The 72,089-nt window shown below is 39.4% G+C and overlaps 8 protein-coding genes across 9 annotated transcripts; 4 read left to right on the top strand and 4 right to left on the bottom strand.

The window, feature by feature from the left end:
• Window positions 1–667: 667 nt before the first annotated feature.
• Window positions 668–2,431, bottom strand: LOC137001662 (putative nuclease HARBI1; the record flags this gene model as incomplete). Its single annotated transcript, XM_067360770.1, has 1 exon — window positions 668–2,431. A coding segment is annotated over one exon (612 nt), but the record flags the coding sequence as incomplete, so codon positions are not given.
• Window positions 2,432–6,963: 4,532 nt separating this feature from the next.
• Window positions 6,964–8,166, bottom strand: LOC137001661 (uncharacterized). Its single transcript, XM_067360769.1, has one exon. The coding sequence runs from the start codon at window positions 8,164–8,166 to the stop codon at window positions 6,964–6,966; it is 1,203 nt and encodes a 400-aa protein (XP_067216870.1).
• A 15,654-nt stretch (window positions 8,167–23,820) lies between these two features.
• LOC137001351 (uncharacterized) lies at window positions 23,821–26,062 on the top strand. The gene is made up of 2 exons (XM_067360052.1): window positions 23,821–24,773; window positions 24,856–26,062. The coding sequence occupies exons 1-2, from the start codon at window positions 24,682–24,684 to the stop codon at window positions 25,430–25,432; spliced, it is 669 nt and encodes a 222-aa protein (XP_067216153.1). The 5' UTR covers window positions 23,821–24,681; the 3' UTR covers window positions 25,433–26,062.
• A 6,334-nt stretch (window positions 26,063–32,396) lies between these two features.
• LOC137001350 (uncharacterized) lies at window positions 32,397–34,022 on the top strand. The gene has a single exon (XM_067360051.1). It carries the CDS (start codon window positions 32,450–32,452, stop codon window positions 33,542–33,544), a length of 1,095 nt encoding a protein of 364 aa, XP_067216152.1. The 5' UTR covers window positions 32,397–32,449; the 3' UTR covers window positions 33,545–34,022.
• Window positions 34,023–39,687: 5,665 nt separating this feature from the next.
• Window positions 39,688–41,915, bottom strand: LOC137001352 (uncharacterized). The gene is made up of 2 exons (XM_067360053.1): window positions 40,977–41,915; window positions 39,688–40,894 (listed from the first exon to the last, which is right to left on the bottom strand). Exons 1-2 carry the CDS (start codon window positions 41,066–41,068, stop codon window positions 40,318–40,320), a joined length of 669 nt encoding a protein of 222 aa, XP_067216154.1. The 5' UTR covers window positions 41,069–41,915; the 3' UTR covers window positions 39,688–40,317.
• A 1,193-nt stretch (window positions 41,916–43,108) lies between these two features.
• LOC137001354 (uncharacterized) lies at window positions 43,109–45,813 on the bottom strand. Its single transcript, XM_067360055.1, has 2 exons — window positions 45,263–45,813; window positions 43,109–45,187 (listed from the first exon to the last, which is right to left on the bottom strand). Exon 2 carries the CDS (start codon window positions 44,291–44,293, stop codon window positions 43,220–43,222), a length of 1,074 nt encoding a protein of 357 aa, XP_067216156.1. The 5' UTR covers window positions 44,294–45,187; window positions 45,263–45,813; the 3' UTR covers window positions 43,109–43,219.
• Window positions 45,814–49,605: 3,792 nt separating this feature from the next.
• On the top strand, window positions 49,606–51,092 carry LOC137001355 (uncharacterized). Of its 2 annotated transcripts, XM_067360056.1 has the most exons (5): window positions 49,606–49,848; window positions 50,019–50,122; window positions 50,393–50,519; window positions 50,605–50,772; window positions 50,852–51,092. In XM_067360056.1, the coding sequence occupies exons 1-5, from the start codon at window positions 49,761–49,763 to the stop codon at window positions 51,040–51,042; spliced, it is 678 nt and encodes a 225-aa protein (XP_067216157.1). In that variant the 5' UTR covers window positions 49,606–49,760; the 3' UTR covers window positions 51,043–51,092. The 2 variants fall into 2 exon arrangements, 1 of the variants encoding a protein (XP_067216157.1); XR_010891394.1 differs by lacking the exon at window positions 50,393–50,519 and having other exon boundaries at window positions 49,714–49,848.
• A 12,569-nt stretch (window positions 51,093–63,661) lies between these two features.
• LOC137001353 (uncharacterized) lies at window positions 63,662–65,775 on the top strand. The gene is made up of 4 exons (XM_067360054.1): window positions 63,662–64,332; window positions 64,409–64,647; window positions 64,735–64,900; window positions 64,975–65,775. Exons 1-4 carry the CDS (start codon window positions 63,729–63,731, stop codon window positions 65,133–65,135), a joined length of 1,170 nt encoding a protein of 389 aa, XP_067216155.1. The 5' UTR covers window positions 63,662–63,728; the 3' UTR covers window positions 65,136–65,775.
• Window positions 65,776–72,089: the final 6,314 nt, after the last annotated feature.

Raw genomic sequence — 72,089 nt, 5'->3', positions numbered from 1 at the left:
TTGCATATAAAATATAAATTTATTTTATTTTACAAAAAAGAAGAGATTTGAATTCAACTTTTATATAATAGTAAGACTGTTAATTAGTATTTTAGTTTAAAAGAAATGTAATAAATCTTATATAAAACATGCATTTTACTTACTCTCATTGTTTAAACTTACTCTGAAAATATAATAGATATGTTAAAAATGTAAACATTGTGATACAAATGTAACGGTGCAGCCCGCAAGCTGCATCGTTACGGCTACGGACCGTCCATCGTCCGTAGCCCACCAAGGGCGCATCGAGCGTCGATAAGCTTTTTGTCAAAACAGCGGCGGTCAACCGCCGAAAATCCCCCACACCCGACCGTTCCGAAATTCCGTTTTGTGGGGGGACTCGCCGCCGAAACCGCCGATGCTTGCCGATTCAAAGCCGTTCGGCTGCCAGCCGGGTATAAAAGACGCCCGGCTGCACGTCTTCTCACCAGATCCCATTCGCTAATAGACAGCGAACAATCCTGCTACGAGTGTCCTCGTAGTCCAAACCGAGCATACTCGGATTCTATGCCTGTGCCAACACACGAGTATCCTCGTGTACCGCCGAGCGTCCTCGGTATTCTTGACTCCTGCATACGAATATATTCGTATACCCGCCGAGCGTACTTGACTCCTCTAGGCCACCGAACTTCGTATTGCGGGCACTTCCGCGTACCTAGCTAAGTCGCCGTTCTAAAATTCCGCCTTCGTACGAGCATCCTCGTACTCCCGCCGAGCGTAATCGGCAGCCTAAGTCCTTATATCGCGTTTATTCGCCGGGATTTCAAAACCGTAATCCGTCCGGCAGGCAAAACCGCGTCGATCAATCCGCGCCGCCGAATAATCCGCATCGATCTACGATCGAACAGACTCGCGATACTACGAACGCACTCACCGACAAGCGCTCCGTCTTGTATCAACCGTTGCGACACGATCGCCCGCGCTTGCGCTCTCGCCGACCGCACCAGGACGCCTCACGTCATACTAAATAATTATTCCATCGTCGCCTCAAATAATTATTTCATTATTGCCGATACTTCGCATTTATTTTCACGTATACTTCGCATTTATTTTACGCCGCCTTAAATAATTATTTCACCGCCGCTCAAATAATTATTTTATTATCAACTTATTTACCATCGTCTTTATATTTATTTTCACGCTACTTGTAGAACTTATTTCACGCCGCTTCAAGAATTATTTCGCCATTGCCAAATAATTATTTCACCGTGGCTACTCTACCGATCGCATCAATATTCTGTTACTTATTTCACCATTGCTATACTTTTATATCTATTCCACGCTGCTCAAATAATTATTCAGCCGTTGCTTAATAATCATTTCACCATCGCTTGTATATTCTTTCACATCGCATGTACATACACAGTCATCAAACATACTTAATTGAATAAACACGTTTTCTGATTTATCATTAACCAAACGCATATCTTATTTGACACACCCCCAACCGTCCGAACCTGGATTCCGACGAGCTATACCGCGCTCGAAAAGCTCACACGGTTTCACACAAAAGAACATTATATGATTGTATCATTTATTTATTACTAAGTACGTAAAATATAAAACAAAATAAAATTCTTTATGTTACTTTCTCCATAAAGCTTATATTTTATAGCTATTATTTTGAATAAATTCAAAATATATAAAATTTATCTCTGTCTTGTTTATTGCTTTATGTTCAAATATGTTGTTGTATTTTATAATAATCTGTAATTATTAAAATATATTAATTATCAAATTAATCATATAAACAGTATGAGTACTTTTGATCAAATTTTTATTACCTTTCAAAATATTCCATAATTAGATGCTGCCGTTCATCATTGATGTTTCTATTATCCAAATTCTGTATTTCTGCGATAACATTATTATATATTTCAGGATTAACTAAATATTCATTTTCTTGCTGGGCAATATTGTGTAATATGGCTGTTGCTGTAATAATAGGTAATATCTTTTCAACTGTTTGAAAACGTGATCCAATAGACAAAACAGCAAATCTTCGTTTCCAAATCCCAAAACACCTTTCAATTGTTGAGCGTGTCCGAATTTGAGCTTCATTATACAAATGTTCTGCTGGTGTTGAAGGATGTAATAACGGAGTCATTAAATATGATAAATACGGATAGCCAGAATCTCCGAGAAGTAATCCATCATTGAATCTATTTGCCTCAAACAAACTCTTGATTCTTGAATGGTTAAATATTGTTGAGTCATGTGTAGATCCTGGCCAACGCGCTACTATATCGATTATATCAAATTTTGCGTTCGTAATTACTTGTACGTTTAAAGAAAAATAGCCTTTTCTATTACGATACAACTCACTATCTTCTCCACCTAAGAATAAAGAGTGAAAAAAAGTGTTTAAAGGATATATGCTTTTATGGCTATATTATAAAGATGAGTGATTTAAAAATAAATTTCTCTTACCATATGATTGAACTCTGATATGAGTGCAATCTATGCAACCAATAACACGAATAAAGGTCCGTTTATACATATCCGTACCGTATCCGTACCGTGTCCGTACCGTACCGGCAAGATTCGATATGAGTATTTACACATATCCGGCTCGCATCCGTGAATATTTTGAAACATCAGTCTTGAGACATACATCTGAACTGTGAACATGGCAGAGCTATCGATAAACGAATTAGCGGTAATAGCATTAATTTTAGACGAAAAGAAATCTTAAAAAAAAAAAAAAAACGGATTTTATGGGTTCATAAAGCATGGACAAAACGAAAAACAAAAGAAGAATTTTTTACATTTTACATATAAAGAATTTTTTGATGATGCAACTAAATTTTATCAATATTTTAGAATGTCAGAACATGCTTTTAATGTGTTACTCAATTTAATTGATAATAAAATACGAAAACAATATACAAGATGGAGAGAACCGGCTAGCGAAAACACGTTCCTACATATGTATAAATTTTTGAAGAGAATTGTGTATTTTTTCTTCAAATAAAATGATGTTTAATGAATATAAAAATTTATTTGTAAAATAATATTTATCATGAGTAAAATTACCTGGTTGGTCAAGTTCTTGAGAAATACTCTGCCACAGTTTTTCTTTATAAATTCCATCAAGATATTTTGGATGGGAAAGATCGTATAATTCGATGTGTTGTTGCACTAAAGTAGTTATACTATGCCGGTTCTAACCCATGGGGCAATGAGGGGGGTGCGGGTGAAGAGGGGAAGAGGGGTATCAGATAACAGTGGAGGGGGTAATGACGTCATCGTTTTGGAGGAGAGGGGGAAATTTAGGAGTGGTGGGGGGTATCAGATAACAATAATTCCTGGAAGTGGGGGATTTCCGGGATTCCCGGAAGAGATAAGATAAGGATTGTTAATACAAACATTAGTCGTCGAGAGATAAGGATTCCTGGAAGAGATAGGGATTGTTTATTGGAAAGAGAACTGTTTAGATCCTTTGGTTCTTCTCTGCGCATCAAAGTGGAGCGCCATGTTGTCGGAATGTATCATTGTTAAAGGATTCCGAGAACTGTTTAGATCCTTTGGTTTTTCTCTGCGCATCAAAGTGGAGCGCCATGTTGTCGGAATGCATCATCGCAATGTTTATACAATAAGGGTATATAAGGCCCGCGAAGAACGAGTGGTATAACAGTCGAAATGTTCATCGCACTCTCGGATGAACGCGATATTCTCAATTTAACAGCAGCGGAGTTAGAATTTGTGCCAAAGGTGATTTTATTAAGCAAGTTTGCTCGGTTCGTGGACCAAGTGTGGGAGAAACTTCCGGAACACGTAAGAGTGGACCCGGAAGTGCAGGGTTACCGTCGGTGCAAGGAACATCACAATCAACCGTGGCAGCGCGACCACATCGACGGACCCGCGCCATACGTTAAAGATTGCACTCTGTGCGAATTAGGTGAGAAAAATATCTCTAAAAATAGAAAGTGAGAAATATTCAGCGAGTAGATATTTAGGTGTATTGTAAAATGTTTCAGGATCACCACGATGCGACAGCCGAGGAGTCTCGTCGAACTCGCCAGGAAGGTCATAAACCAGAACGTCGCAAGCAGATACCTATTGAGCGATCTACCGCTTCCGGAGAAGTATATTCGACAATTGTATCAGACGTATGGTCGGGATCGCTTCGAAAAATTGTTATCAAAATGTAAGACGCAAGTCGAGTACTTAGGCATCGTACAGTTGATGTGTTGTGTCGATGCCGACGAAATGTCGGAAATGTTTGTATGCGAATATTGAAATAAAAAATTTTTATATTTAAAATTAAAGTTTTTTTTTTATCATCATCCCGCTGTAGTAATATAAGAGAACGCGTCGATTGTACCGACTTATCGCGAGTCAAGTTACACCGTTGTAGCGGACCATGTAAATAAACAATTTCAAAAGTTTTATTAAAATAAACTTATATTAAATAAAAATAATTTGAATTATTATTCCTGTGCCTCATCTTATTCACTGACCTATCCTACCGCGAGATAAGCGACAGATCATATGTTACGAGGATCGTATAACTGAGGTGGAATAAAAGTTGTACGATATAAATCATTTTTTCTTTTATTTACGACGAATGATATAGAGTGAAATAATTAAGTTATACATTTATTCTAAACACCAATAATATACTTTAAGTTTTCTTTTTAATACGAATTATCCGCGGTAAAATATAAATTTAATAGGAACTCTAATCTAAACTTAATATGTAATTTAAGGATGGGAGGTGAAAGGATAAAAAATCGCAATAAGATTAATATTAACAAATTTTATTCATAATTTTGTAAAAGATGTTACATAGATGAAAAAAAAAAATTGTTTCAACTGAGCCTCTAACGCCTTTCACGATTACGAGGGGGAACGGGGGGAGGCGCTTGAGTCGTCCTCGGACGAGGCTCGACCACAGCTATCGGCTTGTGGTACACTCCGCAATCTTTACACTTCTCGTATTCGGAATTTTTTCTATTCTGATCACGCTCCATTTTCTATACTTTTTTCTCCACCGCATGCACACTTTGAACTGATAAATTACTCTCTTCCGCACACCTTATATACAGCTCGACGCAAAAAACGTCAATTTCGCTGTAGTAATAAACGTTAAAATACGTTCGATAGATGTTAAAAATGGTTTAAGTAATGTTGAAAAGATGTACAAAAGATGTACGTAAGATGTTCAACAATACGTTAAAAGACGTTCGATAGACGTTCAAAGACGTTCGATAGACGTTCAAAAAGACGTACGATAGATGTTCTTACGAATAATCTCTTCGCGAGATAAGCGACAGAGCATATATCACGAGGATCGTATAACTGAGGTGGAATAAAAATCATACGAGAGATGTTCAAAGATGTACGATAGACGTTCCATAGATGTTCAATAGACGTTCAAAGACGTACGATAGACGTTCAAAGACGTACAATACACGTTCGATAGACGTACGAGAGACGTTCGATAGACGTTCAAAGACGTACGATAGACGTTCAAAGATGTACGAGAGGCGTACGATAGACGTTCAATAGATGTTAAAAGTAGTTCGATTGACGTTCAAAGACGTACAATAGATGTTAAAAGTTGTACGTAAGACGTTCAACAATACGTTAAAAGATGTTACATAGATGTTAAAAGTAGTTCGATTGACGTTAAAAGACGTACGATAGACGTTGAATAGATGGAAATATCATACGCTGGCCTATCGTCCTGGCGAAACGGGATGAGGAAGGCTACACGCAAGACGGATGGGGAATGGGTGACAGAGGTAAGAAAGATTGAAAATTTTTACAGTTACTTTTATGTTTGAATTTTTTTTAAACATTAAAATTTTCACAGGATACAGCCCCCCTGTGATGTCTTACTCTTCCGATTAGAATTTTCAAACGGGGGAGTAAAATAAAAAGAAGAAAATCGAGAGGTGAGTATTTTCATACTCAAATTTTTTAATTAATTCATTAATTTTTTTTTTAAATTTTGACTTTTTGCAGTTCAAACAGGTGGTAGAGAAGAAGAGTCGGAGGAAACTTGGTCGGGCGTGGTTCCTGCGGCGCGCTTTCGAAGTCGTCGGTTTCGCCAGTCGATTCCTCGCGAGGAACGAACTTTTTTTGCAATTAAAAAAAAAAATTTTGTTTGCTTAAATGTACATATATTTTTTTTTATTGTTTTTTTAATAAATATTATTCATATTTAATAAATTAATTTTTTATTTTTTTACCAGACTTTTCCCATCCTATTCACTGACCTATCCTACTGCGAGATAAGCGACAGATCATATGTCACGAGGATCGTATAACTGTGGTGGAATAAAAGTCGTACGATATAAATCATTTTATTAATATAAATCATTTTATTAATATAAATCATTTTATTAATATAAATCATTGTTATGTTACACGTTTGTTACGCTCAAACCACCACTTGTACAATTTGCAAACATTCTGCATAGCGCAATGTTTCGTGTGATACGCGCAGCGCAAGGTTCCGATTACATCCAAGTTCGTCAGGCGTGCGATATCTTCGTAATCCGCATCGATCGTTTCGATCTCTACATCATCTTCCAAAATCTCGCACAGCCACTTTTTCTTCTCGAGTCCTTTCACGTATATCAGAGGCGGTTCCGTACCAATGGCGTTGTTGATGAGGCTTTTCATCCGACTGTACGAGACGTGTCCATCTTCCCATCGGAAGCCGTGATGGTGTATCCGTAACCAACACACCAACGATTTTTCCGATTTCGTCAACAGATACCACGGTACGTGTTCACGAAATACGTAATGAGACAGCGTTTCGCCATCTCGAAGTACCGCTGCTTCTTTCACGATAAAAATGTTGTTGAACGCGTAACCTTGCAAGTCGACGAAAATTGGTACGTTCGACATCGTCGTCGATCGTCGGAAAACTGACATGTCCGCGTACGCACACGTCTAATTTATAACTTTTCACACGAGTCTGCGCACAATGTTGTTCAATGGATTATATTCGACCATTCGATCGTGTATAACGAGACAATAGGCGGTGGTGTTGGCCGGTATATTTTCCTTACAATCAAATTCTATTCGCACGTCGACGGTGGCGTTCTTGACAGAGTCGTTTTGTCGCGAACAATCTATGACTACGAACGGACCGGTTATCAAGAAATCATCGATATCCAAATACGTATCGTCCTGTCCGTAATAGGCTTTGCGGAAACGCGCATACATGTTGTACAGTATAGCGTATCGACTCTTGTCGAAATCCAAGTTCATGTCGTCGTACGGATAAAAATCTGAATTCAGATGCAGTCTCACATTGGTGAGTTTACAATCGTCAAATTGCGCAGCGTTTTCAGACAGTACGTTTTTTCGACCGGTTTGGAGAGCGAAGATTACGTATCGCGGTTTTTCCAATTGCGTCGCGGCTTTGATCGCCCAGGAATGCTTGGTCGTGTTTTGCAGCAGAGGAAACTCGTACAGATCCCACGAACGGAAGCACACGCTCAGATATCGTCCGCTTTCCAAAGTTCGAAGAAGAGACAGCTTGTTGACTTCGCTCAGAGATACGTGAGGCATTCGCCACTGTATCTTGAGTAGCTCGATCGTCGGATTCGCACCGGCTCGTCCTACGAGACAATTGTTATCGTTGCGCAATCGTATCAATACAAGTTCGTGACGAGCGTTGATCACGATGCGCTTGTAGTCCTCGCAGAATCCTAAAAGAGCATTGAGCGGAACGCAAAAATTAAAGTTTCCATCGATCAACGAATATCCATTCGGATTCCACGATGCGTATTTCAGCATCTTGCTCTTCTCCGTCGTCAGCGATATATAATTTTTGATCGTCGTTGTTATTCCAACGTTTCTGTTACGATCGATTTCAACTCCGTCGAGCTCGTATCGCATTTCTTCAAACATGAACGCGACACAATTATTTCCCATAATACACACGACATCTCTATTCTCACCGGTAGGATTCATAACGAGTTTTCCTTCAACGTAGAGAAAACTCTCACACGGCAACGTGTACAAATCCTGTTGTTGTATAGGTATTCGTATCTCGTCGCTGTGTCCCAACGTCGTGTTAGCGTACGGATTGTACGTGTGCATCTCATATTTCACGATACGCTCGTCGAAGACGGGCTCGTCAACGATGTCAAGTATATCCATCTCTTTAAGCGTTTCTCACAACGAATCACAACGATTGTAAAAAGTTTACGTTCGTCGTACTGAGCCTCTTGAATGGTGATTTTTTCACAATTTTCGTTGCTCTCTCAATCACTCGCTGTTCGTTCAACACGAGCATATCCTCGCACCGCGTCGCCGCAAGTGCAGTCTGATGGTAATCTCCTCTCCGCGAAAGTCGATCAATCGTCCGTCTTGATCCACCACACGCAAGGTGATATCGGTAACACTCCTCGCGATGACCAGAAGGTAAATGATTTGCGCCGGTGTTTCCGAGACTTTATATCCCGGAGGCACGTTCGGTGAAAATTCGTGTATCGTGTGCACCGACTTGTCGTTGGCGTACGCACCCGCGGTAATGCTGTATTCCACTCGAATAATGTTTACGTTGATGATGTTTACCGAGGAGTCTGATTCGTACCACTTTCTCGGTTCCAGTATACGATCCGTCGAAAATCCCAACAATGGTCCGATGGTATTCGGTTTGGCGAAATTTATCCGAAAAGCGCACATGATTTCACTCCTCATGGTATTAACGTTGGGACGAAGTGACAATGGATAATCCTGCTCTTCGCCTTTTCCTCGTTTTTGCAGTATCGCGCGTTTCAGATAAGAAGCAATGGCGTCCAGTTCGTACAATCCTTCGGGAATTGTAATTTCTTCGTCATTGTCGTCGAAATAAAATTTATCGTTCGCTACCGTCACGTTCGGAATCGTGTTGTAGGTCTCCATCGTGGTTAGGCCGAGCTCGTAGTCCCCATCGCTCAAGTCTATCGGTGGAAAATAATCCACCGTGAGAACGCTGCTTTTACCGCTTAGAGTGAGCGTCAGCGACATTGCCGAGATTCCATCGACGACTGATGTCGATCGATGGCGGATCGATTTTTATATCTATTTTCTGGAGGAACAGGAGGCACAATTGTCCGCAGATCGTTTGATCGTACGTCTGGTAGACCGTGCGATTGTACGTTATCGTTGTATCGGTGTCTCCGAGGTAGCGTGTAAGCTCCTTCGGCGGTTGCAAATTGCCAAAGCTGTCAAAGTATACGGCGCGATCGCCTCTCTTGGCGTACGCCACCCAATGCGTGCCCGGTCCGTCGACATCGTCCAAATTCACGATACCGCTCGCGTTTCGGTGTATCTCGTCGGGTAAAGCGTTACGCATGTAGACACCTCGGAAATACGGTATTCGCATACGCTTCGCTATTCGTTCAACTGTAGATTGGTGGTGGCACCCGCGGGCATCTCTATCGTTTTTTCGACGTTTTTTTTTCTTCTTCTTCTTCTTCTTCAATCCTTTGCCCCGCTTGTACGGAGCGAGATAAATCCCCCGTCCTTCCATAGCTTTATTGTGACGTTTCATCTCTTCGAGTTGTCGTCGCGCGGCCTTGGAGTCGTTCACCGCCTTTGCAACACCCGCTGCTCCACCGGCAAGCGAACCGATGACTCCCAAGAGCGGTAACAACGGTAACATACCACCGCGTTTCGCCGTCGAAAGCGTTCTCCTCTTGGTCTTCTTCTTCTTTCCCTTTGTCATACCCATCCTCAATTTCGTCTTTGCTTTCATAGCAGCCCATACGGCGGTAGCGGCGGCCCTCTCACCGAGAGTCGCGTCCGCAGCGGTGATCCGCTCCCGCGCTTTATCGGCGAGAACGCGATCGGCCGCGTGGCGGTCCGCTGATTCGCGGTTATGCGAGTACGCGACGTCGTGATCGCGACACGCCGCGTCCAACGGATTGATACCTCGATCCCCTCGCGCGAGTCGTTTCCGCAGACGAGTCCCCGGCCCGCAAAATTGGTAGCCGGGTATATGCAGCTCCAACGGTAGTCGATTTATCACACTGTTCAGTAAACCGGCACCCTTGTATCGTTTCATAGAACGCGAATTCTAACGTATCGCGTGTAAATCACATTTCCAACTGAGGTGTGTTTCGACAGCGATCACCTATAAATAGGAGGCGCGTATCGATCGCTAACTAGTGGAATATCAAAGTTTGTCGGACGACGACGTACAATGAATAACCGGGATAATAAGAAGGAACGGAAGGAGGTGAAATATATTGCAAACGTGCATCGCTAATCGTGTGTTTGAAACAATATTTTTTTTTTTTTTCAGGATAATGTCCGAATCATGTATGGAAATAGAGATATTTTAGATCTAGCGACGAATATCCGAGCACCGCTCTTTCCGACATCCGATACCGCGCACTCGTCGCGTAATAACAAGGATGAGAAAGAGTCTGGTAAAAAAAAATGAAATTTGTACAACAACCGTACACGATCCGTGTGAAAAACATGGATGATAAGACGCAAGGGGTTTGTGAGAAGGCGTGCAGACACGGTAAAATGCTGCCAAACACGATACGCGGTATCATTTGCGGTCCCTCGAATTGCGGTAAAACCAATGTGATGATCAGTCTGCTGGAAAGTCCGAACGGTGTACGTTTCGAAAACGTGTACGTGTACTCGAAATCGTTGAATCAACCAAAGTATCGGTATCTCGAAAGATTGCTCGGATCGATCGATGAAATCGGCTACTTTACGTTCTCGGACAACGATACAATTGTACCGCACAGCGAGGCGTTACCGAATTCCGTATTCGTCTTCGACGATATAGCGTACGACAAGCAGAATGCGATACGCGAGTACTTTGCTATGGGTCGACATTCGAAGGTCGATTGTTTCTATCTGTGCCAAACGTACGCGAAAATACCTAAACATCTCGTGCGCGACAACGCGAATTTACTCGTAATATTCAAGCAGGATGGAACAAACCTTAAGCACGTCTACAACGATCATGTGAATACGGACATGACGTACGAAGATTTCGGTACATTGTGTCACGCATGTTGGCGACACAAGTACGGTTTTTTAGTGATAGACAAGGATAGTGCGATTAACGATGGACGATACAGACGTGGTTTTAACGAGTTTGCGGTACCGCGGAATGGTTAGTCGTTCTCGAGACGTTGACGATGACGCTCGACACGAAAGATATCGACGAGAGGGAGAAGATCGCGAAGGAAATCGCTCGTACGAGCGAGTCGATTCGCAAGAAGCACCGGACGTTGAAGACGGGTAGAGTGGAGCAAGAGGCGCAATTGGAGAAACGGTTGAAACCGATCGTAGAGCCGTTGAAGCGAATCGTCGAGAACATCAAGAGTGACGATGATTCGGTTGACGATCTCGAGATTACAAACGAGCCGGATATCAAACGAAAGCGGTCGAGCTTCGAGAAGAGGAAGAAGAAAATCAAGCGTACCCCGTTGACGACACCGATACAAGCCTCGACGCCGTTCCAGCCGCAAAAATTGGCGTTTGAATCGCCGATAAATTTACCGATCGAAAACGTGTTCGAAACCACGGACCCGTCTTTCGCGACATCCGTGAGACAGACGATGCAAACGTCCGATGGTCGGGAAGCGCTGTACGGTCAAATGGGCCCGCTGGGCCAAGAGTACATCGGGGAGCTCTTGAGCGGTGACAAGAAGAGAGGGTTCGACAACGTGTACGGCGTATACTTCAACGATGCGGGAACGTTTCTCGGGGACAAGACCTTCGACATCGATCGAGACGACAATTTGATCGTGGACGGTGTGAAATACGCTGGCACGCCCGGCATGTTTGAATTAATATTCAAAAGACTTCCCGACGATACGCTGTGTACGGAGGCTGACAAACAAAAGTACAAGAGCATACTACTAGCTACTAACGCTCACAGACGCGGTCATAACGCGCATTTACCTGTTTTGGGAAACAAAGGATACAAATACAAACATATCATCACACCTCTGATATCTAAGAAAGGTGGAGGTGTCGCACATCTCGACAAGAGAGGTGCGGGTCGCACGTTACCCAAGTGTAACGTACCACAGACCATGACTGTGACCGACAACGCGGTCGATTACGTGCACTGGGACGATCCGAACGAATTGGTGGATCGCCTTCGATTGCTGGACGCCTCCCGTCAGGCGGGAAACAACGCGCACGACAACGAGTTTCTCTCGATTATCGAGGAACTGCGCGAAGCCGGTCTGATTATAAATTGATCGTCGTTGTCATCGCTGTAGCCAGTATTGCTCGTGCGATGCTACGGGAATGTCTATCAACAAATTCGGACTACAGCTAGGAGGAGGAAGCGCCAGGGTGACGAGACAGAGCGGTGGAGTCTCGAAGAATTACGTGCTCGAGAATTGTCTCTGCAAGGATGGTGGGGTTTTCAACGCCAAGTCACGCGTAATCAGACATCTCGCCGACCCTGAAGCGGACACCGACGCCGTCAACAAGCTGCATCTGGATCATCACTTCCAGCTTATGAGCGATCGTGCGAATCGAGATCGTATGCTCTATGAAAATTTTAAGCGAGAAGTACTTTCGCGACTCGAAGATTCGGAGAATACCGAGCGGACCTGGAAGAGAGACCACGACGATTACATCGAGACCAGATACGTGACGTTGGAACGTCAGATTCACGATCTGAGAGGTCTCCTCGACGAGAGTGTGGCGCTACTCGATGGAAAACTCGTCGATCGCGAGCGAGAGACGAAGAGTCTTGTCGAGCGAGAGATTCACAATCTTCGTAGAACTGTGAGAAAAAATTTCATCAAATACTACGATGAGGCGATGAAGAAGAAGAAGCAAAACGAATCGCAATGAGCCGGGAGAGGAGATCGCTCGTGGACGAGCTCCACGCACCGGCGAGAAGAAACTTCACGCGTCGGCCAGTCGTCGTGAAAGGATACGATGATTTGTGGCAGGCTGACATTGTCGAGATGAGACCGTACTCGCGATCCAACGGCGGTTACAACTATATTCTAACCGTTATCGATGTGTTGAGCAAGTACGCGTGGGCCGTGCCCTTAAAGACCAAAGGTGGAATCGAAACGTCCAAAGCATTTTCCGCGATATTTAGGGAGAGAATTCCGAAAAATTTGCAGACCGATCGTGGAAAAGAATTTTACAACAGAGATTTCCAAAATCTTGTCAAGAAACACGGCATCAATCATTATTCGACATAATCGGTCATGAAGGCTTCGGTGGTGGAACGATTGAATCGCACGTTGAAGAACGAAATGTGGAAGTTTTTCACGCTCGCGGGATCGTACAAGTGGATCGACGATTTACCGCGATTGGTCTCGGAATACAACGGTCGTAAACATCGTACGATCGGTATGCGCCCGATCGATGTCACTCCCGAGATCGCAAAGGGGCTCTTGAGCACCGTGTACAGTAGAATAAAAATTGCCGCGCCGGCGAAATTCAGGGTGGGTGATCCGGTGCGCGTGAGCAAATTCAAAACTGTATTCGAGAAAGGATACACGCCGAATTGGTCGACGGAGGTGTTTAAGATCGCCGCGGTGCAACGTACCAATCCTGTGACGTATCTGATTAAAGATTATCGCGGAGATCCGGTCGCGGGAGGCTTTTACGAGCACGAATTGCTCAAGACCGCTCAACCCGACGTTTATCTCGTGGAGAAGGTGTTGCGTCGAAAGGACGACAAGGTGTTTGTAAAGTGGTTGGGATTCGACAATTCGCACAACTCTTGGATAAATAAAAACGATGTATTGTAATAAACTGTGTATATTTTACATTGTATTATAATAAACTATTATACATATATACAATGGTGTTCTTTATTACTACTACAATATGTTACAATATATACATTAAAAAAAAAAAAAAAAAAAAAACTAATAATACATAAAATATTAAACTATATAAATTAAACACTATGTATATTACTAAGCATTATTTACAAATGTATCTCGCGATGTCCCCATGGTAGAGTGTCGGTGGAACCGGATACGACGTGCCGCTTATCGTCGTACGGACTGAGCGCGAGCTTCGACTCCGACACGGTGTACACCTCGTGCATCTTTGAGCGGATGCTTTAATTATTATATTATATTTATTATTTTATGTTTTATATTAATTACACTTAAATTTACATATTTTTATTCTTGTGTGATGTTAGCATATAGAAGACATGTCTTATTACTATATATATATATATTGTTAGAAGAATAAATTATTATTAATATTATAAACTTTTAATATTTTCATTCTTATTGTCCACTCATTTCTTTCCTTCTCCTATCTCAAGCAGTAACTTGACACGCGCCTTTGTCACGCAGTAAGATAGGTCTGTAGGATAAAACGGATAAAACGAGGCATAGGAAAAATATACGAGGAGTTGGGATAATAAAAAAAACATAATTTAAAATATAATTAAAAAATATATTTTAGATATTTACAAAATTTGATTAAATAAAATATAATTAGTAAAAAAAACAAAAAGCATTTAAAAAAAAAAAATATTCCGCCGTCCATATAATGGTGGATAACCAGCGTTCCCTGTAACAAATAGAATGGAGTTACACAAAATTAGATGATAATTATTGAATAAATTAATTTATGATTGAATTAAATAGATGATAAAAGCATGACAACGCATGCGCACCGCTTAAAATTTATAGAAAATTAAACAGTACTTACCGGTGGTGGAGTCTCCTATGGACTTAGCGGGCTGTCGGGTTGGATATCCGGCACTTGTTTGAGCCATTCGCGTACTCGCTCTTGTCGCGAGATCCTCCCCGCACTAGCCCGCCATAGGGCCAAATTGTCCTTCGTCAACTCCTCCACCCGGAAAGGGATAGTATCCTCCCAAAAGCGGAAACGCTTCACCTGCCGCGCATCTGATTCGCGGTCAACCGCGATCACTAGTGTGGCGCGGTCCATGTCTTTTTAATGACTAACTCTAAGGAGCAAACGTTGCGGTAAACATCCTTCCTATAAGTTTCTTGGAAGGTTTATCTGTTGCAAACGAAGATGCTTTATTTGCGTCAACTGTGACGTATCTGATTAAAGATTACCGCGGAGATCCGGTCAACCCGACGTTTATCTCGTGGAGAAGGTGTTGCGTCGAAAGGACGACAAGGTGTTTGTAAAGTGGTTGGGATTCGACAATTCGCACAACTCTTGGATAAATAAAGACGATGTATTGTAATAAACTGTGTATATTTTACATTGTATTATAATAAACTATTATACATATATACAATGGTGTTCTTTATTACTACTACAATATGTTACAATATATTGTAAGATGGCATTCGTAGGATGGCATGTATTTGTTGTTGGCGGCGGCGTATCGGTTGGAGCATTGGCTGAGACCACCGCGTATACCGCGCTCGACAAACAGTACCATATCGATGTCCGTGAGCAACTCGAATTTTACACGCGTGTACTTCATCATAGCGTCCCACGTGAGTAGTATAGCAACACGGGTTCTAACCCAGGGATCTGAGGGGGTGCGCGGGTGAAGGGGGGGAGAGGTTGAGGGGGAAATGACGTCATCGTTTTGGAGGGGAGGGGGTAATGACGTCATCGTTTTGGAGGGGAGGGGGTAATGACGTCATCGTTTTGGAGGAGAGGGGGTAAATTTGGAGTGGAGGGGGCGACGAGGGAGGTGCGGGGGAGAGGGGAAGGTATTGGATTACAGGGGGAAGAGGTTGAGGGGAGGGGGTAATGACGTCATTGTTTTGGAGGGAAGGGGGTAATTACGGAGTGGAGGGGGTGACGAGGGAGGTGAGGGGGAGGTGTGGGGAAGGTATCGGATTACATAAATTCCTGGAAGAGATAAGATAAGGATTGTTTATATAAGGATTCCTGGAAGAGATAAGATAAGGATTGTTTATATAAACATGAGTCATATAGAGATAAGGATTGTTTATACAAAGGGTATCGGATTACACTGCGTCAGCACTTTTGGAGTGGAGGGGGTGACGAGGGAGGTGAGGGGGAGGTGCGGGGAAGGTATCGGATTACATAAATTCCTGGAAAAGATAAGGATTGTTTATATAAGCATGAGTCATAGAGAGATAAGGATTGTTTATACAAAAATGATTCATAGTTCCGAGAATTGTTTATATCCTTTTGTTACGCCGTGCCCGTGACTCAAAGATCTCGTCGCGGGCCAACGCAGGATTCGGGATCCGTCGTGTAGGGCCAAGGGGGTTGATCCAAGGGAGATAATTATTGAACGATGTTCAATGAGAAATAAAATATCTTTATTCACTTAACACTCGCGTACACTTTATTTAACGGCTTCCTCACAGTCGTTACGATCGCGTAAGATACAAACTCGGAGTTCGCGATACCGACGTGCAGCTCGTGCTTAGATCAAACTTAAAACCCGTGGTGACGATCGAGTCACCTTCTTTTATACAGATCAGTATCGAGGTTAGCAACGTCTGCTTTCCGTGAATGCTGATCTACTTCGCTTGTTTGTGAGGCAATCCGCCGATCGTTTCCTCATGCGGTTAACGCCTCAGCGTTTAATTATAATCGATTGTTACTTGTCTAAAGAATAGCATTGGTCAATATCTTTGTTAATTTTAAATACCTTATTCGTCTTTCTAAGAACGTGCTTTGAGTTGAAAGTTTTATTTGCTAATTCTTTAAACAATAGCGTTGCTAACTTAAAATATCTCGTTGTAGTCTTTCGACACACAACATCCTTCCCCCCGTTAGAAAAGAAAACGAAGGTTTTTAAACGGAGTTTTCGCATCTCTTATAAGTTTATATTTTTAATTTTTATTTCTTTTCTTAATTAACATTATAATTACGCCTATTGTTACGCTTATTATAATAATTATGACGGCTACTGAACTTGTGACCATAGGATATATAAACGTTGGTTTATTAAATTGTATCGTCTCACTGTCTTTTAGTTCGTTATAAATATCTTTTGTCTTTTCTCCTAATTCCATAAGTTCACTAGGATTTTGAATAATTTTCTTTAATTTTATCGGCCGTATTATTATTTCATTGTCTTTCTTTGTGGCCGTCTCTTTTATTAATGTTAAATTAAATTGCGGTAAAAAGGCTTGAATGCTTGTATCCCGCATTTTCGAAAAGGCTTTAATGGTCATGTCCGTCGTAATTATTTTACAATTTTTTGTTAATATTATTCCACCCGTGCGACTTATTACTACTTGTACATTTTCACGATTCTCGCATTGTGTCGTTATTCCTGTTCTTTATTCGCGGAGTATAGCCACGCGTTTTCTGTGTTTAGAGCAATCCAAATCGTTTGATTCGATCTTATGAATCTTATGTCGCACGTGTTTTTCTTAGCCAGCTTCGCATATAATTGCACTTCGCACAGTGCTCTCTGATTTATGTTATATACTGGACTATTTGACTTACAAATATACTGTTTTCCGATTGTTTTACATTTATCTACATTTTGTTCAGATAGAGTTACATAGGAAGCTAGTTCTAGATTGACAGCTATTATATGCTGGTTTACTTCGGTAAACGAAAATAGTGTTCCGTGATTAAAGATAGGTAGAGGAATTACCTTTATTAATTTGTATCTAGGATAGGATACCAATGGAAATTTTATTATACAATACACAGTATTATTTGCTACAAACGCAGTTACAGTAACAACTTGCTCCATTAGATGCCAACCGCTATTTTCTAAAACGAAGGGAAAGTGCGTTCCCTGAGGTAATTTTGGCGTAATCGCTCGCAGTTCGTTAAGAATTTGTTCTGTTGGGGTTACTCTAGGATTCAACATTCCGTGTTCTGCGTACGTTATAAAATCATAGGCGTCTTGTACGTCGCGTTGTAAGTCTGTTAACATCCTACTAATAATGGTGTAATATTCATTTATTTCTTCGCTCTTAATAACTAACAATGTGTCATTCCAAATTCGTGCATCTAAGTTATATAATCTTTTATTATTCCCACCGGCAGGCCCGTTTCGGGTTGCGTCGCTGAAGTCAACGTTCCGCTTAACGCGAGGTACCTACGAGCGAAATTCTCTTTATTTTATTATCTTCTGCAGGCGCAGCATTTTTTATTCTACCTGTCGCGAAGCTACCGAAAGAAGGTTATTCATTATGTGTTTGACCATGCCTTCGTGCTCGTACGTAGTCTCGTTAGACGTAGCTTCGGGAACACGGCGTGTTTTGGCCGTGCGTTTCCCACCTATAACTCGCGTGTTCAGGCTGCGTGGTGCACAATTCGAGGGGGATTTGCCCCCTAGCTTTACGAGTAATCCCAAGCCTCCCAGCTCTGTGGAGAAGCCGGTCGCGACGGTAGTTCCTTGTATTGTTCGACGGGAATCTCCTCCGTTGGTGCTACTTGAGGAGGATGACTTTGTGCAGATGTGGGCGGATTGGGGTAGTTTATAAGTGAGTGTTTTTTATTATTATATGTTATTATTATCATGCATTGTTATAATAGTATTGTTTATTCTTCTATGAATAATTTTAATCTGTTAGCATGTACGACCAAGCTTTTTCTGGCTGCTTTTATTGTATAATTTACGTCCGAATTCTTTTTAATTATTAAGTACGGACCTCTCCATAACGCATCTAATTTTTTCGACCTGCCTCGTCGCAAAGCCTCGTCGTATAGCAGCACTTTGTCTCCTGCCCTAAAACTATTTTCTTTAGTCTTTTTATCGTATGTTTGTTTCGCTTTTATTTTTCCTTCCTGTGCATGAGCTTTTGCTACTTGGTGTGCCGCGCGCATTTTTTCTTTTAATTCTGCTATGTAATCATCGTACGTGTACGTGTTCTTTGCTGGCTGCATCAGAGCCGTAGGGAGTGTTGCGCGGTGCCCGTATACCAGCTCGAATGGAGTGTATCCCGTGGCTGTATGTGGCGTAGTATTATACGCGAACATGGCGAATGGTAACCAGGTATCCCAGTCGGTTTGATCTTCGTTTATATAATTGCGTAAATATTCTGCTAATGTTCTGTGTGATCTTTCCAGTGCACCATTGCTCTCTGGGTGATACGCGCTGGTTCTAATTTTTTCAATCTTCAACAACTTGCATGTATCCTTAAATACTTCGCTGAGAAAATTTGTTCCTTGGTCAGTCAGGATTTTTTCAGGGATTCCATATTCTAAAACGATTTTTGTCACGAATTCTCGCGCTATCGTGCTTGCCTCTTGATTATTTATAGGCATTGCCTTACTGAATTTCGTTAGATGATCTTGGAAAGTTAATATGTACTTGTTTCCGCTTTCCGTTTCTGTCATTGGCCCTACTATATCCAATGCGCATTTTTCAAACGGTTTATCCGGTGTATCTGTGAGAATCATGGGTGCTTTATTCCTTATCTTTAATTTATTTTTTTGACAATATTCGCATTTTGCGATGTATTTCTCGACGTCTTTCGTCAATCCTTTCCAATTATGCGTTAATCGTATGCGCTTGATAGTGCGCTGGATTCCTTGATGCCCGCCGATCGGTGCATCGTGATATTCATATAATATTTGTTGTTTCTCTCCCTCTGTATATATCTTTCTTTCTTCCTTCTTATCTTCCTCTTCTTCTTCTTCCTCTTCTTCGCTTTCTCTCTCTCCGTCGACCGTGTGTATGCCGTGCGCGACGTTGCGACTTAACGCGTCAGCATTTGTATTGCTCTTCCCGGCCTTATGTACGATTTCATAGTCGTATTCTTCCAATTTTAATCTCCATCGAATTAATCGTGAGCCTGGGTCGGTTACATTAAATAACCATACTAGTGGTTTATGGTCGGTTATGATCTTGAACTTTGTACCATATATATACGGACGAAAATGTTTGACCGCCCATACTATCGCCAGTAATTCTTTTTCGGTCGTATTATAATTTTGTTCCGCCTTTGAGAGAAGTCGGCTAGCGTATGCTATTGGACGATCTTGTCCTATTTTTCCTTGAGATAATATTGCGCCTATCGCAAAATCAGATGCGTCTGTCGTGACTATAAATTCATTATTAAAATCAGGGTAATTTAATACTGGTGCAGTAATTAACTTGCTTTTTAGATTTTCGAACGCGTTTTCTTGCTCTTGCGTCCATTCAAATTTTACTCCTTTTTTTGTCAATTTAGTGAGGGGTTTCACTATTTTAGAAAAATTTTCTATGAATTTTCGATAATATCCGGCTAATCCAATGAATGACTGTACATCTTTTACTTTTTTCGGTGTTGGAAAATTTTTTACCGCTTGGATCTTTCCAGGGTCAGGTTTAATGCCTCCCTCTGTTATTATGTGGCCTAAGTAAACTACTTCTTTTCGAAGAAATTCACATTTGTCCGGCTGTAATTTTAAATTATTTTCGCGAATTCTGTCGAATACTTCTGTTAAGCGGCGATTATGGTCTTCTAGACTAGTGCCGTAAATGACAATATCGTCTAAATATACTAGACATCGTAAACCTTGAATTCCGGCCAATATTGTATTCATTAATCTTTGAAATGTCGCTGGAGCATTTTTAAGTCCGAACGGCATTCTGTTGAACTCGTAGTGTCCATACGGCGTCGAAAATGCTGTTTTTTCTCTGTCTTTTTCCGCCATTGGAATTTGATGGTAACCAGATGCCAAGTCTAACGTTGTAAAATATTTTGAATTTCCCAACTGATCTAATATGTCAGTAATGTTTGGTAACGGGAAAGAATCTCCGATCGTTAAGTCGTTCAGTTTTCTAAAATCTACGACAACTCGTAATTTGGCTTTTCCTGATGCATCTGGTTTTTTAGGCACTACTAAAAGTGGCGCGTTCCACTGACTCGAACTTGGCCTTATTATTTTGTTATTTAGCATTTCTGTCACTTGTCGGCTCACCTCTTCCTTATGTTTCTCCGGCAGCCGATAAGGTCTCGTATTCGCGGGCGCTGCTCCGGCTCGCGTGGCGATCTCATGTTTCATCGCCTGTGTGCTAGACAGTGGTTCTCCGTCGAGATGAAAAATATCGCAATAATTTTCGCTTATTTCCAGTATTGCTTTTTTCTCTTCTTCATTCAAATGGTCTATTCTTAAAAGATTTTTGACCTTGTTTTCACGTGACCTTGGAGTTGTTTCTTCCTTAACAGTTCCAATCGTGTGTACTTCCTCTTTTAGTTCCTCGAATTTTTCAATGTTCACGAAGGGCGTTTGAAAGTCTATTTCCTTGTCCGTGGTATTAATGACACTAACCGGGCAACAGTAGTCCTCTGCTTCCACTATGCAACTACCGATGATCACCCCTGGTTGTGTTTCCATTGCATGCACTATTCCCAGCGCATTTTTGCTTGTTGATGCTTTAATTATTGTCTCGCTTCTGGGAGCTAGTTTTATGTTGTTATGCTGAAATAGTTTGAATGTCGTTCCCTCGACCGTCAATTTCTTTACGGGATAGTCCCATTTCGTGACGTATTTGTTTAAAAAGTCCGCTCCTAGAATACCTTCGTATCCTATCGGAAAGTCGTTTTTTACTACATGCATTTTATGCATTATTGTTTTATCTTTTAATGTTATATGCGCTTTTATCACGCCTAACGTGTCAGCTTTCTGTCCCGTGGCACCGACTAATGTTACCGTTTCGTCATATACGGGTGTTTCTTCTAATAGACTTTTTATTTTAATCAGAGTTAGTGTAGCTCCAGTATCCACAAGCATTGTTGCGTGTTCGTTTTTCGCTTCCACTATTGGTAACGCGATTAAATCTAGATTTGCGTGTATTTTAGCTGTCTTATCTGTATGTGCTAACAACGCTTTTATGGGCCGTGTCTTTTTCTTGTTTGCTGCGTCATCTTCTTCGTCGCTGTCGGCCTTCTTTGCCTTATTCTCTTTAACTGTTTTATGTTGCGCGTTCTCTTTTGCATTCTCTTTTCCGGGTCGACCGTTTAATTGCCAGCACTCCTCCTGAAAGTGTCCGGGCTTTTTGCAATATTTGCAATATTTTTCTAATGCGTTTACTCTGTGTCCGTCAGCCTTCGGTAAACTGAATCGGTTCGCAAAACGACTTGTACGGCACTCACGCCCGATATGCCCCCATTTTCCGCACTTTGCACATTGCGGTGTCTTTTCCCGCGCTTTATTCGTGGTTTTATAATAGGCATTATATTTATTTAACGCTGGGCTTGGTCCTTGTAATTTTTCCTCAGCCGTTGCCACAGCAATAGCCTCTTGTAGCGTTCCGTAGTTCCTTGCGCGTACAATAGTTTTAATATTATCTTGTAATCCTATCTGGAAATTTTGTAACGCCAAGTTTTGTACGGTGTTTTTAATAGTGTTTTTCTCCATAATCGTGTGGGTTTTTCCCTCTATCATTGATTCATAGAGTTTCATAGCGAGTTGGTCCACTCTCGAACCAAAGTTTTGAGCACTTTCACCTTGTTTTTGCTTCAGGGTATTAAACTCTAATTGTAGGTGCGTAACACTCTTATGTGTAGTATAACCCCTTTCTATTTCCTGTTTCAATTGGGCGAACGATTGGATATTTCTCGTTTGGAAATCAAGTAAGATTTTCCCTTTCAGTTTTGTGCACAGTATAGCCTTGAGTAATTGTAGCTCCTCTGTTGGATCTATGCTTTCCATCGCGTAGGTACTAGCACTTAAAAACTCCTGTATTCTATTTGGTGTTGTCCCGTCGATTTCCGGTATTAGGCTTCGGGCTTCTTTCAACTGCATATAATTGTTAGAATGGGTTGGCCTATTCCTTACGTCAGCGGGGCCTTGGCCGTACGATACGTTTACTTCTGGTGCGTTCATCGCTCCACGTGACGCGTTATTTAGTTCACGGTTACTAGTTGATCCTTGTTGCTGCCCTTGTATACCGTATATTTGTGCGTTAAATCGTTCGTGCAAGTTAAGTATCTGTTCATGTAAATGTTCTTGCAGCACTTGCGTTTGCGTTCGCATCTCGTTTATCGCGTCTGCTAGTACTCCGATCTGTGTCTCTATTAAATTCTCTTGTATGTCGTTTGTGGCATTGGTCACATCCCCGTCTATGTTGATCTGTCGCCGCGGAGGCTCTCCGTCCTCAATTCGTGCGGTTACGTCGTTTGACGGTTGTGCCATTGTTATTTCGTTGTTTAACTCTCGTGGATCAAAGATACTACTATCGTACGTAGTCGATGCAGTCTCAGTGCGCTCCGATATTCTACTCAATGGCCTCGTGAGTGTAGGCCTATTCTGGCGCGAATCCTCGCTTACTCCGGATATTAAGCTGTTATCTAATTCGCGGAAAGAATATTCTCGCGTTGTTTCAACGTTTTCGTCGACGTTCGCGACGCTTTCGTCTCTATCGTTTACTACGAATTCTCGCGGTGTTTCGCGCGGTTCCCTCTCGGGGTTATTCAAAACGTTTATTGCGCGTCGTCCTTGGTCGCTTAACAACCAGGATTGATTCGGTTGTAAACCGGGGTCGTTTTGACTCGGATTACTGCCTAGCCAATATGAAAAACCGTGTCCTTCGCGTCTTTCGGACATTCGCTCTTATTTTACTAATGTGTCTTTATTTCGACTTACATTAATACGCTCGCTCGCATGGTGTTGCGTTGCTCGCTGCCCAGTGCTTCGTGGTGAGGTAGGTCACGTCCCGTTCTCGCTGTGCAGTGGCCCTTGCTCGGATTTCGCTGACTCTGCTTGGTCGTTGTGCTCCGTGGGACTTTCTCAGCTGCTTATTGCTCGAACTGCCTTGGCTGGACCGCTTCCTCGTGGAGGTTTTATTTTCTCTTCTCACTTTCACTTTTCGCACTTCTAGTTTCTGCGTTGTTTTCGGCCACGCTGTTCCCTCGGGTTGATCGTCTTGGTCCTGCTGCCGTGCCCAGGCCACCAGGGTGTCCTCCAACAGCCGGACTACGGTGAAGAAGACGGATCCCACCGCTGCCACCAAAATTGTTACGCCGTGCCCGTGACTCAAAGATCTCGTCGCGGGCCAACGCAGGATTCGGGATCCGTCGTGTAGGGCCAAGGGGGTTGATCCAAGGGAGATAATTATTGAACGATGTTCAATGAGAAATAAAATATCTTTATTCACTTAACACTCGCGTACACTTTATTTAACGGCTTCCTCACAGTCGTTACGATCGCGTAAGATACAAACTCGGAGTTCGCGATACCGACGTGCAGCTCGTGCTTAGATCAAACTTAAAACCCGTGGTGACGATCGAGTCACCTTCTTTTATACAGATCAGTATCGAGGTTAGCAACGTCTGCTTTCCGTGAATGCTGATCTACTTCGCTTGTTTGTGAGGCAATCCGCCGATCGTTTCCTCATGCGGTTAACGCCTCAGCGTTTAATTATAATCGATTGTTACTTGTCTAAAGAATAGCATTGGTCAATATCTTTGTTAATTTTAAATACCTTATTCGTCTTTCTAAGAACGTGCTTTGAGTTGAAAGTTTTATTTGCTAATTCTTTAAACAATAGCGTTGCTAACTTAAAATATCTCGTTGTAGTCTTTCGACACACAACACTTTGCAGGTTCGTGCAGGTTTTAGCGTGACATCATCGCTATTTTTAGATCATAGGCCCTTAGGCAGCCACTTTTAGGCGCCATGTTGCCAGATTTCAATTTGCGTGACATCATCGATATTTTTAATTAGTGTCGTGTGCGACGAGCGGGTATAAAAAGCTCGCGGAAAAAAAATAGGAACCATCAGTTATCCGAAACCATTTGGACAATCACTACATCGCTGCAACGCTTCATCTGAATTATAGCAACGATGTTTTCTACCGTACAACAGACAACTATGAGTAATCCGGCTGACAAACAGCAAGGTGTGGATGCGAAGAAGCGGAAATTCTCACCCAACGTGTAAGTTGACTCTATTACTATTTACACTTTTAAACTTACTGCTATTGTTACATTTCAAACTTATACAAGCTTTTATCCACAGAAATAAAAGTAATTCGACAAGTATCGATGGAAGCATGATCACGCCTCCCAGAATTTTAGCTAGAAGATACCCGTTGACAAAAACCGGTTATAAATATCTGGATATTGGAATCAATGTTTCTACACCGAGCCACATAGAAATCGCTCTCGGTGACAACCATGGCAAAGAGATACATTTTACATACAACATGTGGAAGATCGTCCTGGACCAACGACACGCCATCCACCATTTCTTTAACAATGATACGAACGAAGCACCGTCTCAAACCATCGAACATGTCACGCTACGGTTTGGAAAGATAAACAATCTAAAAGTACTGCGTCTGGAAACATCAACAGTGTGTTTAGTAATGTCACACAACACCGTATGTAACATAATCGCTCTCGAGTATTGTGTGGATCATATCGCTCAATCGTTGAACAACGTCACTGGTATGGTCGACACCAAGTTCGCACACTTTCGAAAAATCGCGAGCGGTGCGAAGGACCCCATCGCGGTGATACGTGAGAGCGAATCGTTCGATAAGAATGATATAATCGATTGTGAGCTGTTAGCTCGGGTTTTTGGATCGCAATAATTCTAGCATATCACATGCTTTATTGTTAAAATATTTTCACTATCATAATGTATTTATTAGATGTATCTGTTTAATAAATATTATTTAACATTAAATTAATTTTTATTATACCATCTTTCCTGTACCACATCATATTCACTGACCTATCCTACTGCGAGATAAGCGCGCGCGTCATGTTACACTACATGATAGAAGGAAACGAGCGAACCGGTGACTATCATTTTTCCCTTCTAATTGTAACAAATAATTATAAAGTTAATAATTAAATATAATATAATTAAATATAATATTATTAAATATAACATTTATTAAAAAATTAATTTCAAGTAGTATATAATATTATAATATAGTATAACACAAGGATGGGATAAGGCAAAAAAAAAAAAAAAAAAAATACAATAATATATTTATAAAAAAATTAATTTCAAGTAGTATATAATATTATAATATAGTATAACACAAGGATAGGAGGAGGCAAAAAAAAAATACAATAATATATTTATAAAAAATATAATATTTATTTAAAAAGTGTGTACTATATATATGTGTGTGTGTGTGTGTGTGTGTGTGTGTGTGTGTGTGTGTGTGTGTGTGTGTGAAATAAAATAAAAACTATAATAATAAAAAAAACTATAATAATATAATAAAAACTATAATAATATAATAAAAAAATCGTGGGACCATCATCTGAAACAGAAAAATTCTATTAATAATCTGAAAATATTAAGTGTGATACTTATCGAATGTAATACTTACGGTTGAACATCGTCCGCAGAAAGCGCCTCTCTCACCGCTCTCAATACTTCAGCGGTGCGCGCTGCATCGCTTTCCATTTGTTGAAACTGTGTATTTAAAATTTCAACCTGCCTTAAGGCTATTACAAGATCCTCCCGTATATGCTGCCTGTAAGCAAAATATATATATAAGAATAGAAAGTAATTATTTCATACATAATATTAGCTAGCAATACTTACATTGACACCAACATCACACCATTTCCATTTTCATGGATATCATAATCAACTCTGAATGGATAGGGTACCTGTTGTTGCACCTCTTGTGCAACGTCTTCGAAGCGATATATTGATGTGCGCAGCACATTCACCCGGTCCATAAAACTTATTAACAATTCACTGATTTCATGAATTTCAATAGTGTAAAGTGCAGCCATTTTAACTCGCGACGGTATTACGTATTTCAAATGGCTTGAGTGGACTTGTGACGATCCCAGCCTTCGACACATTTTTATAGTACGTCCCTTAGATGTGGTGCAAATCTATGTGACCGCTCTACGGGGGTTATCTTTTCAAACATACTCCAAATTTATAATTTTGAAACATAATTCTTCTCCCGAGTAACCGAATATCAATCGATAGATTTAGTATAAACTACCGCGGCATAAACAAATCTCATAAGAGATATCATAGCGACTCCATATAATGAGTTTGACACCCATGAAATTCTTCTCTCACGAGGATGTATTACTATTATTTACAAACTACTGCTGCAAAAACAAAAGATACGTACGACACACGTGAATACTTATCTTACAAGGATGTATTACAATCATGATAAGTTAAATTAATGTATGATAAATGTTAAAAATTGTTTCAACTGCGCCTCTAACGCCTTTCACGATTACGAGGGGGAACGGGGGGAGGCGCTTGAGTCGTCCTCGGACGAGGCTCGACCACAGCTATCGGCTTGTGGTACACTCCGCAATCCTTACACTTCTCGTATTCGGAATTTTTTCTATTCTGATCACGCTCCATTTTCTATACTTTTTTTTTTCTCCACCGCGTGCACACTTTGAACTGATAAATTACTCTCTTCCGCACATCTTATATACAGCTCGACGCAAAAACGTCAATTTCGCTGTAGTAATAAACGTTAAAAGATGTACAATAGACGTTCGATAGACGTACGAGACACGTTCGATAGACGTTCGATAGACGTACGAGACACGTTCGATAGACGTTCGATAGACGTACGAGAGACGTTCAAAGACGTACGATAGACGTTCGATAGACGTTCGATAGACGTTCAAAGACGTACGATAGACGTTCAAAGATGTACGAGAGGCGTACAATAGATGTTCAATAGATGTTAAAAGTAGTTCGATAGGTGTTCGATAGACGTTCAATATACGTTCAATAAATGTCTGAAAGATGTACGATATAAGCGATAGGTCATATTACATGGTGGATTATGTAACGGGTAAAAGGTTGAATAAAAGTCATGCGAGTGTGATATACATCATTTTATTAGAATAAATCATAGTTGTTTTACACGTTTGTTACGCTCAAACCACCACCACTTGTACAATTTGCAAACATTCCGCATAGCGCAATGTCTCGTGTGATACGCGCAGCGCAAGGTTCCGATTACATCCAAGTTCGTCAGGTGTGCGATATCTTCGTAATCCGCATCGATCGTTTCGATCTCTACATCATCTTCCAAAATCTCGCACAGCCACTTTTTCTTTTCGAGTCCTTTCACGTATATCAGAGGCGGTTCCGTACCAATGGCATTGTTGATAAGACTTTTCATCTGACTGTACGAGACGTGTCCATCTTCCCATCGGAAGCCGTGGTGGTGTATCCGTAACCAACACGCCAGCGATTTTTCCGATTTCGTCAACAGATACCACGGTACGTGTTCACGAAATACGTAATGAGATAGCGTTTCGCCATCGCGAAGTACCGCTACCTCTTTCACGATAAAAATGTTGTTGAACGCGTAACCTTGCAAGTCGACGAAAATTGGTACGTTCGACATCGTCGTCGACCGTCGGAAAACTGACATTCCCATTCGCACACGTCTAATTTATAACTTTTCACACGAGTCTGCGCACAATGTTGTTCAGCGGATTATATTCGACCATTCGATCGTGTATAATGAGACAATAGGCGGTGGTGTTGGCCGGTATATTTTCCTTACAATCAAATTCTATTCGCACGTCAACGGTGGCGCTCTTGACAGAGTCGTTTTGTCGCGAACAATCTATGACTACGAACGGACCGGCTTTCGAGAATTCATCGATGTCCAAATACGTATCGTCCTGTCCGTAATAGGCTTTGCGGAAACGCGCATACATGTTGTACAGTATAGCGTATCGACTCTTGTCGAAATCCAAATTCATGTCGTCGTACGGATAAAAATCTGAATTCAGATGCAGTCTCACATTGGTGAGTTTACAAGCGTCAAATTGCGTAACGTTTTCAGACAGTACGTTTTTTCGACCGGTTTGGAGAGCAAAGATTACGTATCGCGGTTTTTCCAATTGCGTCGCAGCTTTGACCGCCCAGGAATGCTTGGTCGTGTTTTGCAGCAGAGGAAACTCGTACAGATCCCACGAACGGAAGCACACGCTCAGATATCGTCCGCTTTCCAAAGTTCGAAGAAGAGACAGCTTGTTGACTTCGCTCAGAGATACGTGAGGCATTCGCCACTGTATCTTGAGTAGCTCGATCGTCGGATTCGCACCGGCTCGTCCTACGAGAGAATTATTATCGTTGCGCGATCGTATCAATACAAGTTCGTGACGAGCGTTGATTACAATCCGTTTGTAGTCCTCGCAGAATCCTAAAAGAGTATTGAGCGGAACGCAAAAATTAAAGTTTCCATCGAGCAACGGATTTCCATCCGGATTCCACGATGCGTATTTCAGCGTCTTGCTCTTCTCCGTCGTCAGCGATACATAGTTTTTGATCGTGCTCGTTATTCCAACGTTTCTGTTACGATCGATTTCAACTCCGTCGAGCTCGTATCGCATTTCATCAAACATGAACGCGACACAATTATTACCCATTATACACACGTTATCTCTATTCTCACCGGTAGGATTCATAACGAGTTTTCCTTCAATGTAGAGAAAACTCTCACACGGCAACGTGTACAAATCCTGTTGCTGTATCGGTATTCGTATCTCGTCGCTGTGTCCCAACGTCGTGTTAGCGTACGGATTGTACGTGTGCATCTCATATTTCACGATACGCTCGTCGAAGACGGGCTCGTCAGCGATGTCGAGTATATCCATCTCTTTAAGCGTTTCTCACAACGAATCCCAACGATTTTAAAAAGTTTACGTTCGTCGTACTGAGCCTCTTGAATGGCGATTTTTTCACAATTTTCGTTGCTCTGTCAATCACTCGCTGTTCGTTCAACACGAGCATTTCCTCGCACCACGTCGCCGCAAGTGCAGTCTGATGGTAATCTCCTCTCCGCGAAAATCGATCAATCGTCCGTCTTGATCCACCACACGCAAGGTGATATCGGTAACGCTCCTCGCGATGACCGGAAGGTAAATGATTTGCGCCGGTGTTTCCGAGACTTTATATCCCGGAGGTACGTTCGGTGAAAATTCGTGTATCGTGTGCACCGACCTGTCGTTGGCGTACGCACCCGTGGTTATGCTGCATTCCACTCGAATAATGTTTACGTTGACGATGTTTACCGAGGAATCTGATTCGTGCAACTTTCTCGGTTCCAGTATACGACCCGTCGAAAATCCAAACAGCGGTCCGATGGTATTCGGTTTGGCGAAATTTATTCGAAAAGCGCACATGATTTCACTTTTCATGGTATTAACGTTGGGACGAAGTGACAATGGATAATCTTGCTCTTCACTTTTTCCTCGTTTTTGCAGTATCGCGCGTTTCAGATAAGAAGCAATGGCGTCCAATTCGTACGATCCTTCGGGAATTGTAATTTCTACGTCATTGTCGTCGAAATAAAATTTATTGTTCGCTACCGTCACGTTCGGAATCGTGTTGTAGGTCTCCATCGTGGTTAGGCCGAGCTCGTAGTCCCCATCGCTCAAGTCTATCGGTGGAAAATAATCCACCGTGAGAACGCTGCTTTTACCGCTTAGAGTGAGCGTCAGCGACATTGCCGAGATTCCATCGACGACTGATGTCGATCGATGGCGGATCGATTTTTATATCTATTTTCTGGAGGAACAGGAGGCACAATTGTCCGCAGATCGTTTGATCGTACGTCTGGTGGACCGTGCGATTGTACGTTATCGTTGTATCGGTGTCTCCGAGGTAGCGTGTAAGCTCCTTCGGCGGTTGCAAATTGCCAAAGCTGTCAAAGTATACGGCGCGATCGCCTCTCTTGGCGTACGCCACCCAATGCGTGCCCGGCCCGTCGACATCGTCCAAATTCACGATACCGCTCTCATTTTTATGTATCTTGTCGGGTAAAGCGTTACGCATGTAGACACCTCGGAAATACGGTATTCGCATACGCTTCGCTATTTGTAACAACTGTAGATTGGTGGTGGCACCTGTGGGCATCTCTATCGTTTTTTCGACGTTTTTTTTTTTCTCTTCAATCCTTTGCCCCGCTTGTACGGAGCGAGATAAATCCCCCGTCCTTCCATTACTTTATTGTGACGTTTCGTCTCTTCGAGTTGTCGTCGCGCGGCCTTAGAGTCGTTCACCGCCTTTGCAACACCCGCCGCTCCACCGGCAAGCGAACCGATGACTCCCAAGAGCGGTAACAACGGTAACATACCACCGCGTTTCGCCGTCGGAAGCGTTCTCCTCTTGGTCTTCTTCTTCTTCTTTCTCTTTGTCATACCCATCCCCAATTTCGTCTTTGCTTTCATAGCAGCCCATACGGCGGTAGCAGCAGCCCTCTCACCGAGAGTCGCGTCCGCAGCGGTGATCCGCACCCGCGCTTTATCGGCGAGAACGCGATCGGCTGCGTGGCGGTCCGCTGATTCGCGGTTTTGCGAGTACGCGATGTCGTGATCGCGACACGCCGCGTCCAACGGATTGATACCTCGATCCCCTCGCGCGAGTCGTTTCCGCAGACGAGTCCCCGGCCCGCAAAATTGGTAGCCGGGTATATGCAGCTCCAACGGTAGTCGATTTATCACACTGTTCAGTAAACCGGCACCCTTGTATCGTTTCATAGAGCGCGGATTCTAACGTATCGCGTGTAAATCATATTTCCAACTGAGGTGTGTTTCGACAGCGCTCACCTATAAATAGGAGGCGCGTATCGATCATTAACCAGTAGAATATCAAAGTTTGTCGGACGACAAAGTACAATGAATAACCGGGATAATAAGAAGGAACGGAAGGAGGTGATTGTCGCAAACGTGTATCGCTAATCGTGTGTTTGAAACAATATTTTTTTTTTTTCAGGATAATGTCCGAATCATGTATGGAAATAGAGATATTTTAGATCTAGCGACGAATATCCGAGCACCGCTCTTTCCGACATCCGATGCTGCGCACTCGTCGCGTAATAACAAGGATGAGAAAGAGTCTGGTAAAAAATGAAATTTGTACAACAACCGTACACGATCCGTGTGAAAAACATGGATGATAAGAGTGGGCAAGGGGTTTGTGAGAAGGCGTGCAGACACGGTAAAATGCTGCCAAACACGATACGCGGTATCATTTGCGGTCCCTCGAATTGCGGTAAAACCAATGTAATGATTAGTCTGCTGGAAAGTCCGAACGGTGTACGTTTCGAAAACGTGTACGTGTACTCGAAATCGTTGAATCAACCAAAGTATCGGTATCTCGAAAGATTGCTCGGATCGATCGATGAAATCGGCTACTTTACGTTCTCGGACAACAACACAATTGTACCGCACAGCGAGGCGTTACCGAATTCCGTATTCGTCTTCGACGATATAGCGTGCGACAAGCAGAATGCGATACGCGAGTACTTTGCTATGGGTCGACATTCGAAGGTCGATTGTTTCTATCTGTGCCAAACGTATGCAAAAATACCGAAACATCTCGTGCGCGACAACGCGAATTTACTCGTAATATTCAAGCAGGATGGAACAAACCTTAAGCACGTCTACAACGATCATGTGAATACGGACATGACGTACGAAGATTTCGGTACATTGTGTCACGCATGTTGGCGACACAAGTACGGTTTTTTAGTGATAGACAAGGATAGTGCGATTAACGATGGACGTTACAGACGTGGTTTTAACGAGTTTGCGGTACCGCGGAATGGTTAGTCGTTCTCGAGACGTTGACGATGACGCTCGACACGAAAGATATCGACGAGAGGGAGAAGATCGCGAAGGAAATCGCTCGTACGAGCGAGTCGATTCGCAAGAAGCATCGGACGTTGAAGACGGGTAGAGTGGAGCAAGAGGTGCAATTGGAGAAACGGTTGAAACCGATCGTAGAGCCGTTGAAACGAATCGTCGAGAACATCAAGGGTGACGATGATTCGGTTGACGATCTCGAGATTAAAAACGAACCGGACATCAAACGAAAGCGGTCGAGCTCTGAGAAGAAGAAGAAAATCAAGCGTACCTCGTTGACGACACCGATACAGACCCCATTGACGCCACCGGTACAAGCCTCGACTCCGTTCCAGCCGCAAAAATTGGTGTTTGAAGCGCCGACATATTTACCGACCGAAAACGTGTTCGAAACCACGGACCCGTCTTTCGTAACATCCGTGAGACAGACGATTCAAACGTCCGATGGTCGGGAAGCTCTGTACGGTCAAATGGGTCCGCTGGGCCAAGAGTACATCGGGGAGCTCTTGAGCGGTGACAAGAAGAGAGGGATCGACAACGTGTACGGTGTATACTTCAACGATGCGGGAACGTTTCTCGGAGACAAGGCCTTCGACATTGATAGAGACGACAATGTGATCGTGGACGGTGTGAAATACGCTGGCACACCCGGCCTGTTTGAATTAATATTCAAAAGACTTCCCGACGATACGCTGTGTACGGAGGCTGACAAACAAAAGTACAAGAGCATACTACTCGCTACTAACGCTCACAGACGCGGTCATAACGCGCATTTACCTGTTTTGGGAAACAAAGGATACAAATACAAACATATCATCACACCTCTGATATCTAAGAAAGGTGGAGGTGTTGCACATCTCGACAGGAGAGGTGCGGGTCGCACGTTACCCAAGTGTAACGTACCACAGACCATGACTGTGACCGACAACGCTGTCGATTACGTGCACTGGGATGATCCGAACGAATTGGTGGATCGCCTTCGATTGCTGGACGCCTCCCGTCAGGCGGGAAACAACGCGCACGACAACGAATTTCTCTCGATTATCGAGGAACTGCGCGAAGCTGGTCTGATTATAAATTGATCACAGCTTTTCAACTATCGCCAGTATTGCTCGTGTGATGCTACAGGAATGTCTATCAACAAATTCGGACTACAGTTAGGAGGAGGAAGCGCCAGGGTGACGAGACAGAGCGGCGAAGTCTCGAAGAATTACGTGCGCGAGAATTGTCTCTGCAAGGATGGTGAGGTTTTCAACGCCAAGTCACGCGTGATCAGACATCTCGCCGACCCTGGTTGATTCAACGATTTCGAGTACACGTACACGTTTTCGAAACGTACACCGTTCGGACTTTCCAGCAGACTGATCATCACATTGGTTTTACCGCAATTCGAGGGACCGCAAATGATACCGCGTATCGTGTTTGGCAGCATTTTACCGTGTCTGCACGCCTTCTCACAAACCCCTTGCCCACTCTTATCATCCATGTTTTTCACACGGATCGTGTACGGTTGTTGTACAAATTTCATTTTTTACCAGACTCTTTCTCATCCTTGTTATTACGCGACGAGTGCGCAGCATCGGATGTCGGAAAGAGCGGTGCTCGGATATTCGTCGCTAGATCTAAAATATCTCTATTTCCATACATGATTCGGACATTATCCTGAAAAAAAAAAAAAAAATATTGTTTCAAACACACGATTAGCGATACACGTTTGCGACAATCACCTCCTTCCGTTCCTTCTTATTATCCCGGTTATTCATTGTACTTTGTCGTCCGACAAACTTTGATATTCTACTGGTTAATGATCGATACGCGCCTCCTATTTATAGGTGAGCGCTGTCGAAACACACCTCAGTTGGAAATATGATTTACACGCGATACGTTAGAATTCGCGCTCTATGAAACGATACAAGGGTGCCGGTTTACTGAACAGTGTGATAAATCGACTACCGTTGGAGCTGCATATACCCGGCTACCAATTTTGCGGGCCGGGGACTCGTCTGCGGAAACGACTCGCGCGAGGGGATCGAGGTATCAATCCGTTGGACGCGGCGTGTCGCGATCACGACGTCGCGTACTCGCAAAACCGCGAATCAGCGGACCGCCACGCGGCCGATCGCGTTCTCGCCGATAAAGCGCGGGAGCGGATCACCGCTGCGGACGCGACTCTCGGTGAGAGGGCCGCCGCTACCGCCGTATGGGCTGCTATGAAAGCAAAGACGAAATTGAGGATGGGTATGACAAAGGGAAAGAAGAAGAAGACCAAGAGGAGAACGCTTTCGACGGCGAAACGCGGTGGTATGTTACCGTTGTTACCGCTCTTGGGAGTCATCGGTTCGCTTGCCGGTGGAGCAGCGGGTGTTGCAAAGGCGGTGAACGACTCCAAGGCCGCGCGACGACAACTCGAAGAGATGAAACGTCACAATAAAGCTATGGAAGGACGGGGAATTTATCTCGCTCCGTACAAGCGGGGCAAAGGATTGAAGAAGAAGAAGAAGAAGAAAAAAAAACGTCGAAAAAACGATAGAGATGCCCGCGGGTGCCACCACCAATCTACAGTTGAACGAATAGCGAAGCGTATGCGAATACCGTATTTCCGAGGTGTCTACATGCGTAACGCTTTACCCGACGAGATACACCGAAACGAGAGCGGTATCGTGAATTTGGACGATGTCGACGGACCGGGCACGCATTGGGTGGCGTACGCCAAGAGAGGCGATCGCGCCGTATACTTTGACAGCTTTGGCAATTTGCAACCGCCGAAGGAGCTTACACGCTACCTCGGAGACACCGATACAACGATAACGTACAATCGCACGGTCTACCAGACGTACGATCAAACGATCTGCGGACAATTGTGCCTCCTGTTCCTCCAGAAAATAGATATAAAAATCGATCCGCCATCGATCGACATCAGTCGTCGATGGAATCTCGGCAATGTCGCTGACGCTCACTCTAAGCGGTAAAAGCAGCGTTCTCACGGTGGATTATTTTCCACCGATAGACTTGAGCGATGGGGACTACGAGCTCGGCCTAACCACGATGGAGACCTACAACACGATTCCGAACGTGACGGTAGCGAACGATAAATTTTATTTCGACGACAATGACGAAGAAATTACAATTCCCGAAGGATTGTACGAACTGGACGCCATTGCTTCTTATCTGAAACGCGCGATACTGCAAAAACGAGGAAAAGGCGAAGAGCAGGATTATCCATTGTCACTTCGTCCCAACGTTAATACCATGAGGAGTGAAATCATGTGCGCTTTTCGGATAAATTTCGCCAAACCGAATACCATCGGACCATTGTTGGGATTTTCGACGGATCGTATACTGGAACCGAGAAAGTGGTACGAATCAGACTCCTCGGTAAACATCATCAACGTAAACATTATTCGAGTGGAATGCAGCATTACCGCGGGTGCGTACGCCAACGACAAGTCGGTGCACACGATACACGAATTTTCACCGAACGTGCCTCCGGGATATAAAGTCTCGGAAACACCGGCGCAAATCATTTACCTTCCGGTCATCGCGAGGAGTGTTACCGATATCACCTTGCGTGTGGTGGATCAAGACGGACGATTGATCGACTTTCGCGGAGAGGAGATTACCATCAGACTGCACTTGCGGCGACGCGGTGCGAGGAAATGCTCGTGTTGAACGAACAGCGAGTGATTGACAGAGCAACGAAAATTGTGAAAAAATCGCCATTCAAGAGGCTCAGTACGACGAACGTAAACTTTTTAAAATCGTTGGGATTCGTTGTGAGAAACGCTTAAAGAGATGGATATACTCGACATCGCTGACGAGCCCGTCTTCGACGAGCGTATCGTGAAATATGAGATGCACACGTACAATCCGTACGCTAACACGACGTTGGGACACAGCGACGAGATACGAATACCGATACAGCAACAGGATTTGTACACGTTGCCGTGTGAGAGTTTTCTCTACATTGAAGGAAAACTCGTTATGAATCCTACCGGTGAGAATAGAGATAACGTGTGTATAATGGGTAATAATTGTGTCGCGTTCATGTTTGATGAAATGCGATACGAGCTCGACGGAGTTGAAATCGATCGTAACAGAAACGTTGGAATAACGAGCACGATCAAAAACTATGTATCGCTGACGACGGAGAAGAGCAAGACGCTGAAATACGCATCGTGGAATCCGGATGGAAATCCGTTGCTCGATGGAAACTTTAATTTTTGCGTTCCGCTCAATACTCTTTTAGGATTCTGCGAGGACTACAAACGGATTGTAATCAACGCTCGTCACGAACTTGTATTGATACGATCGCGCAACGATAATAATTCTCTCGTAGGACGAGCCGGTGCGAATCCGACGATCGAGCTACTCAAGATACAGTGGCGAATGCCTCACGTATCTCTGAGCGAAGTCAACAAGCTGTCTCTTCTTCGAACTTTGGAAAGCGGACGATATCTGAGCGTGTGCTTCCGTTCGTGGGATCTGTACGAGTTTCCTCTGCTGCAAAACACGACCAAGCATTCCTGGGCGGTCAAAGCTGCGACGCAATTGGAAAAACCGCGATACGTAATCTTTGCTCTCCAAACCGGTCGAAAAAACGTACTGTCTGAAAACGTTACGCAATTTGACGCTTGTAAACTCACCAATGTGAGACTGCATCTGAATTCAGATTTTTATCCGTACGACGACATGAATTTGGATTTCGACAAGAGTCGATACGCTATACTGTACAACATGTATGCGCGTTTCCGCAAAGCCTATTACGGACAGGACGATACGTATTTGGACATCGATGAATTCTCGAAAGCCGGTCCGTTCGTAGTCATAGATTGTTCGCGACAAAACGACTCTGTCAAGAGCGCCACCGTTGACGTGCGAATAGAATTTGATTGTAAGGAAAATATACCGGCCAACACCACCGCCTATTGTCTCATTATACACGATCGAATGGTCGAATATAATCCGCTGAACAACATTGTGCGCAGACTCGTGTGAAAAGTTATAAATTAGACGTGTGCGAATGGGAATGTCAGTTTTCCGACGGTCGACGACGATGTCGAACGTACCAATTTTCGTCGACTTGCAAGGTTACGCGTTCAACAACATTTTTATCGTGAAAGAGGTAGCGGTACTTCGCGATGGCGAAACGCTATCTCATTACGTATTTCGTGAACACGTACCGTGGTATCTGTTGACGAAATCGGAAAAATCGCTGGCGTGTTGGTTACGGATACACCACCACGGCTTCCGATGGGAAGATGGACACGTCTCGTACAGTCAGATGAAAAGTCTTATCAACAATGCCATTGGTACGGAACCGCCTCTGATATACGTGAAAGGACTCGAAAAGAAAAAGTGGCTGTGCGAGATTTTGGAAGATGATGTAGAGATCGAAACGATCGATGCGGATTACGAAGATATCGCACACCTGACGAACTTGGATGTAATCGGAACCTTGCGCTGCGCGTATCACACGAGACATTGCGCTATGCGGAATGTTTGCAAATTGTACAAGTGGTGGTGGTTTGAGCGTAACAAACGTGTAAAACAACTATGATTTATTCTAATAAAATGATGTATATCACACTCGCATGACTTTTATTCAACCTTTTACCCGTTACATAATCCACCATGTAATATGATCTATCGCTTATATCGTACATCTTTCAGACATTTATTGAACGTATATTGAACGTCTATCGAACACCTATCGAACTACTTTTAACATCTATTGAACATCTATTGTACGCCTCTCGTACATCTTTGAACGTCTATCGTACGTCTTTGAACGTCTATCGAACGTCTATCGTACATCTATTGTACGTCTTTGAACGTCTCTCGTACGCCTCTCGTACGTCTATCGAACGTCTATCGTACGTCTTTGAACGTCTCTCGTACGTCTATCGAACGTCTATCGAACGTGTCTCGTACGTCTATCGAACGTCTATTGTACATCTTTTAACGTTTATTACTACAGCGAAATTGACGTTTTTGCGTCGAGCTGTATATAAGATGTGCGGAAGAGAGTAATTTATCAGTTCAAAGTGTGCACGCGGTGGAGAAAAAAAAAAAAAGTATAGAAAATGGAGCGTGATCAGAATAGAAAAAATTCCGAATACGAGAAGTGTAAGGATTGCGGAGTGTACCACAAGCCGATAGCTGTGGTCGAGCCTCGTCCGAGGACGACTCAAGCGCCTCCCCCCGTTCCCCCTCGTAATCGTGAAAGGCGTTAGAGGCGCAGTTGAAACAATTTTTAACATTTATCATACATTAATTTAACTTATCATGATTGTAATACATCCTTGTAAGATAAGTATTCACGTGTGTCGTACGTATCTTTTGTTTTTGCAGCAGTAGTTTGTAAATAATAGTAATACATCCTCGTGAGAGAAGAATTTCATGGGTGTCAAACTCATTATATGGAGTCGCTATGATATCTCTTATGAGATTTGTTTATGCCGCGGTAGTTTATACTAAATCTATCGACTGATATTCGGTTACTCGGGAGAAGAATTATGTTTCAAAATTATAAATTTGGAGTATGTTTGAAAAGATAACCCCCGTAGAGCGGTCACATAGATTTGCACCACATCTAAGGGACGTACTATAAAAATGTGTCGAAGGCTGGGATCGTCACAAGTCCACTCAAGCCATTTGAAATACGTAATACCGTCGCGAGTTAAAATGGCTGCACTTTACACTATTGAAATTCATGAAATCAGTGAATTGTTAATAAGTTTTATGGACCGGGTGAATGTGCTGCGCACATCAATATATCGCTTCGAAGACGTTGCACAAGAGGTGCAACAACAGGTACCCTATCCATTCAGAGTTGATTATGATATCCATGAAAATGGAAATGGTGTGATGTTGGTGTCAATGTAAGTATTGCTAGCTAATATTATGTATGAAATAATTACTTTCTATTCTTATATATATATTTTGCTTACAGGCAGCATATACGGGAGGATCTTGTAATAGCCTTAAGGCAGGTTGAAATTTTAAATACACAGTTTCAACAAATGGAAAGCGATGCAGCGCGCACCGCTGAAGTATTGAGAGCGGTGAGAGAGGCGCTTTCTGCGGACGATGTTCAACCGTAAGTATTACATTCGATAAGTATCACACTTAATATTTTCAGATTATTAATAGAATTTTTCTGTTTCAGATGATGGTCCCACGATTTTTTTATTATATTATTATAGTTTTTATTATATTATTATAGTTTTTTTTTATTATTATAGTTTTTATTTTATTTCACACACACACACACACACACACACACACACACACACACACACACACACACATATGTATAGTACACACTTTTTAAATAAATATTATATTTTTTATAAATATATTATTGTATTTTTTTTTTGCCTCCTCCTATCCTTGTGTTATACTATATTATAATATTATATACTACTTGAAATTAATTTTTTTATAAATATATTATTGTATTTTTTTTTTTTTTTTTTTTTGCCTTATCCCATCCTTGTGTTATACTATATTATAATATTATATACTACTTGAAATTAATTTTTTAATAAATGTTATATTTAATAATATTATATTTAATTATATTATATTTAATTATTAACTTTATAATTATTTGTTACAATTAGAAGGGAAAAATGATAGTCACCGGTTCGCTCGTTTCCTTCTATCATGTAGTGTAACATGACGCGCGCGCTTATCTCGCAGTAGGATAGGTCAGTGAATATGATGTGGTACAGGAAAGATGGTATAATAAAAATTAATTTAATGTTAAATAATATTTATTAAACAGATACATCTAATAAATACATTATGATAGTGAAAATATTTTAACAATAAAGCATGTGATATGCTAGAATTATTGCGATCCAAAAACCCGAGCTAACAGCTCACAATCGATTATATCATTCTTATCGAACGATTCGCTCTCACGTATCACCGCGATGGGGTCCTTCGCACCGCTCGCGATTTTTCGAAAGTGTGCGAACTTGGTGTCGACCATACCAGTGACGTTGTTCAACGATTGAGCGATATGATCCACACAATACTCGAGAGCGATTATGTTACATACGGTGTTGTGTGACATTACTAAACACACTGTTGATGTTTCCAGACGCAGTACTTTTAGATTGTTTATCTTTCCAAACCGTAGCGTGACATGTTCGATGGTTTGAGACGGTGCTTCGTTCGTATCATTGTTAAAGAAATGGTGGATGGCGTGTCGTTGGTCCAGGACGATCTTCCACATGTTGTATGTAAAATGTATCTCTTTGCCATGGTTGTCACCGAGAGCGATTTCTATGTGGCTCGGTGTAGAAACATTGATTCCAATATCCAGATATTTATAACCGGTTTTTGTCAACGGGTATCTTCTAGCTAAAATTCTGGGAGGCGTGATCATGCTTCCATCGATACTTGTCGAATTACTTTTATTTCTGTGGATAAAAGCTTGTATAAGTTTGAAATGTAACAATAGCAGTAAGTTTAAAAGTGTAGATAGTAATAGAGTCAACTTACACGTTGGGTGAGAATTTCCGCTTCTTCGCATCCACACCTTGCTGTTTGTCAGCCGGATTACTCATAGTTGTCTGTTGTACGGTAGAAAACATCGTTGCTATAATTCAGATGAAGCGTTGCAGCGATGTAGTGATTGTCCAAATGGTTTCGGATAACTGATGGTTCCTATTTTTTTTCCGCGAGCTTTTTATACCCGCTCGTCGCACACGACACTAATTAAAAATATCGATGATGTCACGCAAATTGAAATCTGGCAACATGGCGCCTAAAAGTGGCTGCCTAAGGGCCTATGATCTAAAAATAGCGATGATGTCACGCTAAAACCTGCACGAACCTGCAAAGGATATAAACAATTCTCGGAACTATGAATCATTTTTGTATAAACAATCCTTATCTCTCTATGACTCATGCTTATATAAACAATCCTTATCTTTTCCAGGAATTTATGTAATCCGATACCTTCCCCGCACCTCCCCCTCACCTCCCTCGTCACCCCCTCCACTCCAAAAGTGCTGACGCAGTGTAATCCGATACCCTTTGTATAAACAATCCTTATCTCTATATGACTCATGTTTATATAAACAATCCTTATCTTATCTCTTCCAGGAATCCTTATATAAACAATCCTTATCTTATCTCTTCCAGGAATTTATGTAATCCGATACCTTCCCCACACCTCCCCCTCACCTCCCTCGTCACCCCCTCCACTCCGTAATTACCCCCTCCCCTCCAAAACAATGACGTCATTACCCCCTCCCCTCAACCTCTTCCCCCTGTAATCCAATACCTTCCCCTCTCCCCCGCACCTCCCTCGTCGCCCCCTCCACTCCAAATTTACCCCCTCTCCTCCAAAACGATGACGTCATTACCCCCTCCCCTCCAAAACGATGACGTCATTACCCCCTCCCCTCCAAAACGATGACGTCATTTCCCCCTCAACCTCTCCCCCCCTTCACCCGCGCACCCCCTCAGATCCCTGGGTTAGAACCCGTGTTGCTATACTACTCACGTGTATCCCGGTAGAGTGTAATAATGAGCGGGATCTAAACCGTAACTCTTTATAGACATGTTTCGAAAATTTTCGAAAATATCCGCCAACAAAAGAACGTCTGTTTTCAAATACAAATCGCTGTATTGGCCTAGATCTTCGATCGAAAAAGTTTGCCAGACGTTTGTCGCGTGCGCGTAATCGCTCTCGGATACCGTTTCTCCGGTGAGCGAGCTGTAAAACGATTCGCGCGATGGCAGGCTTGTGTCCCGGAGCTTGTCGACGCTGTCGACGTACTCGTAGGGAAACACACCTTTCCGAGTAAGCAGATTGAAATTTTCCGCGGATAAATGTTTGAATTCCGATCGTGAAATTTTTAATTCATCCACAGTTAAATAAGATGCCAATTTGTCGAGACTCGTACTGAGAAATTTAAACGAATCAATAAACCGTAATTTTATACACAATTTTGATTTTTGATCCATGGTATCTTTAACATTTTTTGTAAATGAAATGTAACGCTCTTTCGTCAGCGGCAACAATTCGACGTTGCCTTCGAAAGCATTGGCAACGTCTTTAATAATGAAATGCGCGTCGTAACCGGATAAATTGTGAAATATCACCGGGATAACGTCGGAGTCTATGTAATTTAGATTGCACGACGAGTGCGCGGCACCGCGGTAACGCCCGGTCAGATGACAATGATCGCGCACCCGCGTGTCGTCCGCTGTTAAGGGTTTCTCGCACACGTGACACGTTACGGCGCTACGGAATTCCTCCGATTCCTCCCGCGTAAGATCCGCCATGGGGACGACGGTGGTGCGGATCGCTTTCACGCGGTGCGTCAAATCGTGCAGTTCGTTGACGAACCACGCTGTGCAATCCTCACCGCGATATGACTTATAACTAGAGAGCGAATTATCGTAAGTGCAACTTACATAATATCCTACGCTAAAGGCTCTGTGATGTTGGTAGGCGTAAGTAGTACCGTCCTGATCCTCCTTTTTCTCGAGCGTACATTCGAGATCGGCGTACACTACAAACGGAACCCGCTCCTTCCGATTGTAATTTCGGAACGTCAGCCACTTGTCGTCCTCGCTGGGGAGAACGACGGCGCAGTCGTTCATTTTCCCGCAGTCGACGCTGTGGACTGACAACTTCTCCCGTGTATAAAAGTAGTGTAGACACCTGTAATAATTTATTTGATTAAAACTATGAATAAAAATATTGATTTATTTTATACGCATCTTTTTACTTACCGATCGCAAATGTACATTTTATGTGTGTGCATGCTCAGTTGTGAGCTCACCAACCGCGGCAGGTTCTTTATGCACGCAAAGTGTGCATCGTTGTTTTTACGCACGTATAGCAGGTTGACGTGCTTCTCCTTTTTGTCGTCGGCGAGCCGCAGAGGGACGATTTTGGAGTCTTGGGTGGTAAAGACGTTGACGGAGATGGCGTTTAGTTTCTCGAACTTTGATATTTGTGACAGCGTCACGGGGAACTCGATGTCGCACAGATTCAGCACCGTCGAGTAATGTGGGTACTGCGATACTCTTTCCGGGTACTTTTCCGCTGGATATAGAGCGGCGACGACTGCCCACGCGAAACATGCATTGTCCGTCGATTGCACGTTGACCACAGCCCTTTTTAGCATAATTTTCCGCGGTAACTCGATGTGGCATCCCGCGTGCAGAGGATTGAACTTGTTCACATTGACGGTGAGATTCAGGATACGCGACAACGCCCATCCGCTGTCGCGTTCCTGAAACTCCTCCAAAGCCGCCAGAATATCATCCTCCACGTGCCGCGTGTACCACTCGTTGAGATCGGATGTGGGAAACAACTCGCAATTTTTGGTGGCGATGGTCTTCACGGCAGTCTTGTCGCCCGCGACGAATTCCCCGTTGAACGCGGTGTTAATCTTGACGCTGTTGTGTTCCGCCATGACGCCCTGGATCCGCTCGATAACCGTATTTCTCACGTTTTTCAAAAATTCACGAGGATCGATGTAGTTTTGATTAATAATCGCACCGGTCAGCACACGGTTCCTAAACGCCGTCTCGATCTCCTTCCACGTGTAGCCCTTCTTCTCGTATCCACCGTATCCGGCACCGACGGGCACAAAACGCTCGTGCAGGGTGTCCCTCACACCCTCCAGACGCGCAATTTGCGCCACCAGAAAGTTGACTACTCCGGTACGTTGTCTCTTGCGACATTGTTCCTTGAGAGAATCGAGGTACTCGTCGCACTCGTAGTCCCATGGAAGGAACTCTCCCGTCGTTTTGATATTCGCTGCTCGTACGGTAAGATCGCGCTCCTTCTCCATTGCGAATGATTTTGAAGATTCATATTTTTCTCACTCGCTTTATATACCCGTTTGTTGCACACGACACTAACTATAAGCATAACAATGGCTCATGTTTGTATTAACAATTCTTATCTTATCTCTTCCGGGAATTATTGTAATATGATATCCCCACCACTCCGAATTTACCCCCTCTCCTCCAAACATGATGACGCAATTTAAACAGGCGCTCTACTTTGATGCGCGCGTTGTAGGATAAGTCGGTATAGCGGATAAGATGGCACGGAAAAATAATAAAAAATTTTAATTACAGTTGAAATAATATTTATTAATATGTATTGTTACAACTCCGCAAAGACCTGAGTCACCAGTTCACAATCAATTATGTTATTCTTATCGAATAAATCGCTTTTGCGAATCGCCACGTGATCGGGGTCCTTTGCATTCCTCGCGATTTCTGAAAAGTGTGCGAACTTGACATCAACCGTACCGGTGATGTTGTTCAACGAATGATTGATACAGTCTACGCAATATTCAAGTGCAAACATGTTACACACGGTTCGGTTTGACATGATTAAACATAACGCTGATGTTGCCAGGCGCATTACTTTTAGGTTGTTCATTTTTCCAAAACTTAACGTGCAGTGTCCAACGGTCTGAGACGGTGCTTCGTCCACATCGTTCTTAAAGAAGCTGGTGATGATGTCCCGTTGATTCATGAGTTCTTTCCATACGTCGTATGATAGACGTAGCTCCTTACCATGGTTGTCACCGAGAGCGATTTCCACACGGCTCGACGTTGAGACGTTGATTCCGATGTCGAGATATTTGTAACTGGTTTTTGTCAACGAGTATCTTCTAACCAAGATCCTAGATGATTCTTTTTCCATCTTTGACATATTACTTTTTTGTTTTCTATGAAAAAAAATAAATTGTGAGTTTAAAAGTATAACAATTAAGTTTAAAGATGTAGCTAAAGAAACAACTTACTTCACGGTTGACATGGTGCAAAACATCGTTGCTAGTAAACGTCACAGCGAACTAGTAATTTTCTCAATGATTTCGAACGACTGATGGTTCCTATTCTTTTTCACTCGCTTTATATACCCGCTTGTTGTATACAAAATTGAAATCTGACAACATGGCGCCGAAAATGCTGACGTGGCTGCCTGTTGCTATGGGCTTTTGTTCTAAAATACAGCGATGATGCAATCCGTAAACCTGCACGAACCTGCATACTATAAACATTGCGATTCCGACAACATGGCGCTCCACTTTGATGCGCAGAGAAAAACCAAAGGATCTAAACAGTTTTCTTTCCAATAAACAATCCCTATCTCTTCCAGGAATCCTTATCTCTCGACGACTCATGTTTGTATTAACAATCCTTATCTTATCTCTTCCGGGAATCCCGGAAATCCCCCACTTCCAGGAATTATTGTTATCTGATACCCTCCACCACTCCTAAATTACCCCCTCTCCTCCAAAACGATGACGTCATTACCCCCTCCACTGTTATCTGATACCCCTCTTCCCCTCTTCACCCGCACCCCCCTCATTGCCCCAAGGGTTAGAACCGGCATAGCTATACTACTCACTAATTCTATCAATTTTGTTGAAATAATTTTATCTTAATCCATTTTTTAATTTTAAAAGAATGCTCTCGATATCGCAGATTGATACAAAATAAGACTCAAAAATCTGAATGCTACACTGAAGCCTATTTACATTTGTCAGTACCGGCACGTTCAGTGCCGTCCGATCCGTGAAAATATCGTCGCCAACAATATCTGCGGTGCCGGTACGGACACGGACGGCACGGATACGGAATAGTGTAAATACTTACATTTAATCATATGAAATCGAATCTAGCATCCGTGCACGGACGTGTACGGTACGGACACGGTACGGATACGGTACGGATATGTATAAACGGACCTTTAAGGTATATCCGTACCGTATCCGTACCGTACACGTCCGTGCACGGATGCTAGATTCGATTCCATATGATTAAATGTAAGTATTTACACTATTCCGTATCCGTGCCGTCCGTGTTCGTACCGGCACCGCAGATATCGTTGGCGACGATATTTTCACGGACCGGACGGCACTGAACGTGTCGGTACTGACAAATGTAAATAGGTTTCAGTATAGCATTCAGATTTTTGAGTCTCATTTTGTATCAATCTGCGATATCGAGAGCATTCTTTTAAAATAAAGAAATGGATTATGATAGAATTATTTCAACAAAATTGATAGAATTAGTGCAACAACACATCGAATTATACGACCTTTCCCATCCAAAATATCTTGATGGAATTTATAAAGAAAAACTGTGGCAGAGTATTTCTCAAGAACTTGACCAACCAGGTAATTTTACTCATGATAAATATTATTTTACAAATAAATTTTTATATTCATTAAACATTATTTTATTTGAAGAAAAAATACACAATTCTCTTCAAAAATTTATACATATGTAGGAACGTGTTTTCGCTAGCCGGTTCTCTCCATCTTGTATATTGTTTTCGTATTTTATTATCAATTAAATTAAGTAACACATTAAAAGCATGTTCTGACATTCTAAAATATTGATAAAATTTAGTTGCATCATCAACCAATTCTTTATATGTAAAATGTAAAAAATTCACCTTTTGTTTTTCGTTTTGTCCATGCTTCATGAACCCATAAAATCCGTTTTTTTTTTTTTTTAAGATTTCTCTTCGTCTAAAATTAATACTATTACCGCTAATTCGTTTATCGATAGCTCTGCCATGTTCACAGTTCAGATGTATGTCTCAAGACTGATGTTTCAAAATATTCACGGATGCGAGCCGGATATGTGTAAATACTCATATCGAATCTTGCCGGTACGGTACGGACACGGTACGGATACGGTACGGATATGTATAAACAAACCTTAAATCTAGCTATTTGAAAAAATTGTTGTTGGCTTAGATGAATTTCTTCTGGTGATGTAGGAAATTTAATATATTCAGCTCTTAATGCAGCAATAACAGGAGAAACTCGATGAACTATTCTCTGTGCACTTGCTTCACTAATTCCACAAAAATCACCCATAGTTTGTAGAAAAGATCCTGTTGCGTAAAATCTGAGCGTAACCATTAATTGAATTGTAGGTGAAATGGCATTATTACTGTTGAAAACATAAAAATATAAAAACATAAATTTCAAATATATCTGCATCGTATATTTCTTTATATTATATACAGAATATTCACACATACCGATTGCTTAAATGTTGAATTTGACCTTGAATTCTTTCTAATAGCATCATAAAATTATCTTTTGATATTATAAATCTTTCTTTAAAGTGAACATTATCAAAAATTTCCAAATAATTAGTACGTGGTCTAATTAAACATGCTCTTCGTCGATTATTTTCTTGAAAATATTCCTCGTATTCATTATAGTCATCAAATAAAATATTAATAATTCTATTCATGTTACAATATTACACGATAAAATATGTAACGAAAGATTAGGGTTAGGTACGCCAGAAGTACAATTCGTCACACCAGGTCACACTGAATTATGTTCTCAAGTTGGCAACCCTGTAATCGCCGATTAAGTTAATTGGCGTTGGTGCAAGTGGCCCTTAGTACGCTGAAATTAACTGCTGCGCCATCAAACGTTATATTACTTATTATGATGCCACAATCGGATACAGTATGCACACATTGTTTCAGTAGTTCAGTTTTTTGTGTACTTGTCAATGAGTTAATGAGAAAATATCCGACAGGCACTTTCCACGCCTCATTGACACATACTACCATAAAAACAAGTGCTTGAGTTGCATTTTCCATTTGCGTGTCATGAACAACACCACCAAAATCTACCAAACCACAATACTTTTTACCATCCCACTCTAAATGTTCGCGAATGGCCATCTCGTCAAAAACCAAAGAACATACAATAGGTTTGATTGATTTTTTCACTTTTAGTCTTAACATATGCAATGCTTCTGAACAAAAACCCGGAGAACCATCAATTGTCGAATACCATTTACTTAGAGTTTTTGGATGTGGTAATGAACATAGAAACCGATTCCGAACATAATTATAAGCTTTTGGAGAAAAGAAATTTAACGTTAGTGCAAAACTACGTAAGCTTTGAAAATATTTTCTTGGTACCAATTTACCTTTATTTTTTAACAATAATCTCTTAAATAATTCTGTGTTGTTACCGAAATTTTGCGTGATTATGGCTCCATCCTCATCGTTCAGTAGGTTCCGGTTCTGTAATGTCTTGATAAGATCTTGCAAATTTTTTAGTCTTTTCTTCTGGCGCCAATTTAAATGCTGCAATTTGCGAGTTTTTTTCAGCCGCAATTGGTTCATGTTCTCCAATTCTAATATTTTCTTTTTAAGGCTGATTTTTCGAGGTGTGTCGCTTGCCGAAGGATAAAAGGAGTCTTCTCCGCAGGCAATACTTTTGTTGCTAGTTCCAGGAACAACAGTTATGTCCAGTAGTTTATTGTCTTTAAAAGAATCACAGATCTCTGTATCAAAATTCCGTGTCTGCAAAATGTGAAAAATATTTATTAACTCTCGTATTAATAAAGAACTGCTTTAACAAACATTATTGTTGTTAATTTATATTAACAATTATTCTGAACCAAACGAAAGAGAAAGAATATATTATAAAAAATATTTGCTTCCTTATAACTTACATATTTGATTCGCTGAATGTGCACAGAAGGAATTGCATCAGATTTTAATCGTCTTCTCGTACCTGTATTCGTTTCAAAATCATCACTTGTAAAGTGAACAGAACATAACAAACTGTAATTTGTTGGTTCCCAATCTGGGTGATCAACAAATTGTATCCATTTCTTCCGTCTTTCTGGATCTTTAGGAAACCTGAAGGAATATTTTGTTACAAAGTTTTATCATTATTAAACGTTTATTTAGAACATAACGTTCTACATAAATATTAAAAAGGCATCTGAGAAAGCAGCATTTCCGAAGCATTGTTAATTTTATTTACTTACATGTGAAAAGTTATAGATGTATTTTTGGATTTCGATTTTGATCGACCACAAATTTTACAACTATCCATTTTTTTTAAACACAGTATATAAGAAATCAGGTTCACAATAATCACAGTATGTCAATTTAGGTTCGTTGGGTTGGTATCAGTCATGTGTCTTTGTGTGAACATGAGTGTCAATCCATGGAGGCAGCCATATTAGTTATTTCGCCCGACGGTAGCGCACCATGCGTTAAACCTGTGCGAAAAGTGGCCTATATTTCGTCACATCCGTCAGGGTGCCATTACATGGAGCGTAACTGGCGTAAAGCGTAACTCATGTAAATTTGCGCCGATCAATCACATCGTCCCAAGCTTCCGTCTAGTAACTTTATGCTTTTTACGCTATGATCGTTACGTCGAATCCAATTTTTGGCGTAAGAAACGCAGATATGTGCGTATTGACGTTTCAGCTCGCCATCTTGTATTCATTAATATGCACGTGTGCACGAGTGCTCTCAAATTGGTCTTATTGTGCTTACTTCTGAGCTATTTTATTATCTGGAGGAAGTATCCTATCAAAGGTCTGCTTATTTATTTGCTTATTAACAAAGAATCGAGTAAACGGGTGTCTATTAACACTTCGTCACGTTTTTGATGAGATTCATCACGATCCGGCCGTTGCTGGCCTCTCATCTTTTGTTCTCATCACTGTGCCTTTTTAAGGAAAATACCTTTTTATTTGTTCTACCAGAAAATCCACTGTGGAGACAAAGGACACTCATTCCAAGGAACAATGCCCTCGGTTTTGAGAAGCCCCCAACTGCGTGTGTTATAAAGATGAATAATCAAATCAGGGTAAGTTAACAAATATTTAATTTTTTATATAATAGCTTTTTAGCTTTTTTATATCTGTCACTGCTCACAGCATGTCGATACAAAATTTTAAGGTTGCAGTTTGTTATAAATAGGTCTTACTCTTGCTACTTGCATTTTTTGCATTTGAAATCTTTGTTTTCTCTTTCTCAAATATCTAATATTTATCTTGTTTTAAATGCATGAATTTTTGAAAATTTTAAAGCAGCATGAACATCTTAATGTTTGCATTGCACGCTTGAATCCTTTCAGCACAAATGTGGGTATTGTGGGTGGCTGTTCAGTTTTACCACTAATTTTTTCGAGCATGAATGCTTCAAACATTATGTGGAGGACAAAGATCGCATTTATATAGATGAAAATAATGTTGTGACAATACGTATGTTTACTGCATTCTTTTATTCTTCGCGCATATTTTATTGTATTATAATAATTAAATATATCCATTTGTTTAATGATCTAAGGCAATACAAAGACTGCGGAAGATCCTGTATGTACAGACACTTTGGATGAACTCTTGATTGGAGCAGTGAAGGCAAGGAAGGGTCTCTACGACCATCGTATACTTCCTAATGAAAGAACCAATTTACGTAAAAATGCGTTGTGGACAGAAGTTTCAAATACTCTAGGAGGTACTATCTATATCTTTTGTGAATACAAATATGCAAATATTTTATACATTATAAATTAATTATGAAATTAAATTTTTAGGGGCTTTTAATCCAGAGGAGGCTAAGGCTCGTTGGAAATATTTGAGAGATAATTACATAAAAGCTCGCAAAAAGGTTAAAGGCTACATTCCCAGTGGATCGGCAGCCAAAACTAGTGCATCAAAGAAACCTAAGTTTAGATTTTATGACATCATGACATTTTTGAACGACTTGCTTGAGACACGACAGTAAGTTCTTTAAGCTCTTCAAAATAGATGTACAAGACAACTTTTCATGTTCGATGCGCTCACATAGGATGCTATATATATATATATATATATATATGTATATATATATATATATATATATATATATATATATATATGTTTGTAATTTGTATTTTAGCGGTACCATTTCTTAAATGAAATGTATATTAACAGGACCTTTGGCTCTTAGAAGGACCGTACCGCTAATTTTTTTGATGTACCGTATATTATTGGAACTGTCTTGATAAAACCTTTCTGAATGCAATGTATTTTATCGGTACCTTCTCGAATTTTGTGTCCTCCTAATATACAAAAGATTTATTACTATTATTTTTTTTTTTAAATATTTTATGAGGACCAGTGCATAATTGAGTATCAATAATCTTTCAAATAAAAATATAATATTCTTCATTGATTATTCTTTTATTTATTTTCTTTGTAATATTATAATCTTTATAACATTATATTCTTTTTTATTTTTATCAAGCGTGTGTGTGTACAATATATTATATACATATATAATATTCATATAATTTAAAATAATCCATACACAATTAATATTACTTAGACGCTTAATAAAAAAAAACTTAAAAAAATTGTTATTAATTTATTTAAACAATATATATATAAATAATAAAAGATTTTTTATTAAAGTTTTTTTAAAGATTTTTTATGTTTAAAAAAATAAAGAATTTTTTATAATTTTTATTTTTTAATAATTAATTACAATTAATTATAATTTTCCTAAATTACAACGCATATTATTTAAACAATATTCAAAAGAAAGAATCAAAATAAAAAAATAAAAAATTATATTGTTCTCTTAAAACTTAGATGCTTTCAAGCATCATAACTGTGTATTAAAAAAAAAAACAAACAATTTATAATTTATTAAAATAAATTTTTTTGTAAGGCATAGATTGCATTTATAAAAGATCAGTACAAAAACATATCAGTACAAATATTTAATCATCATAAAGCTAGAGTAAACTCTTATTCAGTATTATATATATAAGAGACTTATAAAGAAACTAAACATAAAACAAAATGAAATATATAAAATATTTTCTATATATGCTTAAATTAGCTAAAAAATATGTATATTTAAATGATTTATCACAGCTGATGCAAATACAAAAAACATTTTTACAGGTACTATAACAATTTTAAAAGCAAAATATATAAATAATTGTTATCTTAAAAGAGTACACACTTATGAGTTAGACGTTCAAAAACTTAAACATTTGTCAAAAGAAATTACAAAGAGAAAAATTTGAAATAATTTAATATTACCTAAAATTATACTTTTTCTTACTAAAATTATTGTTTTTCCCATTTTAAAAGAAGACAATACAATATGATTTTTTTCAAATGTTATAGTTCAAAAGAAATAATACTATAATTTAACTTCAAACATTTTGTAAATAGCTCGACATTTTTTTTTAAAACTTGTAAAATTTTTTTTTTAATTATATTTGATTCGAAAAGCAGAACAATTTTTCCATTTTTTTACTTTGATTTATTATTTCTGCTATTGTTTTAGTAATGTACAGTAAAGTCCTCAGAAAATACTATTAAAAATCTAAGGTAAATAATTCTTTGCATTTTAGATTTATTGCATTTGAAAATCTGCAATGAGAAAAATATAAACTTAGAGCATAACGGAATAATAAGATAAATGAAAAAAGTCGACCGTTCATTGTTCTGTTTTAATAAAAGTTTGATATTAATTTATATTAAATCATTTATAATTGACAATTTTTAATTATTATAAGATTAAAAAAAAATGTAATATTTTTTAATATTATCTTTAATTAGATACTTCACATTCCACATAATTGAAACTGAAAGTTTACTACTCTAGAATACACTTGAAATATTTATTTGATTTTTTTAACAGTATTTTCTGAAGATTTTACATCTAAATATCACTGAAATAATATATTTAAAAATTATTTAAAAATTTAGCAAAAAGTATTACAAAACAAAGAATTATAGAAACACTTCGAAGACGTAAAAATTTTTATTTTAACGTATACAATACACTTAATGATAGAGAACTTCTTATAGAGAAGCGTTCTAAAGAAGTATCTAATAAATTATATTTCTAATTATATACTGCATACCTATCCAAAATGCAAAGCATTTATATTAAAATCTATAAGCAAACATTATTTTCAAAAATGTATTGGTCGTAAAAATAAAAACACCAGAGCGATATCAGTTTTAGGAAGAACAGTAATAGGTCGAATACATCCTGAAGCGAAAAAAATTTAAAAATTACATGTTTTTTTCTATTTTAAAAAAAAGATAATATAGTATTGAGTTACCGACAGTATTCATGCGTACTCTATTATGTTTATATTAATGCCGATAAGGCTAAGAGCGCGCTGCATGCGTATACGTTTATGTTTTGTTTGTCCCTACTCTCCTATATTTCGGTATATGCGAATAAAGCAGTTAGTATGTTCAGTAGTCTACTACGGAGAAGTGCTTCTCATCTTGTTTCTTTACCCGACCCTGTGATCCTAGCAAATATTTTAATATATAGTACGACTTATACGTTATGATGAGTTAATAATTGTCTTTGAAAATCAACAGTGTAAAAAATATAAAGCATCAGAACATCATGATAACATAATAAGACAAAAATTGAGAACATTCGGTCGCTTTCTACAAATGTTGAAAAATAAATATTCAGATTTTGCTTATATTTATTATCTACGATACAGCAGTGCTTGCATTGAAGCAATCACTAGATTAGCAGGTTTATTTTTATGTGGAAAATTTTAGATCTATATTTTATATGACTATCATTTTAATTTTATAAGACTATTATTTTAACATCATTACTTGGAGGTTTGATAAAGGAACTTGGAAAAATTTTAATTAATCGTTTTATTAGAAAAGAAGAATATGATAAAAAATTGCTTGCTGAAGATTTCTTAAAAGTATTTTTTAAAGATTTTGCAACATATATTATTAAAACGATATCTGAAACAATGAATCAAAATAAAAGACATATAAAGATTGTTTTGCTTTCTAAATCTATGTTATTAAGCTATATCATTTTTTGGCAAAAAAACGTCGAATAGCTTATAATTTTTTAAAAGAAGAGTTTTTTACGAAACACTTTTCTTGGCTTATACTTACAAAAGTAATAGTAATATCAATACAAGTATTCAATTGTCGAAGAGCTAGGAAAATAAAAAGAATTCATTAAAGTCATAAAGTTTATCAAGAAATTAATTATCAAACAAATTAAATGTACAAAACACTTTCAACACATGCCAAAAAGATAAAAATATGTATATTTTATATTAAGAAGTAAACTCAAGACGAATAGTTCTATTAACAGAAGAATAGAGATTGTATTGACATGATGTTAAGATATAGAAAAGCTGCAAAAGTTTCAGTAAATGATTTCTATTTATTTAGTCTACTTTCTTTTATAAAAAATAAGTATAAATATCTTTTGGCATTTGATTTGTTGCAAAAATATGCAGTGAAGTGCGATGTCGAACCCTGAGACTCCGCGTGCAACTGAGAATTATAGAAATGAGTTTCATAAATGTATGTAATCGCAAACAAAACTAAAAAAATATCGATTTGAGAGAGAAAGAGATATACACGTGTATTCGATGATAATTGGAATCAACTCTCGTGTACAGATAGAATGGATTAAGTAGGTAAGTCCTCTATTGTTTTACACAATATTTTCATGATAATTAATAAGATAATTTAAAAAAACTCGCGAATATTAGCATAATAACAGCGAACAGAGACAGGCTATTGTTACTTGATTACTAGACACGCACGATAAAAGGTTTAGAAGAGCGTTTTACGAATGTCAACAACTTCACACAAATTGTGCATAACCTTCGCATCTTAACGATTACGTAACGTAACTAATAAGCGCTTTTTGCCGCTCTTATTATTTATTATATACTTGCATAAATCAATTAATTTTTAAAATTAATTTCTCATTTATTGCAAAACTCACAAAATGGTAGAGGATTTCCTTACTTGGTTTAACTAACCCCTACTAATTTACATGGTTCGATTATTTCGAACACTTGTATATAATTATTATTATAATATAAGTACAGTATTATTACGCATATATGACTTATTAGAAACTGATAAAAGACACTCGAAATGTTATATCCATTTTCGATATGCGTATTTTATTGCATGGTACATGCGATATGTGTGTGTGTGTGTGTGTGTGTGTGTGTGTGTGTGTGTGTGTGTGTGTGTGTGTGTGTGTGTGTGTGTGTGTCATGTAATAAAATATTTATATTCTATTAATATACTGTTAAATTATCTTTTTAATTATGTATCTATTTTAACTGCCATATTTCGTTCTTTTAATGCGAGGATGTTTTTTTAAGATCAGCAATTTAAATTGTAGGTAACTTTATGTCATTTTTTTTTTAATATCCAAAAGCATCAAGAACAATTCGTTTTTCATCATCATTGGTCCATCATGTGCGATTATAGAAAAAATCACTGGAAATAAAAGAAAAAAGTTCTTAAACATATATATTTTTAATAATTTATTTTAAATGATTTATATTTATAAATTTAATGATAAGATATGTTAACAAAATATGTTAGAACTATTAACAATTGCATACAAAATTTTATTGCATATGTATTAATATTTTAGATAATAACAAAACACAATATACTAAAAAAATTGCCTTGTAAACTTTGTTGAATTCGTACACTATGATACAGAATAATAAATTTTTTCATTATTTCTTACCATATTATACAATCTTTTAATGAAATGTTGGATCATTATTTATAATTTGTGTGAGTGAAGTGACCAAGCGCGTGCGTGTGATTTTATACAACATATTAAATATATAAATATTAAGTATATAAAGTATATAATTTAAAAATTTTATATTTTCATTAAAAAAATTCTGTAATATAAAAATTATAATATATGTAACATATATATTTTTTTATTTTGTTTATATACAGTAAGTATAGAAATTAATTACTCAAAAAAATTATGTATGTCCACCTCTTTTTGTCGTTTGTATTACATGTTACATATTGTATCATAATACTCTGTTTCTATTATCAATTCTGTCGCCTCTTGTGTTAATAAATTTTCTTCAGTTTGATCAAATTCTATATAATCTAATACATGTGTAGAATTATTTACAACAATTGCACTTTTAGCGTTTGTTATATTATTCTCAATATTGTTGTTGTCAAAATTAATTGCAACACAGTTTTCCTTATTTGTTTCTGCTGCATTCGAAATTATAGAATTTGTAATTATCTTCTCAGCATTCTCTACAAATGATATTTCAATAATTATTCTGTGTCTGTATGTGCGCATACATATATTTTAAATTAACATTTATATTTAAAGTCTATAGTAATAAACTCTACAGTTGCAATCACATACATTAAAAAATCCTCTCTAGTATTACAAAATATTAATTAATATTAAATTTGATGCTAACAAATTTTTAATAACAATAATTTAATAACTTAATAACTAGAAATAAAATATATCAGTTTTTACCTTTATCTTCAGTTGCAAGTAAAGATGACTCATGATGCATTAACTGTAAAGTACGATGCAATATAATTTTAGGCACATCAGCATCCATCGACTTTTTAATAGCATTAAGAGCATTAAAACTTTCTGTAATATAGATATATAGGAAATAATTAGATATATAAGCACATTGTTACTTTTAAATAAAGAAATATTTTTCTTTTCCAAATAAATACTTGATAATGTAATATATCTTAGCACATATTGAACATTTTGGTTCGCATGTTTCCTAAATCTGTCTAAATATGTCTAATTATTCAATACATTTATATAGGAAACGTATATGAATGAACATGTTCTGGATATATAATAGGAATGATTGTACAAGTATGTAATTATTTAATAAATATTTCAAAAATTTTATGCAATAATAATTGCTATCATATACTAAGTATTTTTTCGTTACTTTTATTATAGTAGTAAAGTTTAGTTTGTAGGCATCTCATTGAATTTTATAGTAAGAGGATAAGATCAATTATAATCAATGATTGTAGAATATAATGAGATATGAGAATCGTTAAATCTTTAACTGATAGATGAAATATATGGCTCATTTATACATGTTGTTGACCGTAGCTCGCTATTCTTGTTTCTGAAAGATTAAGTATTTAATTTTTTTATATTGTGTTGTGTGTCGAAAGACTACAACGAGATATTTTAATTTAGCAACGCTATTGTTTAAAGAATTAGCAAATAAAACTTTCAATTCGAAACACGTTCTTAGAAAGACGAATAAGGTATTTAAAATTAACAAAGATATTGACCAATGCTATTCTTTAAACAAGTAATTAAACGCTGAGGCGTTAACCGTATGAGGAAACGATCGGCGGATTGCCTCACAAACAAGCGAAGCAGATCAGCATTCAAGGAAAAGCAGACGTTGCTAACCTAGATACTGATCTGTATAAAAGAAGGTGACTCGATTGTCACCACGGGTTTTTAAGTTTGATCTAAGCACGAGCTGCACGTCGGTATCGCGAACTCCGAGTTCGTATCTTACGCGATCGTAACGACTGTGAGGAAGCCGTTAAATAAAGTGTACGCGAGTACTAAGTGAATAAAGATATTTTATTTCTCATTGAACATCATTCAATAATTATTTCCCTTGGATCAACCCCCTTGGCCCTACACGACGGATCCCGAATCCTGCGTTGGCCCGCGACGAGATCTTTGAGTCACGGGCACGGCGTAACAATTTTGGTGGCAGCGGTGGGATCCGTCTTCTTCACCGTAGTCCGGTTGTTGGTGGACACCCTGGTGGCCTGGGCACGGCAGCAGGACCAAGACAATCAACCGAAGGGAACAGCGTGGTCGAAAACAACGCAGAAACTAGAAGTGCGAAAAGTGAAAGTGAGAAGAGAAAATAAAACCTCCACGAGGAAGCGGTCCAGTCAAGGCAGTTCGAGCAATAAGCAGCTGAGAAAGTCCGACGGAGCACAACGACCAAGCAGAGTCAGCGAAATCCGAGCAAGGGCCACTGCACAGCGAGAACGGGACGTGACCTACCTCACCACGAAGCACTGGGCAGCGAGCAACGCAACACCATGCGAGCGAGCGTATTAATGTAAGTCGAAATAAAGACACATTAGTAAAATAAAAGCGAATGTCCGAAAGACGCGAAGGACACGGTTTTCCATATTGGCTAGGCAGTAATCCGAGTCAAAACGACCCCAGTTTACAACCGAATCAATCCTGGTTGTTAAGCGACCAAGGACGACGCGCAATAAACACCTTGAGTAACCCCGAGAGGGAACCGCGCGAAACACCGCGAGAATTCGTAGTAAACGATAGAGACGAAAGCGTCCCAGTCAGATAGGTGACGTTGATGTGACGTCGAAACAATGTCAAACTCGTCGAGTCGAAATTTAGTCGAAATTTCGACGAACTTAACTATGGTATACTTTAGATTATTTTATAAAATAATAGAATGAATAAAGCAAAATGACACTCCAATTATCAATCGACGTCGAATCGACATCAAATCGACGTCGAAGTCATCGATATTACAGCGAATTGATGTTGATTCAACGTCGATTCAATGAGTAATTTTTCGCTGGAGCTATTACAACACATTTCGTTTCAGCGATAAAAATCGTTTCTTATTCCTAATTTTTTTTTATAACAACCGCATATAAATCCCACATAGCACGGTTTCAAAATATTGCATCCGATTTCGAAATTCAAACTTCCCTATTTTGTATTGTGAAATCTATATATAAGAATTTAACTTATGGTAAACCAGTTTAAAAAGCAAAAAATTATTTTTGTGTCCATTTGTTTATTAAACATTGAGTAGTAACTTTTCGAATTGCCTCTCTATTCGTGGGAACAGTTAAAAACACGTACCACGGAGTGATATCAGTGATGGGAACTGAGGGATTTTCATGCGCATTCTTCGTGCGCACGTGCCTCAGATTGGCTGTCGACTTATCCTTACTTGTATCATTCAAAAACTAAAAAGCATATAAGTTACATAATAATGTTTATTTATGAACAAATGATTATATTTGAAATGTATAATATTCAATATAATAATTATTTAATAATAATATTTATTAATAAATTGTGAAAAAAAGTATTATTGTTTTTTTGTTAATAATAATAATTTATTAGTATTAAATAATACAAAAATATTAAATTATTATTACATTTTGAAAAATTTATGTCTAATTTTACGTCTAATTTTACTATTATTATTATGTTTTTTTCAAAATTTATATTTATGTGCGTCAATGTTGAAAATACTTAAATAATACTTAAATGTTTTATTATCAATAACGAATATAATTATTATTTTTGTTCATACATAAAAAATTATTATAAAATATGTCTGCTTTTAACTTTAACATTTTCTTAGTTATCGCTTTTACGTCTAAAAGAATTAAAAATACTCACTAATAAAATATATATTTTTGAACGGTACAAGTAAGCGCGGTAAGTCGGCAGCCAATCTGAGGCACATGCGTACGAAGGATGCGCATGAAAATCCCTCAGTTTCCATCACTGAGTGATATCATCAGTTGACGCGAGTGTGCCTTGTTTTGCAACACCATCGTATTGTGTCACATCATATCTTTTGCACTAGATGATCGAAATTGTATGCGGTTATCAGTAAAATGGAAGAAGGAGATAAACCAGTAAGTGCATTCCGAATTAAGTTTTATTGCATTAAACAAATGGTACTGTACTTTAACTTTATGTATAGCTCAGCTTTGTCGGTCGGCATTCTACCTCATGGCTGGTTTATGCTTCGGTCTTAATCTTAATCTTAGTCTTATGGCCGGAGCACAGACTTTTGCATAAAGCATAACGCATAAGCATAAGGAAATTGATTGGTCCATTTCCTTATGCATTTGCTTATGCTTATATATAGACCAATCAATTTCCTTATGCTTATGCGTTATGCTTTATGTAAAAGCTTGTGCTCTCGGCTTTAGTCTTAACTTAATCTTAAGGACTCGTTTATGCTTCCCTGGAAATTCGGACTACGCATGTGCAAATGTAACAAAACCTAACCTAACCTAACCACAAATTGTAATAGATCCCGGTGCTGCAAATTATAGTGAATGTTAAAATGAATCGTCAGCGGCAAAAAACTTTAATGTTTGGAATGGCACTTTTGTTATCAAGTGCCTATGCAGCATGTGTATTATTAAGAAATTAAAAAAAAAATAAAAGAAAACCACGGAGATACGCTGTTCGGCCACTGAATCGAAAAAGACACAAAACTGGTCATTTCTTTTCTTTAATGAAAGATATGCTGAATACGATCAGGAACAATTTTTTAAATATACACGGATCGAAAACCATTATTTCGCGCGGTTTCGTGCTGCGTCGAACGTCAGACTTACCTCATTGGCCCGGCCTTAGGACATTAGGGACTAAAGTTAAAAGATGGGATCTTTCCAAGATTAAGATTAAGACTAAGATTAAGACTAGGGAAGTATAAACGCCCTTATGGCATTCTACGTTATCAACTCTTAAGATTAAGATTAAGACCGAAGCATAAACCGGCCATCACGCTTGCTTGGCCTTCAAAGTTATGTTTATAACGACAATGCTTCTTCATATGTAAAAAATTGTTATTGTTGTAATAATTTAAAATACGGCAATCTGATATGTCATTTTTGCTGTTCTTGCTCGTGTGCTTGAGTACGGAGAAAGTGAGGTTAAGTTCCTATGCACAATTGTGTGTTGCTATTTAATCATGTTTTCTCTTTGCATTTTGTTAAAGTTATTTCAGAATTTGAAGCGAAGATGGAGGCGGAAAGTGAAGAGGGATTATATGAAGTGTAGCAAACGAGAAAGTATCTTTGCGAAACTGAGTTCTCTTAAACCAGATAGAGATGTTAGTCTTACCAGCAGTGATGATGATATGAGGAGTGAAAATTATGATGCTTTAGATCCAGAAAATGATAATGACAATGACAGACATGAAATTAAAAATAATAAATCAAGAAATAAACCTATAGATTTTAAGTTCGGTAACAGAATTTTAGAAGAAAACGATAGAGTTGATAGTGGCAGCGAAAGTGTTATAGACTATAGACTGGAAGAGGAAGAAAAAGAAGAAGAATTCAGTGATGATAGTGAAAGTGATAATGAAAATGCAAATCTGGTATTCAATTTTCAGAATGATGTTGAAAAGGAACAATATATTATTGAAAGCTTGCGTCTTTGGGCCTTGGAAGATGGAGTGATGTCAATGACAAAGCTTGATCGTCTTTTAGCTCGACTTAGGCCAGTATTCCCTAATTTACCAGTTAGTTATAAGACACTGTTAGATACCCTCCAAAATATTGAAGTTGTAGCTTTAAATTCTAGAGGTGAAATGTGGTATAAAAGTATAAGAGAGAATTTAAATAGAATGGAGTTAGAGATATATTTGCAATTGAAAGGTAAAATAGTGATGGATGTTAACATAGATGGTTTACCTATCTCTAAAAGTTCCAAAATTAAATTTTGGCCAATTTTAGGTCATCTTGCAGGTACTAAATCTGAGCCATTTATCATCGCTATTTATTTAGGAACACAGGATCCACAAAATGTTGATGAGTTTCTAGGTCAGTTTGTTAATGAAGTTCATGATCTTCAGATCCATGGTTATTCTTTTAAAAACAATAATTATTCCTTTAAAGTTGCCAACTACATTCTAGATGCTCCTGCTCGAGCATTCGTGAAATGTTGTATTAATCATGGAGGATATTGTGCATGCGATAAATGTATTGTAAATGGTGAGTGGCACGATGACCGCATGACATACTGTAATCTTGATGAACCTCTGCGTACAGAAGAGTCATTTCTCATGCAAGAACAACAGCGGCATCATAATGGTCATTCTCCTCTTGAGAGATTAGGTACTAAAATGGTGGGTCAGTTCCGACTTGATGTGATGCACTTAGTCTATGAGGGTGTCTTCAAGCGATTGGTTACTATGTGGAAGGAATGGAATGGTGCGTGGAAACTTGATAGAAGAGCAATAAATAGTATTTGTGACTTGCTTGAATTTATTAAGGATAGTACCCCATCGGATTTTAATAGAAAACCACGATCTTTGAGAGATCTAAAATTTTACAAGGCAACAGAATTTCGAAGATTGTTGTTGTATGATGGAATCTTAGTATTCAGAGACTTTACTGATGTCAACGTCTACAAGCACTTTTTATTATTGCACTGTGGTATGGTTATACTGTCTAATCAAATTCTTTTAAACTCAATGCATGTATTTGCAGGACAAGCTTTAAGAACTTTCATTGAACATTCCATCGAAATTTATGGTAAAAAGTTTGTGGTATATAATGTTCACATTCTGCATCATCTTGAGGAAGAATGCATTCAGCATGGTGTGGTTGAAAATTTTAGTGCATTCAAGTACGAGAACAGACTAAAATCACTGAAAAGTTCTTTAAAATCTGTGTACAGGCCTCTTCATCAAGCAGCTTTTCGAGACTTAGAAAAGATAAAACAGTACAAGATACAAATCGAAAACTGTGACAATGTAGTGCTTTTGTCAAGAAGACATATAATTCCTGAAGAAATCATTGAGGGCATTCAGTTCAGACAGTTATGTATAAATAACGTTACTTTCCAGCTTAATGGAAAGGACAACTGTTTTAAAGCAAGAAATGGTGACATAGTTCTTTTGAGTAACATTGTGAGAAGAAGGGAAAATGTGATTTTGGTTGGTTGCCGTTTCTCAGTTGTTTCTGATTTCTATGATTATCCAATTAGGTCTTCACTTCTTGGCATTTTTCATGTGTCACAGCTTGATCAAGAAAAAAGAACTTACAACATTACAGATGTTGAAGCAAAGTGTTGGCTATTGCCAGATGATAACAAGTGGTTGTGCACATCTTTGCTGCACACTTTGTCATTGTTTCAATAAGCCTTTTTTTCTACAGAAACTCTTGCTTGATTTTCTCATTTTAAGATCATGGAAAATGCTTTTTAATAACAAATATAAAACTTATATAAAACTATATATTTTTCAGTTTATTGTAATAAAGTTTCTCCAAGATGACAGTGGAGATGTCATTTATGAAGCAGGCCTCACAAAATGGCTTATATCTTTGGATGAAAATATGATTGGTAATATACACTGGCCGCCAACCCATTTGCTTGTCACAAAATGTGTACAGAAAGAAGTGGAAGCAGACTCATTATGGCCTCAGTTTAAAATTGAAGTTAAGCGTTACTATGGTAAGTTTTCATTTCAGATTTCTGTCTTTTCCTTTCTTCCTTTTCTTTTTTTTTTAATCCTTTTTTTTGTCTTTTTTTTCTTTTTCTGTTTTTTTTTTATCTTTCTTTCTTTTTTTTATTAAGATTCATCTCTGAAAATTTAGACTCTTTTATTTGGACAGAAGAGAAACTGTGATGAAACATTAACTGTTATTATTGCCTACATTTACTTGAAAAATAATTTGTAAAAAATCAAAATATGCCAGATTTAAGAAACTAATGGTCCACTTACTCTGTTGGTAACCATCATTCTGCTTATTTTGTTATTTATAGATACTTACATTAATGCCAGGAATGGTGCTAAGGGTTTCACTGAATTCTCCTCTGCTTACGAAACCGAACAGGAAATGGGACGTGGAAAACGAAGAAAGAAGCCATTGTTGCCGTTTGATGGCGAATCTTCAGTCTCCGATGATGAAGATGCCACAGCAAAGAAAAAAATTAAAAATGTACCAGCACCTCCACTACTGAAGCTAAAAGAAATTGAAACCTCTTTATCAAGTCAATCCTCTATGAACAAAAACAAGGAAATTGTTTGTGTGAAGTCTTATACAGTAAAGAATAAAACAGATAAAGAAAACCAATCTGTGTTTGAGCAAGTGAGGAGAAAACAAGATCATAAAAATGAGCTTCTTAAGAAATTAAAACCAAGAAGCAATACATCTGGTTCCTGTAGTACTCGAATGACATCTGCTTCTTTCAAAGTCACTGAAGTGCCATCCTCGGATCTCGGTCTCCTATCTGATTCTACTCCAAGCCACTCATCAACTTCCAATAAAAGCTTTTCTATGATTGAAGAGACTGATGCTCTTGATTTTTATGTGGATTCTCCTGACACTTCAAAAACGTCGTATAATTTTTTGAGTGAAGAAAAATATAGTCCAATACACTGTTGTTCTAAAGTGTCGTTTCTTAACTCTCCGTTAAGTAGGAATTCCAGCAATAATGCAGGTAAAATTTATTTTTATCACCAGTGGTATTTAAATGTAAATTATTTTATGATGAGTTATTGTTTTTATTCATGTAGATAGTGGAGCACTATTTTCATTTGAAAAATATGAGGTCAAGATAGAGCGCAAAGTTGATATTCTCAGTAGTAAAATGGATGTACTCAGCATGAATCTATCCAGGCTCATGCGCTTTCTCATGCCTCAAGAAAAGAAGCTTAAGCGGCCTGAGAATTTGCCACCTGTGCCAGTTTCAACACCAGAGCAACTCAAGGCACTTGAAAGCTTTTTAGAAAATGACTTGAATTTAGCTGCAATGGTGCTTTGTTTATAGTTCTCTGCACTTTCTCTTATTCTAATCTTTTTATATTAAATCTAATTTTAGTATCAATAATTTATTTTACAGTGTGATAGTTTCAGCATATATGTTTATGCCAAAGAAAGTGAACAAAAATCAACTTACCGCTTTCTTCCTAAACTTCTTACAAATTCATTAGCCACCCAGTTCAATTTCAAGGGTGAACGGGGTAAGAAGTCATTTGAAGATTTGAAACTGTGGGAAGTTGTGCAAGGTATGTGTTGATGATCTCTGTTTTGTGACAATATATTTTGCATGTCATTCTGACTAGTTTCTTTTCTTCTGCAGGAAGTGTTCTTATCAAGAAGCCAGAAGCAGATATAGATGAGATCAAAACAGCTGTGCAGAAATGGCTTAAGAACGCGCCTTGGCGTAGTCAGGATGATGGAAAGAAGAGTAAGAGGGAGGAGGATGAAAAGAAGAAGAAAGAGAAGGAGAGCTCAAAATGATATGCATATTTGAAATAAATAAGTTTTCTGTAATTTTATTGAGACTGTGCAGCATTTAAATTAATGTTAATAATTTGGAGACTGAAGCAGAACTGTTGAGTCTTATTAAGTATTTGTCAAGTCTGATATTTTTTTTGTTATTTTTGACTTATTTGTAAACTTAAGTGCAATTTTTTTTTTATGATGTTAATTAATACTATTAAGACAAGAATAATTATTATAATTATATTTAAAGTGATAATTAATTTTTTGTGATTTTACTGAAACTGTTCAGTACTTAAACTTCTTCCAGTCTGTACTTATTGTACCTTTGGTACGTGTGATGAAAATTTTTCACTGGATGTTTATAATCAATAAATCTAGAATGATTATTTTGTTTTATGGAAGTTACGGTATTTATATATAAATCAATCTTTATTATAATCATTTGTGTTGGTAAGAAGTTTATGATTTTATAAAGGCAGATTATACAGATATACTTTAAATAAATCGCACCACTTTTTAAAAATGTTATGGAACTAAATCTTTATATTTTTTTACGCTATAGAAATAATTAATTCGATGGAAAACGATCAATCGAATCAACATCGATTCAACATTGTTTCGGCCGATTAGCATAGTTTCGACGTCGAACTGACATCACGACAACTAGCATTGATAGAAATGCGGGTTATATAGTGTGGGATTACCGGAAAGGGGGTTTTGGTTTTTCAAGCTCACAAATAATCATGATTGATGGCATATATTTTGGTTGATTCGGGTGAATGAATAACGGAAGTCAAATCGACGTCGAAATAATTATGGTCGAAATCGAGGACCACTTTTTCGTCGAATCGACGAACTTTTCGACTTCATTTTCGACTAGAGAATTCGACGTCGATTTGACGGCTGATCGACAAAACATTTCTGACTGGGGTCGCGAACGTCGACGAAAACGTTGAAACAACGCGAGAATATTCTTTCCGCGAATTAGATAACAGCTTAATATCCGGAGTAAGCGAGGATTCGCGCCAGGATAGGCCTACAACCACGAGGCCATTGAGTAGAATATCGGAGCGCACTGAGACTGCATCGACTACGTACGATAGTAGTATCTTTGATCCGCGAGAATTAAACAACGAAATAACAATGGCACAACCGCCAAACGACGTAACCGCACGAATTGAGGACGGAGAGCCTCCGCGGCGACAGATCAACATAGACGGGAATGTGACCAATGCCACAAACGACATACAAGAGAATTTAATAGAGACACAGATCGGAGTGCTAACAGACGCGATAAACGAGATGCGAGCGCAAACGCAAGTGCTGCAAGAACATTTACATGAACAGATACTTAACTTGCACGAACGATTTAACGCACAAATATACGGTATACAAGGGTAGCAACAAGGATCAACTAGTAACCGTGAATTAAATAACGCGTCACGTGGAACGATGAACGCGCCAGAAGTAAACGTATCGTACGGCCAAGGCCCCGCTGACGTAAGGAATAGGTCAACCCATTCTAACAATTATATGCAGTTGAAAGAAGCCCGAAGCCTAATACCGGAAATCGACGGGACAGCACCAAATAGAATACAGGAGTTTTTAAGTGCTAGTACCTACGCGATGGAAAGCATAGATCCAACAGAGGAGCTACAATTACTCAAGGCTATACTGTGCACAAAACTGAAAGGGAAAATCTTACTTGATTTCCAAACGAGAAATATTCAATCGTTCGCCCAATTAAAACAGGAAATAGAAAGGGGTTATACTACACATAAGAGTGTTACGCACCTACAATTAGAGTTTAATACCCTGAAGCAAAAACAAGGTGAAAGTGCTCAAAACTTTGGTTCGAGAGTGGACCAACTCGCTATGAAACTCTATGAATCGATGATAGAGGGAAAAACTCACACGATTATGGAGAAAAACACTATTAAAAACACCGTACAAAACTTGGCGTTACAAAATTTCCAGATAGGATTACAAGATAATATTAAAACTATTGTACGCGCAAGGAACTACGGAACGCTACAAGAGGCTATTGCTGTGGCAACGGCTGAGGAAAAATTACAAGGACCAAGCCCAGCGTTAAATAAATATAATGCCTATTATAAAACCACGAATAAAGCGCGGGAAAAGACACCGCAATGTGCAAAGTGCGGAAAATGGGGGCATATCGGGCGTGAGTGCCGTACAAGTCGTTTTGCGAACCGATTCAGTTTACCGAAGGCTGACGGACACAGAGTAACCGCATTAGAAAAATATTGCAAATATTGCAAAAAGCCCGGACACTTTCAGGAGGAGTGCTGGCAATTAAACGGTCGACCCGAAAAAGGGAATGCGAAAGAGAACGCGCAACATAAAACAGTTAAAGAGAATAAGGCAAAGAAGGCCGACAACGACGAAGAAGATGACGCAGCAAACAAGAAAAAGACACGGCCCATAAAAGCGTTGTTAGCACATACAGATAAGACAGCTAAAATACACGCAAATCTAGATTTAATCGCGTTACCAATAGTGGAAGCGAAAAACGAACACGCAACAATGCTTGTGGATACTGGAGCTACACTAACTATGATTAAAATAAAAAGTCTATTAGAAGAAACACCCGTATATGACGAAACGGTAACATTAGTCGGTGCCACGGGACAGAAAGCTGACACGTTAGGCGTGATAAAAGCGCATATAACATTAAAAGATAAAACAATAATGCATAAAATGCATGTAGTAAAAGACGACTTTCCGATAGGATACGAAGGTATTCTAGGAGCGGACTTTTTAAACAAATACGTCACGAAATGGGACTATCCCGTAAAGAAATTGACGGTCGAGGGAACGACATTCAAACTATTTCAGCATAACAACATAAAACTAGCTCCCAGAAGCGAGACAATAATTAAAGCATCAACAAGCAAAAATGCGCTGGGAATAGTGCATGCAATGGAAACACAACCAGGGGTGATCATCGATAGTTGCATAGTGGAAGCAGAGGACTACTGTTGCCCGGTTAGTGTCATTAATACCACGGACAAGGAAATAGACTTTCAAACGCCCTTCGTGAACATTGAAAAATTCGAGGAACTAAAAGAGGAAGTACACACGATTGGAACTGTTAAGGAAGAAACAACTCCAAGGTCACGTGAAGACAAGGTCAGAAATCTTTTAAGAATAGACCATTTGAATAAAGAAGAGAAAAAAGCAATACTGGAAATAAGCGAAAATTATTGCGATATTTTTCATCTCGACGGAGAACCACTGTCTAGCATACAGGCGATGAAGCATGAGATCGCCACGCGAGCCGGAGCAGCGCCCGCGAATACGAGACCTTATCGGCTGCCGGAGAAACATAAGGAGGAGGTGAGCCGACAAGTGACAGAAATGCTAAATAACAAAATAATAAGGCCAAGTTCGAGTCAGTGGAACGCGCCACTTTTAGTAGTGCCTAAAAAACCAGATGCATCAGGAAAAGCCAAATTACGAGTTGTCGTAGATTTTAGAAAACTGAACGACTTAACGATAGAAGATTCTTTCCCGTTACCGAACATTACTGACATATTAGATCAGTTGGGAAATTCAAAATATTTTACAACGTTAGATTTGGCATCTGGTTACCATCAAATTCCAATGGCGGAAAAAGACAGAGAAAAAACAGCATTTTCGACGCCGTATGGACACTACGAGTTCAACAGAATGCCGTTCGGACTTAAAAATGCTCCAGCGACATTTCAAAGATTAATGAATACAATATTGGCCGGAATTCAAGGTTTACGATGTCTAGTATATTTAGACGATATTGTCATTTACGGCACTAGTCTAGAAGACCATAATCGCCGCTTAACAGAAGTATTCGACAGAATTCGCGAAAATAATTTAAAATTACAGCCGGACAAGTGTGAATTTCTTCGAAAAGAAGTAGTTTACTTAGGCCACATAATAACAGAGGGAGGCAATAAACCTGACCCTGGAAAGATCCAAGCGGTAAAAAATTTTCCAACACCGAAAAAAGTAAAAGATATACAGTCATTCATTGGATTAGCCGGATATTATCGAAAATTCATAGAAAATTTTTCTAAAATAGTGAAACCTCTCACTAAATTTACAAAAAAAGGAGTAAAATTTGAATGGACGCAAGAGCAAGAAAACGCGTTCGAAAATCTAAAAAGCAAGTTAATTACTGCATCGGTATTAAATTACCCTGATTTTAATAATGAATTTATAGTCACGACAGACGCATCTGATTTTGCGATAGGCGCAATATTATCTCAAGGAAAAATAGGACAAGATCGTCCAATAGCGTACGCTAGCCGACTTCTCTCAAAGGCGGAACAAAATTATAATACGACCGAAAAAGAATTACTGGCGATAGTATGGGCGGTCAAACATTTTCGTCCGTATATATATGGTACAAAGTTCAAGATCATAACCGACCATAAACCACTAGTATGGTTATTTAATGTAACCGACCCAGGCTCACGATTAATTCGATGGAGATTAAAATTGGAAGAATACGACTATGAGATCGTACATAAGGCCGGGAAGAGCAATACAAATGCTGACGCGTTAAGTCGCAACGTCGCGCACGGCATACACACGGTCGACGGAGAGAGAGAAAGCGAAGAAGAGGAAGAAGAAGAAGAGGAAGATAAGAAGGAAGAAAGAAAGATATATACAGAGGAAGAGAAACAACAAATATTATATGAATATCACGATGCACCGATCGGCGGGCATCAAGGAATCCAGCGCACTATCAAGCGCATACGATTAACGCATAATTGGAAAGGATTGACGAAAGACGTCGAGAAATACATCGCAAAATGCGAATATTGTCAAAAAAATAAATTAAAGATAAGGAATAAAGCATGATTCTCACAGATACACCGGATAAACCGTTTGAAAAATGCGCATTGGATATAGTAGGGCCAATGACAGAAACGGAAAGCGGAAACAAGTACATATTAACTTTCCAAGATCATCTAACGAAATTCAGTAAGGCAATGCCTATAAATAATCAAGAGGCAAGCACGATAGCGCGAGAATTCGTGACAAAAATCGTTTTAGAATATGGAATCCCTGAAAAAATCCTGACTGACCAAGGAACAAATTTTCTCAGCGAAGTATTTAAGGATACATGCAAGTTGTTGAAGATTGAAAAAATTAGAACCAGCGCGTATCACCCAGAGAGCAATGGTGCACTGGAAAGATCACACAAAACATTAGCAGAATATTTACGCAATTATATAAACGAAGATCAAACCGATTGGGATACCTGGTTACCATTCGCCATGTTCGCGTATAATACTACGCCACATACAGCCACGGGATATACTCCATTCGAGCTAGTATACGGGCACCGCGCAACACTCCCTACGGCTCTGATGCAGCCAGCAAAGAACACGTACACGTACGATGATTACATAGCAGAATTAAAAGAAAAAATGCGCGCGGCACACCAAGTAGCAAAAGCTCATGCACAGGAAGGAAAAATAAAAGCGAAACAAACATACGATAAGAAGACTAAAAAAAATAGTTTAGGGCAGGAGACAAAGTGCTGCTATACGACGAGGCTTTGCGACGAGGCAGGTCGAAAAAATTAGATGCGTTATGGAGAGGTCCGTACTTAATAATTAAAAAGAATTCGGACGTAAATTATACAATAAAAGCAGCCAGAAAAAGCTTGGTCGTACATGCTAACAGATTAAAATTATTCATAGAAGAATAAACAATACTATCAATACAGGATAATAATAATAACATATAATAATAAAAACACTCACTTATAAACCACCCCAATCCGTCCACATCTGCACAAAGTCATCCTCCTCAAGTAACACCAACGGAGGAGATTCCCGTCGAACAGTATAGGGAACTACCGTCGCGACCGGTTTCTCCACAGAGGTGGGAGGCTTGGGATTATTCGTAAAGCTAGGGGGCAAATCCCCCTCGAATTGTGCACCGCGCAGCTTGAACACGCGAGTTATAATTGGGAAACGCACGGCCAACACACGCCGTGTTTCGGAAGCTACGTCTAACGAGACTACGTACGAGTACGAAGGCATGATCAAACACATAATGAATAACTTTCTTTCGGTAGCTTCGCGACAGGTAGAATAAAAAATGCTGCGCCTGCAGAAGATAATAAAATAAAGAGAATTTCGCTCGTAGGTACCTCGCGCTAAGCGGAACGTTGACTTCAGCGACGCAACCCGAAACGGGCCTGCCGGTGAGAATAGAGAGATTTTCGCAGGAACCCGGACTGTACTATGAAGAAATAGGCAATTTAAATTTAATAGATTCAAGTTGGAAATTAGTGATTAAGCTAGAAGTATCGTCACTAGGCCAACGCCACGACCAAATAAAAAACTGGATCAAATTAGCAGAATCCGCGCAGAAAACAATTCATCCGACGCGAGAGGAAAGTAGCAAATTCGCGAACCTTTTGTCAATAATTAAAAAAGACGAGAATAAATTAGGCTTGTTAATAAATAGAATAAGTAGAATCTACGGGGACACAGCGGACAAAAGACGCGGTTTGATAAATGGCTTAGGCACAGTAGCGAAGTCATTGTTCGGTACCATGGATGCCGACGATGAAAAACGAATTAACGAACAATTAGCATTAATACGAAATAACGAAAAAACAATTACACATATTACGCAAAATCAACTGAAGGTACTAAATACCACGATAGCGCACATTGGTGACGTAGAGGAAACCATCGAACAGAATAATAAAAGATTATATAACTTAGATGCACGAATTTGGAATGGCACATTGTTAATTATTAAGAGCGAAGAAATAAATGAATATTACACCATTATTAGTAGGATGTTAACAGACTTACAACGCGACGTACAAGACGCCTATGATTTTATAACGTACGCAGGACACGGAATGTTGAATCCGAGAGTAACCCCAACAGAACAAATTCTTAACGAACTGCGAGCGATTACGCCAAAATTACCTCA

The sequence above is a fragment of the Linepithema humile genome, chromosome 8 (genome assembly GCF_040581485.1).
Source record: "Linepithema humile isolate Giens D197 chromosome 8, Lhum_UNIL_v1.0, whole genome shotgun sequence".
NCBI lineage: Eukaryota > Metazoa > Arthropoda > Insecta > Hymenoptera > Formicidae > Linepithema > Linepithema humile.
This window is presented reverse-complemented; position numbering and strand designations above follow the sequence as displayed.

Excerpts from the sequence above, each read along its gene's own strand:
- LOC137001351 (XM_067360052.1), top strand. The coding sequence starts at position 24,682 with ATGTTTTCTACCGTACAACAGACAACTATGAGTAATCCGGCTGACAAA. Across the intron at positions 24,774-24,855 it reads CGGAAATTCTCACCCAACGT|AAATAAAAGTAATTCGACAA; the intron begins GTAAGTTGACTC and ends TTTTATCCACAG.
- LOC137001353 (XM_067360054.1), top strand. The coding sequence starts at position 63,729 with ATGGGACGTGGAAAACGAAGAAAGAAGCCATTGTTGCCGTTTGATGGC. Across the intron at positions 64,648-64,734 it reads ACTTGAATTTAGCTGCAATG|TGTGATAGTTTCAGCATATA; the intron begins GTGCTTTGTTTA and ends TTTATTTTACAG. Across the intron at positions 64,901-64,974 it reads ACTGTGGGAAGTTGTGCAAG|GAAGTGTTCTTATCAAGAAG; the intron begins GTATGTGTTGAT and ends TTTCTTCTGCAG.
- LOC137001661 (XM_067360769.1), bottom strand. The coding sequence starts at position 8,166 with ATGGATATACTTGACATCGTTGACGAGCCCGTCTTCGACGAGCGTATC.
- LOC137001352 (XM_067360053.1), bottom strand. The coding sequence starts at position 41,068 with ATGTTTTCTACCGTACAACAGACAACTATGAGTAATCCGGCTGACAAA. Across the intron at positions 40,895-40,976 it reads CGGAAATTCTCACCCAACGT|AAATAAAAGTAATTCGACAA; the intron begins GTAAGTTGACTC and ends TTTTATCCACAG.
- LOC137001354 (XM_067360055.1), bottom strand. The coding sequence starts at position 44,293 with ATGGAGAAGGAGCGCGATCTTACCGTACGAGCAGCGAATATCAAAACG.
- LOC137001350 (XM_067360051.1), top strand. The coding sequence starts at position 32,450 with ATGACGCTCGACACGAAAGATATCGACGAGAGGGAGAAGATCGCGAAG.
- LOC137001355 (XM_067360056.1), top strand. The coding sequence starts at position 49,761 with ATGCACGTGTGCACGAGTGCTCTCAAATTGGTCTTATTGTGCTTACTT. Across the intron at positions 49,849-50,018 it reads GAGGAAGTATCCTATCAAAG|AAAATCCACTGTGGAGACAA; the intron begins GTCTGCTTATTT and ends TTGTTCTACCAG. Across the intron at positions 50,773-50,851 it reads AGTTTCAAATACTCTAGGAG|GGGCTTTTAATCCAGAGGAG; the intron begins GTACTATCTATA and ends TTAAATTTTTAG.